Source organism: Mesoplodon densirostris, chromosome 2, assembly GCF_025265405.1.
Source record: "Mesoplodon densirostris isolate mMesDen1 chromosome 2, mMesDen1 primary haplotype, whole genome shotgun sequence".
In the NCBI taxonomy this organism is placed as follows: Eukaryota; Metazoa; Chordata; class Mammalia; order Artiodactyla; family Ziphiidae; genus Mesoplodon; species Mesoplodon densirostris.
In genome coordinates, this window is record NC_082662.1 from 118,925,257 (window position 1) to 118,986,555 (window position 61,299).

Sequence of the window (61,299 nt, forward strand, 5' to 3'; positions counted from 1 at the left end):
TGGAGACTCAGTAGTGAGTAAAGCATACACTTCAGGGCACTGGAGACTCAGTAGTGAGTAGAGCATACACTTCAGGGCACTGGGGACTCAGTAGTGAGTAAAGCATACACTTCAGGGCACTGGGGACTCAGTAGTGAGTAAAGCAATGTCCTTCCTTCACGGAGTTTATATTCTAGATAATATAAATAAGCAAGTAAGCACATGTCACATGTGGGTAAGTTCTATTAAGAAAGCTAAGGTGGAGAAAATGGCAAGAGAATGGTGTGTTGGGGAGAAGGGGTCTGTCTTAGATAAGAGGATCAGAGAGCACCTCCTCCTGATGAGGTGACATGTGAACAGAAGCCTAGTGCAGTGGAGTGAGCCATGCAGTGGCTGGGCAAAGAGCGTTCCAGAGAGCAGAGGATGCAAAGGCCCTGAGGGGGAGCATAGTTGGGGTTTATGAAGAGGAGATCAGAGACCAGGGCAACCGGGCCAAAACAAAGGGGGTGGGGAAGGAAAGGGGAGGACCATAGTGATGGTCTGGGGCCACAGCACTTGGGACCTTGTGATCTTCAGAACACCCCATCCCTGGGGTTAGGGAAGCCAGGAGCGACTCCTTCTGTTTGAGTGTCAGATTCCTCCCGTAATGACCTTGGCACCATTAACTCTAGTGGGCTCACGGTCAGACCAGAATCCACTCCAAATCTGTGTTTGCTTTTCCTTGTTTTCATTATATCTCCTTTGAGCAAAAGCCTTTGTACCTGTCCTGCGTAAATACAAGAGCTGCTCGAGCAAAGGGGTCATGTGCCAAGATGTCAGAGGGAATGGAGCGGAGAGGGTATTGCAAGAGAGAAGGGTTAGAGACACATTTTCTCACCAGTGGAGCTATGAGCACCCAATGCCTCATTTCTAAAAACAAAAAAAATATTGGGGAGAGTAAAGGAGGGTGGGGCAAGATAGGGGTAGGGGATTAAGAAGTACAAACTACAGTGCATAAAATAAATAAGCTATAAGGATATATTGTATGGCACAGGGAATTACAGCCATTATTTTAGAATAACTTTAAATGGAGTATAATCTATGAAATATTGAATTACTATTTTGTACACTTGAAACTAATATAACATTGTAAATCAACTATACTTCAATTTTAAAAACTGATAAATAAAAAAAGACTACTGCAAACATTAATGATATCTCTGGAAAATCTTCCTTCCATGTTTATCAAGAAGTAGCACCTATTCAGTTCATCAGCACTTGGTTACGTACTGGTCTTCGGAGGAAGCACCATCTCCTTCCAGATTTGACTCCATGGCTCCCTGCATCCGTTCTGCCTGCAGGTTGAAGGAGGGCCTCTAAAATATACAATATATCCCTAGATTCAGGAAAGTTTTAGTGGGCTGTGCACTGGTCAGCACGGGTCCCATCGGCCAGGAGGGGCAGGCTGATCACATGGGTAAAGAGTGGGGATAGGGGACTTCCCTGGTGGTCCAGTGGTTAAGATTTCGCCTTCCAGTGCAGGGGGTGTGGGTTCGATCCCTGGTCGGGGAGCTAAGATCCCACATGCCTCGTGGCAAAAAACCAAAACATAAAACAGAAGCAATATTGTAACAAATTCAATAAAGACTTTAAAAGTGGTCCACATCAAAAAAAAAAAAAAAAAAGAGTGGGGATACCCCCACTGCACGACTAGCCCAGGTCCAGTTCTGGGAGCCACACCTCCAGGGAGACACTGGAAAACTTAAGTGTCCAGAAAAGAATGACCAGATGGTGAAAAGTCTGGAAACCTCATCATATGAGAAATGATTAAAGAAACTGGGCATGTTTAGCTGGTAACAAAAAGCTCAGAAGGCCATTGGTCCTCCAATATTTGAAGGGCTCTCACGTAAGCCCTACCGTGTAAGTGAGGCCAATAGAACATGTCTCTGTGAGGCAAATACTGACTCACATGAATAATAGGATCTTCAAGCTGGAAGGAAACTCTGTGGTTACTCAGTTCAAGTTTTTCATTTCTCAGGTGGAAGACCAAGGCCCGAAGAGACTGTTACTCCCTAGAATCACATAACTAGTCAGTGGCAGTCAATCAGAATTAGCTTTAGGTTATCTAAATCAACCCAGCCCCTTACTCTGCCCTATACTCCCAGGGAAGAACTTAATAACAAAAGGAGAAATCCAAATATGAAGTGAGCTGTTCCAATGAATGTGCTTAGTCAGAAACCATCTCAGAGCAATACTATAGATCAGAGAATTTTCAGACTAGATGGGAAGTTGCATTAGATCAGGAATGACAAATATGTGGTACATATATCCAGACTTCCACCTTCCATGACCATGTCGAACGTGAAGAACTAATTATGACACAGTTTTCCCGCTGAGTTCACAACACTCAAGTAATTCTGACCAATTAATTGAAGCGGGAAGCCAAGATGCTATTCCTGCCTAGAAAATCCATAGGATCCTTCCAATGTTAAGAATGGATTATAAATTAAAGAATGAATGACTAAACAGTGGAACAAAATTGGCCAGTGAAAGGATTCCATTAGGATGTCAGAAACAAGCCATGTTTCCTATAAGAAGACTTTCTCTAGCTTGCTTGCTTCTGCCATTTTACTCATTATGTGCTCAGGGAATGTATCAGAACTGAAAAAAAGGAGAGATGGATTGAAAGTGGTAATGCTATTATCAGGAAAGCATAAAAAAACAGGATATCAGCCAAATAAGTGAATATAATACATATAGCCATTTAAAAATCACATTCTTCAAAATATTTAAGAATGATGGGAAACTATTTTTGGATGCAAGCAACAGAAACCAACTCTGGTTCTAACTAAAGTGAGAGAAAGAATTTATTAGAAATTTGTGGGTAGCTCAGTGTCGTAGCTTAGCTGCTGTAAAAGAATGTGATATTCTAGGTGGCTTATAAACACCAGAAATTGATTTCTTATGTTTCTGGAGGCTGGGAAGTCCAAGATCAAGTCAACAGCAGATTCGGTGTCTGGTGAGAGCCAGACTTCCTGGTTCATAGACAGCTGTCTTGCTGTGTCCTCACATGGTGGAAGGGGCAAGGGAGCTCTCTGGGGTCTGTTTTTAGGGACACTAATTCTATTCCTGAGGACTCCATCCTCAGGACCTAATCACCTCCCAAAGATCTCACCTCCAAATACCATCACACTGGGAATTAGGTTTCAGCATATGAATTTTGGGGAACATAAATATTCAGTCTATAGTACTTAGAGAACCAAAGAAAACCCTGACCAACCAGGCCTTGGAAAGAAAAAAGCCCGGTGGCCTTGGGGAATGCAAGCCTCAGGCCCCTTCCTTAGGGGCCACTGTGGGATAAATCTGTTCTGTTTTCTGTTCCCATGTTACTCACTGAAGATTAAAACTCTCAACAAAAGATTGAGCTGGCCTTGGCTCTGGGGCAAAGGGCCAGTTCCTCCTATGCTACCAAGTTCTGGTATGAAACTCCAATAGTGGGCTTTCCTGGTGGCGCAGTGGTTAAGAATCTGCCTGCCAATGCAAGGGACACAGGTTCAAGCCCTGGCCTGGGATGATCCCACATGCCGTGGAGCAACTAAGCCCGTGCACCACAACTACTGAGCCTGAGCTCTAGAGCCTGCAAGCCACAACTACTGAGCCCACGTGCCACAACTACTGAAGCCTACACGCCTAGAGCCTGTGCTTCGCAGCAAGAGAAGCCACGACAATGAGAAGCCCGCGCACCGCAACAAAGGGTAGCCCCTGCTCACCCCAACTAGAGAAAGCCCGCACACAGCAACAAAGACCCAATGTAGCCAATAAATAAATAAATAAATAAATTTTATAGTAAAAAAAAAAGAAGAAACTCCAATAGTCCAAAATTTCTGAATCCAAATCTAGACTTCCAGGCCATTTTGAAGGTATATGTGTCAAAGTAGGAGGACAGGACATGTTTTATGTAACAGTTTATTAGCCTGAATTATCATTAAAAAAGTTAAGGGCAGGCCTGAATATGGGGACCCCTCTTCCTGGACTTTTTTCTGTCATGATTCCCATCCACCTCCTGAACATGAGACCCTCCCCCTGCCGCCCTATGATGAAGAGCAAGCCCCCAGCTCACACTGCAGCCCAGAATCAAACTGTTCTGGAATCAAACGGGGGACAACAGCCCCTGATTCCCTGCAGGACTGAGCCGTGCATCTCCAGCGTTCATCACTCAGCATGTCTCTTGCAGGCAGCTACCGTGGACGGAGACACAGGGAATACAGCTGTGAGTAGGGCAGATGGGGCTCTGCACCCAGGAAGCTTGCCATCTAGTTGGAGAGAGCAACATGAAACAAATACACACAACAATGTAATTAAAATTGTGCTAAGCTCTAGAGAGGAAAAGAATTGAAAATTGTGAGCAAGAATAATGAGGGAGCAGAATATAGCTGGTGCAGGGCAACCCCAATGGCACCTCTGAGGAGAGATGTTCCCGCTGAGACTAGCAGGGACAGTAGTTAGTAATGCAAAGTAGGGAGGCCTGCTACGCTGAGGATGAGTGTGCTGGGAAGCCCTTCTGGAAAGACCTTGGCATATACGAACGTCTGAAGGAAGGTCCCCATGGCCAGAGTTTAATGAGCAAGGGGGACCCTGGGAGGAGAAAACAGCAGAGGTCAGATCATGCAGGGTCTGGTAGGACATGGTAAGATTTAAATTTTAATTCTAAATGTAAACGGAGGTCACTGAAGAGTTTTAAGAAGGGAAATGACATGATCAGACTTGCGCTTTTGAAAGCTCACTCTGGGGGCTGTGTGGAGAATGGATTGATGCGGGAGAGTGTGAAAGCAGGAAGATGAAGTTAGTGCAGGGATCCTGGCAAGACACGATGATAGCTTTGAATTGAGGTGCGCGAGAGCGGGGGGGGGGGGGGGAGGGGGGCGGCGGTGAAGAAGTGGATGATTCAAGAAATGTCTAGGAGCTAGAATAGACAGGACTTTTAGTTATAGGAAGGGGGGTCTGGGCGGGGTTAGGAATGACACTGGGGTGTCTGACCTGAGTAACTAGGCAGATGGAGGTGCCACTTACCCAAACTGGAAATACAGAAAGAAGGGCAGGTTTTAAGAGGAAGTTAAAAGTTAATTGGCCCTTAATTATCAGGGAACAGGACTTTAAAAGGAACAAGACATTTGGAGGCTGAACAGTGTATTGGGTGGCATCATATGAAAATGGCCATTTTTATAGGTTAAAAAATGCTCAAATATAGGCGACTGCATACGACCCAAACTAACAATTTCAATGTAAATCGATTTAAGGAAGAGAAGCCATCGATCTGTCTGCCCCAGTCCACTCCCACCCAGGACAGCTGTTTCATGCCTGTAACCAGTTAAGTTTTTACATTCAGCTCCAGAATTACATTCTAGACCCCCCAGCATGAACCTGAGTTTGAAAGAGCTGCAAGACAGCTCGGGCAGAGGGGGCCTCCCACAGCACCCTCAGCGCCAACTGCCCCAGCACATCCTGTCCTGGTCAGTTTCTCAGCCACCTGGCCTGAATCCTGCCTACTCACCCCAGAGAGCCCCTAAACATTCAGGACCCGAGGTTAATAATGGTGGGGCACCCTGGAGCTGCCTGCCTGGCCATGAGGGGCCGTCCTTGACCCCAACACCCTCTGAATGCAACCCACTCCCTCAGCATTCAGAGTCCCACCTAGATTGTCCAGGTGGAGCCCCGATGCTGACTCAGGAGAGCCTTTCCAAGCAGAGGCAGTGTCATGGTCAGACAGAGAAGAACAGCACATCAGTCACTCCAAAGGAGTCATCGTCAGACACCATGATTGTCCCATAGAGATAGGTCTCACCAGCCAGGTCAGAGGCCCTGGGCCTCTCTCTGAGGCATCCTTTCGTGGGGGGACTTCAAGAGGAGCTGCCTCAGGGTCAGGCTGGCTGGGGAAAGGAGAGTCGTCGGCTGTGTCTTGTTGGACGGTAAGGAGTGTGCAGCTTCCTGGGATGGAAACCAGTGCCTGCCAGCAGGGGGTTCTCAGCCACAGAGCTGGAGTAGCACTAAAACAGAGACTATCTGGCTACTCAGTGCTCTGGACTGGGAATGTTCCTTATTCTTCCCAAGTGCCAGTGGGTACTTAGGGAAGGGGAGGGCAGTACTGAGAGTCAGAAACAGCATGAATCAGGGCCTTGGGGTGGCGGTGTTCTCAGGCCAGCAGAGAAGGGTACTAGTGGTCTGCTGTGTCCCATCCCTTGAAGCTGTGGTCATCTAGCCATCACTGACCGCAGTGAACATCCTCTCTGCTGACACACAGCCTCCTGTGAGACAGTCCAAGCACCCGGTTTGAGGGACACCCAGACATCCCATCACCAAGTTCCCTCTTTGCCTCAGGGACCAACATAGCTTAAATGCTGCCATCAGAGCACAGCCTCATTTCTGGAGGACTGAGTCATCTGAGTCCCTTACTCTAAAGAGAAGAGGAGGGTCAGGTAAGTCCAGGGAAGATGGAGAGGAAGTTGGAGTGCTTCAGGGTCACTTTCAGCGAAAGAAATAAGGGCCGTCAGACTGGAGCATGGAGAAGGACACACCTCCCTTCACGCTCACCCCTACCCCTTAGTGAGGAGCATACCAGCTGACACACACACCTCACCTCCCCTCTCCCCCAACCCCACCCTGGGAGGCCTTAAGATGGAGATGACTCAGCAATTAGCAGCCCCATCTCACACCCTGCGTTCCAGACAGGCCCAGATTTTGTCTGTCCCTGAACCTAACAAGCTCATGCGCTCTGCCCCTTTTTGCAGGCTCTTCCCCTACCTCTCAGCCTAAAATATACTCTTTATCTACTTTGTTCTCCAATCAAATTTTCAAAGCCCAGCCGTAGGCACTCCTCCTCCCAGAAGACTTCCCTCAAGGGATCTCATAGCATCACCTCTCCCAGCCTTGCATGAACCTGAATCAACAATCATGCGCAGCACAGGGAGATCAGCTCGGTTCTTTGTGACCGCCTGGAGGGGTGGGATAGGGAGGGTGGGAGGGAGACGCAAAAGGGAGGGGATATGGGAACATATGTATATGTATAACTGATTAAATTTGTAAAATAAAAATAAAAAAAAACAATCATGCGCATCGTTCTTTAATTTCTCCAAATGGATTAAGGGTCTCCCTAGGGAGGCTGGGAGCTCCTGGAAGGATCAGGTTTAATACTGGAGTCCTACCACAGACATGCAGTAAGTGCATCGCCAAACATACTTGTGAACTAAATGGTTGATGCAGAAGTTGGGGACATACAGGTGGAAGACAAGTGACCATGGTTCAGACATCCCCTCAGTGAGGAAGCCAAAAGTCTCCGGTTGGGAGATTCTATATCACCCCGGCTTCTCTGCTGAGACAAAGTGTAGGTGAACAAGGGAGGAAGCAGGGAGACCCGTTGAGACACTGCTGCTGTAACCCATGCAAGAGATGATGGTGGCTGGGAGCCGTTAGGTAACAGTGGCGGAGGAGAGGATGGTCAGATTCTGGATCTACGCAAGGTAAAGCCAACAGGACTTCCTGACAGATTGGATATTGTGGGGAGAGTGGTGAGAGAACGAAAGGTATTAAGGAAGGGCAGAGTGGCCATCAACTGCAGTGGGCAAGGCAGTGGGGGTAGTAGCTTTGGGGAAGACCAGGGGCAGGGTTTGGGGCATGCTGAGTTTGAAGTGTCTGTTACACATCGAAGCAGGTAAGGGAGTGTGCAATGTGGGAGAGAGGCCGGGCCTGGGTGCATAAATTCGGGTTTTGTAGGCATATCAATTTTATTTATTTATTTATTGAGGGGTATACTATTTTTTTTCTTTTTTTTCGGTACGCGGGCCTCTCACTGCCGTGGCCTCTCCCGTTGCGGAGCACAGGCTCCAGACGCACAGGCTCAGCGGCCATGGCTCACGGGCCCAGCTGCTCCGCGGCATGTGGGATCTTCCCAGACCAGGGCACGAACCCGCATCCCGTGCATCGGCAGGCGGACTCTCAACCACTGCACCACCAGGGAAGCCCAATTTTTTTAATTAACATTTACATTTCAAACAATGAGCTCAAGCATATACTGGCCCTACATTTAGATTTGATATAAAGATAAATGGACAGGCAGCTTTGAGGGTACAATGTATTCAACAGCTAGAGACAACCTAGGGTGTGGTATAACTATATAACTTTATATACTCAGGAGCACAAGTATAGGGACAAGCCATGTAATTGAAGGAAAAACCTCAGCCATTCAGGACTACACAGAGGTCCTTGGGCATATCGATTTTAGATGGATGGAGAGATAGAAAGGTGTGGGGCCAGGTAGGAGATGATTCCCATCCTCATTCCTCACTTTTTCCGACTGAGTGCTCCACTCCTGGAAAGGCTGATGGGTATTGAAAGGAAGGAATCCCGATTTCCCCACAGGAACAATGTTATCATAGCAGATTAGGCTCCTGCCCAAGAACCTGTTGCTCAGTTTTTTAATGGCAGTGATCAGAAGATGGTATTTCCACCAGTCCTTAATATACTGAATGGAAAGCCTTCATGCTGTACAAGAAAGAGCTTCCTAAGGAGCCTGTTAGTCAAAGGAACAGGGGCACATTGACCTGCTCAGTAGAGCCATGCCTGGAGTGTCCATTTGCCCCAGTCCAGGGAGGCCTGGAGCATCAGTGGGAGCTTTCCCAGGTCTTACATGACTCTGCTTATTGGCTGCAAGGCCCTTTCAGTGAGGGCAGTTTTCACATGTACATTGGCTATTGTCACCCTAAGTTAGGAGAGGAGTATTTAGTCCAATCTTTATCCATCACACTAAGTTTAGGGAAGGTCAGCTCATGAAGAGATTCTGAACTCTTGAAGGGAGTAGATGTTGAGAAAAGAGGTGACACAGACCTGCCCTCAGTGGAAGCCTAGTTTGACAGATATAAGAGGATGACAGAACATTCCCAGGACAGGGCAAAGATCGCCAAGTAAACACCACTTCCCTTTATCTGGGAGCAGGGTAGAGACTGCAATCGTAAAACAGGATATGGCCAGGCCACCTTTCTGAAGAACGGATGCTGGGTGAGAAAGAGGATGTGAGAGGAGGAGAGAGAGAGAGAGTTACAGGCAAGGAAAACAACCTTGACCAAGCGGCTGAGTCCTGCTCGGGGCTGGGTCTGGAGTCGGGGTTGGGAGCTGAATTGAATCCCAGCAACTGCGTAGCCAAGGAGATGAGCAAGCTCAGGCGAGTCAGGGCAGGAAGGGGAGGCGCCACAGGCTGCAGGTGGCAGCCAGGCAGAAGAAGGGAGGGTGCCCTGACCAGGGGTGTCTGTGGGGCCTGATAGGCAGCAAGTGGGGCCTGTCGTCACTGAAGGAGCTCAGTTCCAAGGTGGAAGTGATTCTCCCAAAAATGTTGAAGAAAATCTCTGTGTCCTCAGCTGGGAGGGTCTCTCCTCAGCTTTGGGAGAGCTGTGTGGAGACCCTGCTGGAGGGGCTGTCAGGTCAGTGCTCCATGGGGTGCTGCAGTGGGCACTGGGCCCAGTGGGCAGTGGATGTGGCCTGAGCCCCAGGAACTGCAAGCAGGCAGATAGATGGGAAAGGGCACAGAGGGCACACCCTGGTCCGAGGAGGGGCCTTGAGAATTCTCACGGCTCATCCTCAGGCCTGGCTCCGGACCCTGCTGTGCTTGTGTTTCAGGTGTTTCCTGTTTTTATTAGTGTCACTGTTACTAAGGAGGATTGTCATCAATATTAATACATGCACGTGGCTCCCAGGATTCAGAAGCAAGGCCTGGTTCTCCTACTTTTCTACTTGCTGCTTCCTGGGCTGCTTGACTCATCCCCTAGATGGTGAGCCATCTCCAGATTCAATCCCAAGGCTTCATTCTCCTCACTCGCTCCCTGCCTTGGAACTCCCACTGCCTCAGCCTCCACCCGCCACCCCTGTGTGGTTAGATCTCTGCCTCCAGGCCTGCCCTCCTCTGGGAGATGAAATTACGTTGAAGACTAGGGACTTGGGATCAACCATTTGCAGAGCCCCTACTATGTACCAGGCTCTGTAATAAGCACGTCACACAAAATAGCCCTATTACTATTCCATTTTAAAGATGAAGAAATTAAGGCTTTGGGAGCTTAATAATAACGAGGAATCTAGGTTTGTCTGAATCCAAAACTGAGGACTTTTCCTTTGCATATGTGGGCATGCCTAAATCACAAATATTTAGTACAAGTTTTCTTCCTCCCCCTTTTCCTTCTTTTATCCCCAAGACACCCAGCATGGGCCCACCATCACCTCAAACTCAGCCACTATAAAAATGAGTTCGAAAGCTTCACCCTATCCTCCTCTGCTCAATGTGCTACCTTTGTCAAGGGCTTCAGTCTCCTCCTTAACAGTGTCCCATCCTGCTGTCCTTCTAAAATATAACTGGAAAAAATAAATTAATAAAAATTTAAATTAAAAAAAATAAATAAAATAAAATACACCTGGGAAGGCTGCTGAGGGCAATGGCCACAGAAGGGTAGTAGAAGACTATCTTGTCCTCTCCTCACTGGCAGGCACAAAGACCATGACCATGCTTTTCCAGATTCTCCAAAGCAGCCTCCATCTCCCTGCCTGTACAGTTCCACATCTCTCAACATTCTTTCCCTTTGCCATGTTTTTCCTAATCTAACTGCAAGGAACTGAATGGAAACAATTTTGTTTCCATACACCAGAAATAAATGAAATGATTCCTCCACGTGGGCTGGATGGACAAAGAGCGTAAACTCCAGAGACTCACCTGAGGCTCCCTTGGAGCAGAGGCTACAGGGCTAAACCACCAGACAGGTTGCTGCCTAAGTTGTGACTGGGTAATGAATTCTCAAAACTCCTTTGTTTCCAGCGAAGCATGGAAAAAAAGAAAAAATTAATCCCTCCCCAGTGTCACACAATGTGACTGGGCCTAGAGTAACTGAAATGTAACAGGGCAGCAAGGATAGTTATTCTACTAGGAGCACAGAAGAAAAATCACTGGGATTCCATACAGTCATGCTCTTGAGAATTTCGGGTTTAAGAGAAGATGACTACAGAATTACTTCCTAAAACCTAAGCAAGAGGATTAGAGAAGGAACTGAGTCAGGAAGGACTCAGAATGTCCCTTGAGTAGATTTTCCAGGGTTGGATGCCCTGGGAGACCCATTCACGGAAATTCTATGGATGCCAAGTGAGGTTTCTGATGGTTACCAAGGACATATAAATTATCTGAATAAGTTTTCATCCACCAGAGGAACTAGAATTCAGTTTCCGCAAGGCTGGGACACAAAAAGGCAGAACTAGGAAGTGGGATGAAGACAACTGACTTGGTGCTGTCTGTGTCTCTCCGGAAAAATGAGAAAAATCAAGACTGAACTTAAGATTCCCTCTCTATTTATTTACTTACTTTTGGCTGTGTTGGGTCTTCGCTGCTGCGCGCAGGCTTTCTCTAGTTGCAGCGAGCGGGGGCTACTCTTCGTTGCAGTGTGCAGGCTTCTCATTGCAGTGCCTTCTCGCGTTGCAGAGCACGGGCTCTAGGCGTGCGGGCTTCAGTAGTTGTAGCATGTGGGCTCAGTAGTTGTGGCTCGTGGGCTCTAGAACGCAGGCTCAGTAATTGTGGTGCACGGACTTAGTTGCTCCGCGGCATGTGGGATCTTCCCTGACCAGGGCTCGAACCCACGTCCCCTGCATTGGTAGGTGGATTCTTAACCACCGCGCCACTAGGGAAGCCCCAAGAAGCAACATTTGTGTACACAGCCTTCTGCCTGCCTGGGGACGTGGTCTGCCTAAGTTTTGCAAGCCAATCATTTAATGCAGCCGTTATTAAAATTTAAACTATATCAATTTACAATTAAGTGAATTCTACTGAGACACAGGAGATAAGTACTCAAAATTCATCCCTTCCTAATTAGTTTCTATAGTTCATGATTGTCTCAGTTCTTGAGGTTATTTACTTCAGCAGGGATGCTGTGATACTGCACATTTCTCACAACTCCACGCCAGGACATCACGCTGGTAGCCTGAAAGCAGCCATGATAGGAGAATTTTCTTCAGGGAAATAGCACATGATACACATCAGGGCTTCCCAGCCCCCTATACCCTCAACCGCGCTCCCAAAGCCACTGGTAAACATTTACCACCAGAAGTGTTCTCCTCTAACACTGACAAGGTTTCACGCAGGAGAAATGAAAAAAGGTCAAGGTGTCCCTGAAGCAAAACCTTAGAAGCAGAAACTTCCCTCCCTCCTCACCCAGAGGTGATGAGTGCAGTGATAATTTATTTAGGGATTTGGGAACTCCCCTGGCTTCCCTGTTGAGTCACCCTGCCAAAAGTTGTTTGCAGAGTCTCTCTAAAATCTCTTACTGCTCTTTAATGAGCTTTTCTTGCCAGAGCCTCGCTGTTCTCACCTTTCAAAGGAAGGCTAAGTCTGAGCCCAGATCCCTGGTTGCTAGAATGGGGAAGATGATGTAATTCAACACAACCTGTACAGCTGACTGACTCTGTCCCTCAACTCCTTGCAGGAAGCTGAGCTGGAGGCTCCTCAGACTGGGAGAGCCTTCCCCAAGTCACCCTATTCAATCCCCTGCCTTAGGGCAAAAGTGTGCCAGGCCCAGCACCCTGCTTGAAGCTCTAACTATTTATGAACAAATCATCCTATAGGTGCTCATAAATGTTTCCAAATAAATGAGGGGATGGATAGTTCCTGCAGTTCTGTTCCCCTCACTGCTTAATCCCCTTGCCTGCTGTATCCCCATCCATCCTCAATAATCCCCACCTCCCCACCCTCACTCCAAGACATTTGTTCCTGGCTCCCTCTGTCCCACCATCATCTCTACTTTCTCTTCCCAAGCTCTATCAAGGCAGACCCAGAGATGCCATCACCCTTTTGCAAATACCCAAGCCAACCAGAAGGGCTTCCTAGTTATGTACAACCAAGCAGGGTTTCGGGGCTTCCTCTGTCAACAAACTCTGAGGTCCATCCATACCCCACACTTCACATGGCCACTGGGTAGAAGCAGAAAGAATTAGGAAGCCCAGCTTCTCCTCAAGAGAAGAAGAGGCAAAAAGAAAAGGCAGTGCCTGGGCTCTCAACAGGCAGGTGGCTGGGCAGAGGCAGGTAGAACAGAGTGACCTTCAAGTACTATGCTCTTCAGAAGACCCTCAACCCCTAGACTAGGCATCGGTCCATTTGTGTGCCTGTTGCAGTCATACTGTATGGAGTACAGCCACTTGGTCCACTAGAGGCAGCTGAATTGGAAATGTGATGCTTAGGACTCCCTAAGAGTAGAACTTGGACCAAGGGATAAAAACTATGTGGGGTCCAAAACTGGGTTGAATAGGAGAAATATGGATATATCTCTGACCGTCAGAGGCCAAATGGACTGCTTTGGGAGGTAGTGAGATGCCACTGCAGGTATTCAAGAAGAGGTCTTTTGTCAAGAAAATATCTTTTGTCAGGAATGCAGTAGAAGGAATTGAAATGTCAAAGAAAGAGCCTGATGTCCCAGAGTCAAACATGCCTGGATCAAAACCTGTTATTACATTTGTGGCCTTGGTTAAGATAACTAGATCCTCTGAGCCTCAGTTTCTTCACCTATATAATGGATACTGCACCTCATAGGATTAAAGTAAGGATTAAATTAGACAAAATATGGGAAAGCACCTGGCATTCAGAGGGTGCCCAATAAATGTCAATCCCCCTTCCATTAAAAGGGGGACTAGCTTAGATGAATTTGGTCTTTCTACCCCCAGAGTATGACTCTGAAACCCTTCCTGGTTTTTGAGAAGGATGGCATACATCTGGGAGAGATAAGGAAGTCAAGATTTGGTAGGTAAGGGGAGAAGGAAGGAGGATGCTGAGAATGGTCAGGGAATATTCAGAGAGGTCCTCCCTGCCAGTACCTTGTTTCCTTTCTTTTGATTTCTGGAATAAAAGAGAAAAGTGGGATTCTGGATTTAAAATCAAGCCTGAGGAGTCTCAGTTTCCCCATCTGCATAGGGAAGGGATCGGATTAGACAGCCCCTTCCAGCTCTAACTGTTCCCGATCTAAGGAGGGGGAGGAGGGAAATGGTGCAGAAATGATGCGGCACGAGAGAGGGAGGAACGCCCCACCCCACCCCATCCCTGAGCAGGGCCCACCACCCTGACCTCATGCCCAACCCTCCGTGGAACCACAGTCACCTCAGTCTCGAGTCTTACATTTTCTTTATTGTGCTAACACTGCCGCCTCGGAGCTCAGACCTCACACGCCCAATTCAGTCCAGACCCCCACCCACCCGGCCCCCGGGGCTCTCTGCCTTGGCTGGGGACACCTGGCCTCCGGCCTCCAGCGCTCTCGGACACTTCCTCCTCCCTCCCTCTGCCCGAGCCTCAGGGCCCCGGGGATGCGGAGAGGGTCGAGATGGCCTCTCTTCCCTTCCCCGCCCCCTCCCACTTTAGGGGAGGAGGCGCAGCCGCCCAACTCAGCTCCGGAGGGAAACTCTTCCAGGCCCCCTGCCGCCGGGCGGCCCGGGGCAGGCGAGGTCGGCGCCGGCCCGAGCGAGTCCCCAGCTGCCGGCAAGAGCCCGCACCCTCCTCCTGGCCGGGCAGGAGCCGGGAGCCGCGCGCCTCGCGCTCACACCAGGAGGCCGTCCTTGCGCGGCAGCGGCCCCTCGGCGGCGCAGTCGGCTGGCTCTCCACTCTTGACCTTGACGTAGACCCGAGACTGGTCCGCTTTGCAGTCTAGAGCGGCGGCGGCGGCGCTGGAAGACATGGCCGAGTCCTCGGGGCCTTCGCAGTGAGGAGGCGCGTGCTTGAGGCTCAGGGAGCGCCTGATCTTCTGCATCGGGAACCCCAGGAAGTGGGTAACGCTGCTGCCGTGCCCTTTGGCCTTGCACCCGGGAGCCACGTCGTCCTCTCTGTGGAAAACAGCACAGCAGGCGCGCGGGTGAGCGGGCTCCTCCGCCGCGCGGCGTGGGCACTGCCTGGGCAGAGCCGGGGGCTCTTGGCAACCTCTCCTCTCCCGCGCCTCCCTCCGCCTCCCCTCGCCTCTCAACCTCAGCCTCGACCTACTCTTTTCTCTGCCTCTTCCTGGGCCAACGACCCCACAGCACTCCCGGGGGCACCATCCCCACCCTCCAGACAGGGCTTGTCCACACGTGTCCGGACAGCCCACGGTAGGCAGGCAGCCCCATCTAGGCGCCCTCCGCTCCCCTTCTGATCTTTTCGCAGGCCACCGGCTCGGATAGAGAGGGCACCTTGGAGATCCAGAAGGAGCTGCTTTCCCTGTCCTTTCCTTAACTAACCTTGACCTTGCCCTCTGTCTCTCTCTCTGTCTCTCTCTCTCTCTGTGTCTCTCTCTCTCTCTCTCTCTCTTCTCACCTGCCTCTTAATCTTCCCCCTCTTTTCCTCCATACCCAGGGCATTGCAATCATTAGCACTGCTAGTCTTGTTCTATTTTTATTTCTAGTTTGTTTCTAATATAAGTTACTAGCGCTATTATTTATATTAATTAACTCTTCTTAAGTAAGCATGTCCAAGAGTTCTCACCGGTGCAGTACAGGGGAAAAGTGAGAAAATAAATACAGGCCCTACCCTGCAGGAGCTTACAGTCTAGACAAGACAGACAGACAGGTGCAAAGACGGGAGGGAGATGGAGGGCAGGGAAGCAGAAGTGAAGACTGGACATGGGAAGGGGGAGAGAGAAAAGCCATACAACGAGTGGCCGGTCAACATGCTGAGGTCCCAGCACTCCATGGCGATGGCAGGCAGGGTTGGGGTGGGGGTCCCAGCCAGCCGGTGGCAGGCAGGGGTGAGAAGGGGCAGGGCGCCAGCCCCCGGCAGCACAGCAGCATGCATCAGATTTTACCTGATATCATTAGGCAAGTCGCAGCAGGCCTCTCTGCGGGCCTTGCCACAGTGGCAGAAGGCACCGCGGGGCCCCCTGCAGCAGCAGCGGAGGAGCCACCAGATGCCCAATATCAGGCAGCCCAGCAAGAGTAAAGAGCCCAGCACTACGCCAATGATCATTCCTATGGTCCAGCCTCCTGGGGAGAGAAATAAAGATCAGTCAGGCTTTCTGCAGCCTGGCAGATGCCTGGCTAACCAGGAGTTGCAGGGCCAGGGTGTCTGTGGGAAAGAGGATGGGGGACCCAGGGGATCTCAGGGCCCCTGGACACACAGGGAGGAATATATGGGGAGATGCAAGTTAACCCCTTATGTTTGCATGTTTCTCCCAGGGCTTCCCAGCTGCCCCTGGCAGAGCTATGCACTGATGGCAGTGGGAAGGCAGAGCCAGCTGAGGCTCCAGTATACAGCACAAGTTCCTCCAGTCCAACCCTCCCAGCCACGGGGCCTCCAGGGCCACTGCCCCTGTACCCACCTGAGACCTTCATTATCACCATACATACGGCGTAGCCTACATGGTTGGCCACTGTGCACTGATACAGCCCATTATCCTTTGGGGAGATGTTCTTCAACACCAGCTCATGATTGTGCATGCCTGAAACTGAAAGAGCATCAGAGGGCTATGGTGAGGCCGAGGGGCCTGGTCTCTGAGAGCTTCACCCCAGCCTAGACCACTGCAGGGTGGGGCATGGAAGGAGGGAAGGGTGTATGCACACACACAGGTCCACCCCACTCTCCAGGTGAGTCACCTTCTCCCTGCTGAAACAGAGAGGCAAGGAAGGGGCCCTTTCCCAGCAACAGGAGAGAAACCATGAATTCACTCTGTGACCTTAGGGGAATATGTCCCCTCCCTGAGCCTTGGTCTCCTCATTTGTACAGCGAGGACAGGGTTACACCAGAGGAAGTCTAAGGTCTCTTCCAGCTCTGATAATCTTTGACTGTGAGTACTAGGCAGCTTCTGCCTGTGCCAGCCAGAAGCTTTATACACCTCATCCATTTAATCCGTACACGCCCCTGGAAGATAGACATTATCATTCCCTTTTCATATACTGTAGAATGAAACTAAGGCACAGAGAGGTGAAGCCACTTGCCCGAATCTTGTAGCCAGTCATGGTCCAGCCAGGATTCAAGCCCAGCTCTATCTCAGACCATGCTCTTTCCAAATTAACCATACTGCTTTCAACTGGCTCTCCCCTTTTGCCTCCTCTTCCCTCAATAGCAGCTTCTGGAACAGGCTCAGAGGAGGGGTCTCCCACAGGGGTTTTATGTTTGACTTGGTGCCACTGATGAACCAGGGAAGCCCCAGCGGGACCCAGCGTCCCAATCTTCCCCTCTCCCCGGGTCCCCTCACCTTCAGTTACGATGCTGTAGGACATGTTGGAGGTGACCATAGAGTTTACGCCGTTCTGGGACTGGTAGGAACCAGCACTGTAGGCGTTGGTGAGCGTGCTGATCTTGTCCCACTGGTAGGTGAGAGGCAGGCTGCCCCCACTGACAAAGCACTTCAGCACCACATTTCTGCCAGGTACCATGTCGCCCTCAAACCAGCACGTGGGCACCAGAGGCCGTGCTGCAGAGAAGGGGGCAGTTGTGAGCCAGGGTCCAACCAAGAGGCAGAGCCAGGCTCAGGGTGGCCAAGCTGCCCTTGGCTCTGAAGTCTGGGGAAGAGGAGCTCAGAGGAGTCTGGTCATACTTAGGACAGTGATGATGACCGTCCGGGTGGCAACGGTGGTCTTCTTCACCCGGCACTCATAGGTAGCTGTGTCGGATATCTGCAGGTTCGCGAGGTTGATGGAGGCATCGTACTGGCTGGGATCTGGGGCTGCAAAGTGGGCCCTCTTCTGCAGATCGGGGAGTTCGCCATGGTTGACCCTCTTGTCCTGGTAACTAAGGAACTGTGAAGAGAAGAAAACAGAGATGGTGAGACAGGGAGAGCCAAGGAAGGCCTTGTGGTTTGGCTGTCTTGGGCAACGCACTGAACTTTTCTGAGACTCAGCTTTCTCAGCTGAAAAATGGGAACGATGATGCCTGATCCACTGACTTTTACCAGAATGTGTGAGATCAGATAAGATCAAGCACTATCTGCCTGACATCTACCTTCCAGGGGCATTTGAGGATTAAATGGGATGAGGTGTATAAAGCTGCTGGCACACAGAGCAGCTGGCTGGTACTCAAAATCAAAGACTATCATCAGATCTGGAAGTATATTGTCTGGGCCAGGACAGTGCCTCATCTTCCCTTTGGAGTGCGGTAGGAGGAAGCTGACTGACTGGCTGACTTGATTGGTGATTACAAAGCTCCTTCCTGTTCCCTCATTCTCTGAGAAGTCTTGGGGGAAGTTCAAGGCCTTGGTTTTCTTATCTGACCTGCTTTTCCCCTCAGGGTGCTGGCTGCCCAACAGGTAGATACCATGAAGTGTAGAGTAAGGGGAATCCTGTGCCCAGTACCTACCACTTTCTTCTGATGTGAGGGATCTGGGTTGACCTGCTTCCACTCGATGCCCAGCGCATTAGGACCATCGTCCTCAGGGTCCAGGATGTAGGGGCAGCCCAGTCTCACGCTGTCACCTTCCGCCACTTGCAGGACTTCCTGTTCATCCCCACTGATCCGCACAGCGGGCACCAGTGCTAGGACACAGGCAGGGCAGATAGGGTAAGGGGAGCAGGACCAGGGCTTGGGTGTTCAGCTTCAGCCCCCCTCCCTCCACCATTCCTGCCAGTGGCAACCCAGGGCTCAGTGCGGGTTCCACGAGGAGGAGGGGCTGCTCTGAGCGTGTGCATAGGTGTGTGCGTGAATTGATAGATGCATGTCTATGCAGACTTGTGTAAGAATGTCTGTATTCTATGATTGTGTAGGGTTGCATCTATACAGTTTGTATATATATATATAGCTGTTAAGAATGCTTGTATGGCAGACTTCGCTGGTGGTCCAGTGGTTAAGACTTCGCCTTTCAATGCATTGGGTTCGGGTTTGATCCCTGGTCGGGGAGCTGAGATCCCACATGCCTCGTGGCCAAGGAACCAAAACATAAAACAGAGTGATATTGTAGCAAATTCAATAAAGACTTTAAAAACTGTCCACATCAAAAAAATCTTTTAAAAAAAAGTATGCTTGTATGTTTGCATGATTGTGTATCCATGTATGGGTGTATACACATATGTCCATTGTATGTTTACGAGTGTTTGTGGCTGCTTATGTGTACTGTAGGGAGAGTCATGCACATGACCAGGTAGAGTGTCTGCTTATATATTTACATGACAGCGCATGTGTGTGTGTGTGTGTGTGTGTGTACAGGCACATGGAGCACATAGAGTTGTTAAATGCTCTGATGGAAGAGGCTCGTTGGTTAAAAGCCACCTCTGTCTGGGCCAAGTGAGGTGGTCGTGTCTAGAGGGAGGAGGATGGACACCGTGGCCCCTGGAGCACCTTTCCAGACCAAGGAGCAGAAGAATGCGTATGTCTCCGTATGTCTGTGGCTGTATGCCCGTGTGACAGTGAGTGCCTGGCTGTGTACGTGCTCTGAGTGATAGTGCGTGCCTCTGCGTGACTGTGACCGGGAGCCTAGCTGGGTCTGTGTGTGATAGTGAACGATGGTGCTGGGACCATGGCCACATGCATCTGTAGGACTGGTGAGCCTCACGTGGAGGCGTGTGGCATTGTGCGCTTTGCGTCCTTCCCCTTGCGTGATCGTGTGGCCACCCCCACGTGCTCGCTCCAGTTGGGGCCCCTCCCGCTACTGCCAGACTCAGCCGCACTGAGTCAGCCTGGGATGAAGAGCCAGGATCTGGAAGCTCAGGACTGATCTCTCCCTCCCTAACCTGAATCCCCAGGCAAGTGCTAGCCCCAACCGGTTGGACCTAAAGAGGAATATGAAGGTGGAAGTGTGCCCAGGGCCCCAACCCTGGCTGGGCTGGCAGCATGCCACCTCCCAGCCTCCTGCAATCCTCCCTGTGCCGACCCCTCACCCAGCCTGGCTCACCCTCCTCCTGTGAGAGTCAGCCAGTCCTTTGGAGCCCCAGCCCTTGGTCTCAGCAACTCATCCTGCTCTGCCCTTCTCTGGCTCTCTCCTGGGACCGCCTTCACACTTAGAGAGCATCTCACACACACAGTTGGACACTGTCACATCCAAAGAGATCAACCCATAGACACACTCTCATAAGCCTTCAACATGCAGATACCTACCTATGCAGTCCCACCTGCTCACACACACACACTGTCGGATCCATACAGACACACATCTACACACAAACACAAGTGCGTATAAATCCAGAAGACACAGCCGCTGTGCACACTTAGAGCCCCACATGTGTATTCATGCAAGACCAAACATACCTGCAGAAGCTTAGTCCGGTTCTAGAGAGCCAGCAGGAACACTTTCAACACCCTTAACAACTCAGGCATCACTGAACCTGCCCCTCGGAATCCTGGCTGGGCTGTCAGCCATGTCCTAACCCCCCTAGGCTCCAGGGTAACCCAGAGCAGGCAGGTTAGCTGCTGGGGCTCTAACGGGACCTGGTGATGCCTCCTCCAGCGCCAGGCCAAGCTAACACCAGCCCACTCCTGAGATAAGGATCCTGATGCCATCTGCCAGGTCCTGGGCTGTCACAAGGCAAACCAGGAATGAGCCAGAACTCAGCAGAGAGCAGAGGCCCCACCCTGGGGAAGGACTGTGGAAAGCAACCCACAACAAGAGAATGATCTCCATGCCCTGGGAGCCAGCCAGACAGGAAGGTAAGTATTCCGGGAAGGGGGCTTGAGAAGGAAGGACAGGCTGGAAGAGAGTGCCTCCACCCTGCACTAGGCAGAGTGTCTGCCCTTGTCCCAGGCCAGGGAGCCTCACCCTAGCCTTTCCATCTCCCTAAAAGCTTTCTCAACCTCCTGCCAAGGGTTCCAGCCTTTCTGCACCCCTCGCTCTCCTGGGGAAGTCGTCCCTGGTGTCTCACCTTCATTCCTCTTGCTGTGGCACTGAGGAAGTACCTCCAGGGAATGTGAGAGAAGAGAGAGGCTGGAGGGAGGGAAGAAGACCAGAGTGGGAGAGAGAGATGGGCGCAGAGACTTGGAGGGAAGGAAATCACAACAGGCTCGCCAGGGAAGAGGGCAGACACCTCAATAGTCGTGTCTACTATAAGCTTGTAAGTCCTTTGTGAATTTTTCATCTTCCTCCAGAGCTCCTAACCCTCCCTCTGCAGATGAGGGAGGGGAAGAAAAGGGAGGAGAGAAAAGGTGGCTCCCACAGAGGGTATTGGTGCATTATGACATTAAGACACACTATACACAGAGATGTCCCAGGTCCCCACAGCACAGTTCCTGAGTGAGCTCTGCCCGGCCAGCTCTTGCCAGACAGAGAGGGTGTTGCAGGCATCCTGCTAGAAATGCAGTCATTCACACATACTCACACTCTCACACCAAGGCTGAAAATGCTCCCCCCTTCCTGAGCTCCTCCCCCAGACCACTTTAGCCTGAACCCAGACCCCCAGGAGGGTCTCAGAGCCATTTCCAGCAATGCCCACACAGATGGGCCCTTGCTGGGACTTGCCCCATCCGAGGCAGGCAGCCATGATGTCCAATCCTGAGCCCTGCCCTCCAGACGTGCCCCAGGGAGGGGGCTCTGGGAGCTACCCTCCCCACCCTCCCAGGCGTATCGTAGAGGGGGTGGGTGCTACCCTGGAACTCTCACAGCACAGGGGCCCTGAGCAAAAGTCTCAGGCCCCGGCTCTCCCTGGCCCACTCACACTCCACCAGCCTGAGGCTCTGCCCTCTCAAGGCAAGTAGAGTTGGGGGAGAGGCCCTCCTGCTGGAAGCACAGAGACCAATGGAAAGGGAATCTTTCCCAGGCTCTTCCTCAGCCCCCAACCAGCTTTGCTGCTCACCTGCCCTTCCTACCCCACCCCCAGATCCCCCAGTAACTCAGGGCGAGCCCTATGCTCCCATTCACAACATGTGCATACATGTATGAACCCCACACGTTCACAGACACAATGAAGAACGATCCAAGAACACATGCCCCAAACCTTCAGGTGCAGGGCTTTCCTGGGGAGAGGCCCCCTTGGCAACATCCAAACCCCGGTAGCAGCAGGGCGAAGGTGAGAAGGCATCTCAGTCCACCTTCCAGGTTCCTCTGTGAGCCCTTCGCTGCCCTTTTCCTGCCCATCCAGCATCATGCAGGCCCCCCTGCCCCTCCCCAGCCCCATACCTGGGCTCAGGCACACAAGCAGAAGGTGGAATGCTCCGCGGACTCTCATGTCTCTAGGTTCAGCGTTTCCTCCGCCTGGGCTGGGATCACTGGGGCCGGTGACTATGGGGCCGGCGGTGTTGTAGGGACCAGTAGACGGAGGGGTAACTGAGGGCCCAAATGCTTCCCGGAGTGGCAGGAAGGTGCAGTGAGGGCCCGGCTGGGGAGCACCAGTGTTATTACTATGAGAGGGAGGGGCCTGGTCCCCGCCTTGGGGAGGAGTCCCAGGAGCCCTAATTAGCAGGGTGACAGAGTGGTTCATCCAGGAATGACCCAGCCCTTCCCCAAGCTCTTCCCTATGCTGACAGTGGTGCAGGATGGCCAACGGGACATGTAATTAGGCACCTGTTAAACTTCCACTTCCTCCTGGCCCCAGCCTCGGGGTGACGACAGTTGCCCAATTTTACAGTGTCCACGGAGCTCCCCTCACCACACATTTACTGCCTCCTTCCCCAGGGGAAATGGAGAAGAGGAAGGAGAAGCCAGGCTGGGGATGGAAGGGTGGTCAGGCCTTGAAGGGCTCACACTGACCCCAGGACACTGATGTCTGACACGCCCACCCAGCACAGGCTCTAGCATTCCAAACTGCAGTCCCCTCCTCCTATCCCTGACCCTCCAGACCCCCTCCCACCCAGGTCAAAGTCTGTGGGAAAGGGCACCAGGGAAGGGGTCACTGGGGCTGGAGGGGAGGTCCCGGCAGATGAAAGGGCCCCAAGACTTCAAAGGGAGTCAGGCCTCCTGAGCTGAAAGAAGGAGGGAAGGGGTGTGTAAGGGAACAGGGTCTTCCCCTGGCTTCCCCCTCTGGAGCTGTACCTGATGTGAGGTCACCCCCAGGTTCAGGGGATCCCTGGGAGCTGTGGGTGTTACAGGGGATCCAGACCCCCATCTCCCACACAGATCTAAAACCAGTTCAGTGAGGCCTGAGAGGAGAGGGACCAGGGTGTGTGGAGTGAGTGAGGTGAGTGGACAGGTGGGTGAGGGGCTGCTAGGGAAAATAGTGCCAGGAGGGCCAGGAAAGGGGTGTGCCTGAGTGCCTGTATACCCCCTCACCAGGATGTGTCCTTGCATCTTTGTTGAGGAGCTCCAAGCCCCTCTACGTGCCCCTCTTTTAGGGATCGCTTGGTGCCCTGGCTTCTATGCACAGGAAGGGAAATCAAGGACCTCATAACCTGGACTGGCATCAGGTAACTAAACATCACAGTTCTGGGCAGGTTGGAGCTGGGGTGGGGAGGTCTTGCTGGGTAGAGGGAGAAGATGGAGGGCTAGCCCTTGCTCATTGGTCCAGGGGGTCCCAGAACAGGCCTTGGACCTCCCCTTGATTCCAGGACTGCCCCATAAACAGTGGTAGGGGTCTGGTCATGAGTTGCTTTGTTCAACAGCTCAGCCCTCTCAAAGGAATCAAGGGCCTGCCCCAGTCGCTGACAGATGCACAAGAAGAGTGGGGGGAAAGAGTTTTGGAGAGAGTTATGGGGCTCAGGATGCTGCCAGGGCCCACCCCCTGGGAAAAAATAAGACAGAACAATAAAGAGGCACAAGGACTCCATGCATCTCTGCATTCCAGCCCCCCAGCTGCACTCCCAACAATAACAGGGTGCTCTGGGACCCACAAAATGTACACAGTGAATATCCTTATTTCCTTACTTATTTTGAGGATTATGGGGTTGTCCTGTGCACTCTGGAGAGAAGGGATCATTATCCCCACTTCACAGATAGGGAAACAGAAGCCTGGAGATACACGAGGATTCAGCACAGGTGATGCTGCTGGGACTAAGTGGGGGGTATGAAGGCGTCCTGACTCTCAATCCAGAGTGGACCAAGAAAAGGGCATGGTGACCCTATGTGTTACCAGACCCACCCATGGGGAAAGTCAGTGATGGATGGAGGGGTGAACACGTGGGACCAGGAAGAGGGAGTCTGAAAAGAGAGCAGTAAGTTCATGGTTCCATTAGTCTGAAGTATAAGGCTGGAGTTTAACTGGGTTCTGGATTTTAGCTGATGTTAGAGTTGGAGTGAAGGCTGGAGCTGGGATTAAGGTTGGGGTTAGTTAGGTGGAATGATGAATGAGGTTGAGGTCAGATTTGAGTTTGGGATGAGAGTTAACACTGAGATTAAACCTAGAACAACAGCTATAACTGAGGCTAGGGTTTATGGCTGGGATTCATGTTACGATAAGGAACAAGTGTTTTAGCTTCATTTAGAGCTTTTCCTGGGAATACAGTTAGAGCTAAATTAAAGGCTGGGGAGATTGATTTAGGATTGGATTTATAACTGTGTTAGACTTTAGTTTGGGATTGAGTTAGAATAGGCTGTGGTTAGGGTTAGAACCTGGGTGAAAGTTATATGGACAGAGGATTCATGGGGATCAAAAATTAGGTTTTATTTATGATATAGAAAGACCTTAGCCTCCATTCACTAAATCTAAGTTTGGTTAGAATTTTCATCCCTTTGCTCTCGGAGAATACCAATGGCACATGTTGATCGGGGTCCCAAGATTTTGGCAAGAGTTCCAGATACACATAAGCCCATCTCATGGGGTATGAAGCAACTGAATCCCACAACAAATGTAACCTCTGAAATTCTGTTCCACGACCTAAGCTCACCACCTGGTCAAGTTCCCAGAAGGGCATTTGGGGAGGGGTTGCAGGAACGTACAGCAATGAGTGGAGCTCTGACACCAAATTGAACTGGAAGATGGGGTCCATCAGAGGCAGTTTTACTAGGGAGGAGGGGAGTCCTGGTTTGGGAGTCTAGGAGACGGGAGTTGGGAAAGACTGAGGGCCTAGATGCTCTCGGAAGAACAGCCACTTTTTTTTTTTTTTTTTTTTTTTTTTTTTTTTTTTTTTTTTTGCGGTACGCGGGCCTCTCACTGTTGTGGCCTCTCCCGTTGCGGAGCACAGGCTCCGGATGCGCAGGCTCAGCAGCCATGGCTCACGGGCCCAACCGCTCTGCGGCACGTGGGATCTTCCCGGACTGGGGCACGAACCCGCGTCACCTGCATCGGCAGGCGGACTCTCAACCACTGCGCCACCAGGGAAGCCCAGAACAGCCACTTTTGAGGGCTCCATACAGGGGCCCCTCAAAGCCTCAAAAGGCAGGGCACATTGTTGCTCTCCTTTGACCCACCTAGGTCTAATTGCCACCTCCTTGCAACCTGGGGCCCATTAAAGAAATTGTCAGCATTCCTGCCCTGTGCCCTGAGCCCTGCAAGGGTTTTGAGGGGGCAGTGTTGGAGTGAGGGCACTGGGGCATCAGCTCAGTTTTCATAGCATAAGTCCAGCCCACGGCCCCTCCCCTGGGACCAGCCCACAGCTCACATTACTCTGTGGGCTTCATCCTCAGTGGATGAAGAGGGCCCATTCCTGGGAGGCCACCGCCCCCAACTCCTCCCTCTCTTCTTCCCCACCAGTCTCAGCCCCAAACATCCCATTGTCCCATCCACTTCCTTTTCAGGTCCCGTAAAGGTCTGGACAGATCTCGGAGACTATTGGGATTCCCTCTGTGCCCCCAGGAAGAAAGAGATTGGGAGAGGCAGTGGTTAGAAAAGGAGCAGAGAAACACATGTGCCATCCAAATGGCCCAACCAGAGGCTGAGAGAGAGACAGGAGGCAGAGGGCCCAGGCTACAATCAGGGTCCCAGCACACCAATTTCCAAAAGGGCACCTTGCTTTTTCCTGAGTAATCCATAGCTCCCCAGGGGCAGAATGGCCCTTCTCTTCTGCATACCCCCCCCAAGATTGGGCTGTATTAGCTTCTGTTCTAAGGCAGAAGCAGAAACACAAAGACAGAAGCTTGGAAAGGAGTGGGAAGAGGTGAGACAAGGACCCAGAGAAGCCCAGAGATTGCTTCTGAGAGGAGGTACAGCCCAACCCCAGAACATCGCGGAGAGGGACAGGCCAAGGATGTGGCCCATCTACTCTTCCTCCAAAGTGCCCTTCACAGCAACTCTGCACAACGCCTGTAGGCTCTCCCCTCACCTGCCTGGACCTACCCCCAACCCCTCTCCCCAGGCCTCCCAGGCTCAGGTTCAAGCTCCCCATTTCCCCTCCAGGGCCCCGGGTCTGCAGCTTGACCCTTTCTAAGCCCTCACACACAGAATCAGCAGGCTCCTGAGCCCCTCTCCCAAGTCCCCCTGTAGACCCAGGCTCACCCCTGCAACATCCATGGAGTGAGAAGCAGCCCTTGGAGTGGCCATGTAGAGAAAACCTCAGAGGAAATGGTCTGGGAGCAGGAAGGCCATGGGATAAAAAACGCCATGCTTAGAGAGGATGGACAGAGGCACAGGGCACACACAGTCACAGAGAAGTCAGGGAGCCCCAGCAGCTGCTGCCCTTCCACCAGCTCTCAGTGAAGGTTTGGGGTTGGAGGGCCCGCAGGTGAGGCCCTGGCTTGGACGACAAGAGTGGTGGAGCTTAGAGGTGGTACAGGTGGTGTGATGGGAGAAATTACGTTGAGACAACGAAGGGTTACAGTTAGTTTTAGAGAGAAAGATAAGATCCATGTGTGGGGTTCAGTTTCAGGAACGGGATTGGGGTTTAAGGACTGAGCTCCAGATCAAGGCTAGTGGACAAGAGCTTCTGACACGTGAGACCCAGAGATTCCCTGGGTCTTGGCTCAGGCTTCCCAAGCCACAGTGATTCCTGCTGGTCCACTTCAGAAGAAGGAGGACCCTAGGAGGGAGCCTGGATATGCCCAGCTCTCTCCCAGCGGGTGATGATATCCTGGAGCTGACCCAGACTCATAGGATCAAACAGCCCTGAAATGGTCCCCATCCCTAAAAGGAGTGGCCTAACCTACTTTATCAGCAAAGCGTCTTAGCAAAGGGAGGCTGATTAAATGTCATAAACTGAACTGTTATCAAGGGAACAGTGGAAGAAAGAAGAATTTGCTTGTAAAGAGTATGTGAATTCCTGATGACAAACCTGAAGAAGAATTAAGATACCCTGAAGATAAAAGATATTGCACCTGGCTGAGATCAACCATATCCTTCATTCATTCAACAAACCAGCGGGGCCTTGTGCTAGGCCCTGGGGAAGCAGCGGTTAACAAAACTCTATCTTCTAGAGTGCCCAGTCTGGAGGGGGAGACAGACGAGGGAAGGGGCACCAACCCCTCGTCACAGGCTGCTGAGCTATGGTGATATTTGGCAAGACCCCCTGGCCTGGTGGAAATGACCTTTAAATGGCTATCTGAAGGATAACTAAGGATGTGTCGGGCAGGACTGAGAGTGGAGAGAGGTGGCCCGAAGAGTATCTCAGTCCTTGAAAAATAAACCAGGGCCCTGCCAGACACGGCAGAGAAGAGAGTGAAGTCAGGATAGACAGCTGATGGGTATTTTTGGACTGAGGAGGGAAGATCCTTGAGAACTGAACCTCTGGGACCTCCTGAGTGCTCACTGGGGTCAGAGCCAGACCCTCAGGATAAACTAGGCAGCTAAGATTGATCATCCCGAACCGTGTATGTTTGGATGTGGAGAGAAGGACCTTGTGATGGATTAATCCACGTGTCCAATGGGACTTTGACCTTTGAATTTATAGAAATAAAATTTGCCTTGGGGCTTCGCTGGTGGCGCGGTGGTTGAGAGTCCGCCTGCCGATGCAGGGGACACAGGTTCGTGCCCCGGTCCGGGAGGATCCCTCATGCCGCGGAGCGGCTGGGCCCGTGAGCCATGGCCGCTGAGCCTGCGTGTCCGGAGCCTGTGCTCCTCAACGTGAGAGGCCACAACAGTGAGAGGCCCGCATACCGCAAAAAAAAAAAAAAAAAATTTGCCTTGCATTCTGCCATCTGGATCCCCCAACGCATATCCACAGAAGGGAGCTGTGGTCCCCCTTGGCCCCTGGGGCAGCCCCAGGCCTGCCTGGCCTTCTTGGACGTTTCCAGGGAAGGTGTGTGGAGCTGGCAGGTAGCAGAGCAAAGCTGAGTGTGTGTCTGCTTCAACGCCTTCCCCACTAAGTCCTTCCAGCCAGGCCTCACTCTGCTCTTCCTGTTTGTTTCTTGTTTCCTGGACACTGGTCAGAGGGGAAGGTGGTACCAGAGGGGGTGGGGCTCAGAGGCAACACAGCTTAGCCAAGGCTGCCTGAGACAGTGGGAGTGTTGTGTCAGGAGAGCAACATGCCCAGCCCAGGGGACAAAGTGGAATGTTCCTCAATTTCCCCCACTTCCTCCCTCCAACTCACCCTTCTCTCCCCCCACCAAATGCTCAGAACAGCATCATGTTCCAGAACTTCGGACACTTCCCCACATGGAGTCGGGCCACACAGCAGCTTGGGTAGGAGATCCCTGAACAAGTGTCAGGAAGAAAACTTATGTGATCCCAAAGAGCAGAACTAGGGCCCCACAAAGGATGCTCAGGAAGACACGTATTGACTCAACATTAAGAACTTTCTGAGCATCAGGGCTGATCTGAGACAATTTGCGTTTGGCCTTATGAGGTAATGAGCACCCCATCACTTAGGGTGTGCAAACTCAGACTGTCCAGCCATTGGATTCGTTTACAAAGGAGATTCAAGGACCAGAGAGTCTTGGAGGTCCTTTCCAGCCTTGACATTCTAAAATTTGGTGCTCACCCCCACTAGCCTGGGGACAAACAGTCTTTCCCCAGGAGCCATGCAAAAATGCACATGAGCTCTGGGCAGTTTCTCTGACTCTCCACTCCCACCCACTCCCTTGACTCCTCTTTCCAGGAGTCTCCTGAGAAAGTCACCCAAAATCTCAACCCTATTCCTGTCCCAGCCTCAAAGTCATCAAAGGGCAGGGAGGTGATGACTACCTCGCTCCCAAGAGGACATGGAAAATGCAGGAAGAACGCAGAGCTGGGAGGCTGGGAGCTTTGGGAGCTAAGGCAGAGGGAAAGTCTAAGCTATTTAAAGCCAGTCAAATCAAGAATAACTTAGCCCTTTCTGGGACTCTAGATTTCTGTGATGTTGGACATGAGCTTCTTCCAGGTAACCTTGGTGTGATTTGCCAGGATATCTCTCAGAGTGTGGGAGGGGGAGGGAAAGGGGGGCAGGTCACCTTGGCAGCAGCCTAGAATTGGAGAGAGACCTCTGGTCTGGAGTGACCCATCCCCTCCCCAGCAGTCCTCTCCGAGGCCCCAAGCTCCCCAGAAGCATCAGTGGGGTTGGATGAATGAGAAAACAGAGTGAGGCGCTCCATGGCCTCAACACCCAGACTTCTTGTCTGAGACTAAAGCGTCTCCCCTCCACTGTCACCTCAACAGCTGCCACTCTTCCTCACCCCAAAAGCCCTGATTGGCTTTGAAATCTCCTGAGCCCCTTTCGTTCGAGCTTAATAAGAGTGATTTTACTGAAACCAGTTAATGCCCAGTGGGGGGCCAGAGTCATTGACAAGGGATGCTGAGGCTTTCAGGGGTATTGGAGGACATCCCAGGACCCCACTGAGTCAGGGACAGCCTGGCTGGGCCACCAGTGTGGGCTGCTGAGTCACGCCCAACTGGTGCTGCTTCTGCAACAGGTGCAAAGGTTCTGAGACCGCCTCCAAGCCCCAGTGCAGCGTGACAGGCAACAGGCACACATGGGCAGGGAGAGCATGAAGCCCAGCCAGAAGCTGGGGCATACGTTCCCAGGAGGCTGCTGCCTGCAGACCTGACTCAGTGCTCCAAGGTGGCACCCAGCCACTGGATAGTCCAGGCTGCACCAGCCCAGTTTGACACTGAAAGGACCAAAAGACCCAAGGAACTGGGAAGGGAGCTGGGAAGTCAATCAGGTACACATACGACAAAGTTAGTAGCTTGGGCACTTTTTATTTTTTTATTTTTTGAAAGCTTCTAATATCCTTACATCAACAAAGACAATGTACCAAACAGCACTTCTTACTTATCTCCAGATTTCCCCAACACTGCTCTACAGCTTGGAATCTCGCAGCTTCCTAGATACCCCGAAGATGATTCAGCAGCTTGGAGGGGTGCACAGAGTTTATTTCTACCCTTGAGCCCTAAGAGGGAAAGTTGAATCCATCCCTAGGAGAAAACACTGCCCACCCAAAAGTCCAACCTCTAGCAACAAGTCTGAGGCTGGTTGTTCCTGAGCAGGGCAGGTGGGGGCAGCTGGGGGGAGGTCCACGTCTTGGCCTGTACTCCAAGGGAGCTTGTTCTTCTCAGCCCTGAGATGGATGACATCAGTAGGAAGCTGGGCAAACTCCAGGCACCTGAGGTCCTTTCTGGCTTTCCTGGGAAGAGGGCCCCCTGAAACAAGTAAAGTCTCACTCCTTGGTCCCTGCAGGTATTCTTAATCGTGCAATAGGAATGCTTAGAGAGAACCTAAGCAAGTATGCCAGCTGCCTCAGTGGCATTGCCATGTCTTCTCTCCCATCCCAGGCTGGGTACCACATCTTCCCAAGATCCCTAGGGAGGAAGGGGTTAACTTCTTTAGGTACGAGGTATGCACTTAGGGGTATGGAGCAGGGAAAGTGAGAAAGTCTCTTCCCCTAGCAGCTGGTGGGGCTGCCCACCTGGTTTGGGGGAAAAGGGGGCCACAGACTTCTGTGGTGGGGAAGGTGAGGAAGGTGCCTGGGGAAGCTGCAGTTGTCCTGAGGCAGAGGAAGCACAGGAAGCAGCTTGCCCACTCTCCCTGGGCCCTGTGAAAAGAGGACTCTTGCCGGAGGTCCTTGTAACCTGGCATTGTAAACACTGGGGACGCGCCCAGCAGCTATCCTCTGCCTTCTCTTAGTGCAGAACCCACCGAAGGAGACAAGACTCGGCTCTGGATTTGAGAAATGAAACCGAGGGGGAAGGAGGCTGCCATAGTGATGGGAGCCGGATGGAGGTCCTTTCCCCTCAAAGGTATACAAAAATGGGGGAAATGGCTCCATCCTGGAAAGTTAGCACACAGCCCAAAATGGGAGCCTGATCATCCAGGTCCTTCCAAATAGGGTGAGACTCTTCTAAAGCTACAAGAAATTTTGTGGCAAGCAGCACGGGGGCAGTGGGAAGCAAGAGCAGACTGACTGACACTGATGAGAAGCTTCTGTGGAGATGGAAACAGGTCTTCTGATTCACTGAGAACTGACTTCACTAGAATGTACCTAGCACATGGTAGGCACTCAGAGGTACTTGGATGAGTAAATGAATGAATGAAGAATATTTGGAGGGAAAGCGAGGCAAGCTAACACAGATTTTATCTTTGGGGATAAAGCTTTGGAGAGCCTCACTTGTTGGAGAAAGGTGGACTAAGGGGAGCCGGCCACTTGAGTGGGGTGGGGGGCTGTGTTTGGGTGAGGGTGCCAGCCTGGCAGGTTGAGACGTTGGGCCCTGGTCATGCCCCGATGGAGGATGGAGTGGGTGCCTATGTCGTGACACTGCCTGGCATTGAAAGGGCTCTGGCATGACAGGGTTGAGACAGGAGTGTGAGCCACAGGTTCAAACATCACCCTCTCCACATTCATTATCTGAGTCACAGGCACACAACTGGTAAGAGCTCTGACACCTCCTTCCCCAGCACCGCCCAACCCAGCCCTTGCTCCAGCCCCACCCTGAGAGAGCATCTCTAGCTCCTTGACCTAAAGTGCCTCTGAGCTTGGCGTGGAACGAGGACAGAGATAAGACTGAGCTGAAAGTGGACATGATGACAGCATCCCAGAGAGTCACAGAAAAGCCAAGAGACACCAGGATAAAGGGACCATCTGGCTTAGGAGGGCTGACCATGAGAGAGCATCCTTCCATTCTCTGCCTCTGAGCATCATACCACCCACAACCTGGGGCTCCCATAACCTATTTTGCTCCTCGTTAAGTGCCCGTGGCAGGCACATCCCCACAGCAAGAAAGCTGGACTGTTCCTTACAGAAGTAGAATAGATTTAATCTGTAACTCAGAAGTGTCTAGATTAGCTGCAGTTATGGACACCGAGAGCCTGGGAGGAAGCTGCCCTCTGAAGGCATCCCGAGGGGCAGAGAGGCACCCTCAGTACACAGAGGTGACGGGTGGGTTGTTAGCTTTGCGCTCAGCTTCAGTGCAGTACTTCTCAGGAAGGCCGGTGGCTCTGAAGGAGAAACACAGGTGTAAGGGGTGTAAGGGGTGTAATGGGTAGGGATAGAGAAGGAGACCAAAGAGGAGGCAGCGGAATTCTGTTTACAGAATCTAGGGACCTGTACTCCAATCCTGGTCCCCCAATCCATCCCCCAAACACATCCCTGTCAAGGCTCCAGCATCCTGCCAAGGAGTTCCCAGAGAGCCAGGAAGACCCCATCCCAGAACTTTCTCCAGGAGCCCCCTTCAGAGGGCCACAGCCCATGTGGGCCTGGAGTCAGGAGGAAGGCCCTCCCTGCATCCCTGTCACCATCCCTTCATTCCCCTAATCCCACACTTCCCAGCCCACCTCCCTGGGGAAGAGGAGAGGAGCTGGGCAGGAAGGGATTCCAGCACACCTCAGCTCCTCTATCTTTTTCTTCTTGATGTCTTCAATGTGCTCACGCCACTTCTGGGCCTCCTCTTTGAGGCGCCGGCCCTCCTCGAAGGTGGCGATCCGGTCCTGCACCTGCTTCTGCTGGTTCTCCCGCACCTGGCGCCGGAGCTCACTGGCATACTGTAAGCGTCCCATGGCCTTTTTCTTCTCCTCCAGCTGCTGCTTTTCAATCTGCTCTCTCTGAGCCCTAGAGGAGGGACACGTTCGAATGGGCTAAGCTGAGCTGTCCCAGCCCAGGGAAGTCTCTGGGGCAGCTGCTGGGTAGGCTCCTCCAGGGGACACGCTGCAGAGACTAAGGCCCTCCACACTCAGGCCCTCCTTTTCTGTGGCCAGAGATCAGCCCCAAAGGCTGATCCCAGCCAGGCCCGGGTTCATGGCATGTGACTCTATGCCATGGGCATGTTAAAAGGGCCCAACACTTGGGCCCAGAGCTAAGGCTCTGCTGTCACTGTTTTGAAATTCTTAATTGTTGAACAAAGGGCTCCACATTCTCGTTTTTCACTGAGCCCTGAAAATTTTGTAGCTGGCCCTACACCCAGGATGTCACCCACTGGAAGCTATTGTTCCTACTCTTCTCTCCTATAAGGATGCCTAACTCCTCTCCAGCTTGTTCTGAGATAGCTTTCTTTCTCTCTCTCTTCCTTCCTTTCCACTAACAATAATAATGATATTAACAAAACCAACAAAGAGGATGTTTAGGAAGTTCAAAGAAGTTGTAAACTCTGCAATGCTGGCTCTTCTTAGTTGCTGGAAGAAGAAGGAACTTAGCCTGTTATCTCTGATTTTTCTTACTACTCTCAGGAGCCTCTTCCGCAAGAAAACTTCATGAACCCTGACATCAGAAGGAAAACGGCTAATGTAGACGAGATGTCCCCAGAAAAAAAACTCAAATGAAATGTATTCACATCTCAGAGGAAATGCAGTCATAGGCCATCCTGAGCTAACTCCTTCTTTCTTCCTCAATGTAATCAAAAATAAAAACTAAATGTAAAATCACCTTAGGCCAGGACCTCTCAGCTGAGGTCACTCATACCCCAACCAAAAGCACCACTTCACAGACTCATTTCCCTCTAGCTATCTTCCAAGCTCCACCATGCATGGCATGTCCTCTCAGTGCTCAGCAACTCTTTTACACCATGTAGACACCTCCTAAAATTCTATACCTTTCAGGTTTATCAGAAGAAAACTGCTGACTTCCTTGCCCCTCTGTACTTATACACCAAATCCCCACTGCTCGGACACATCTATGAAAGCAGAAAGATTATCCTCCTTGCCTTGCCATTATTTTCCTATATAGAGAGCAGTTTTCTATTGCTTCACATTATGTGAAACAGGGTGGAAATGGGGAAACTGTATGTGTCATTAGAGAGCCCCTGGGGTGGCAGGCAATTGGAAATCTAAACGGGGAAGGGCCTGGTCATTTCACAGGGCTGGGGCAGGGATCCTGGAGGCTGGCTGCATTACAATCATCTTGGGACTCTCAAAACTCCTGATGCTTGGGCCTCACCCCAGACCAGTTAAATAAGAATCTCTGGAGTTGGCTCCTGGGCACCAGTACTCTTTGAAAGCTGCCAGGCATTTCTAAGAACCATTGGGTAGGGAAGGTCAGCTATTTCTGCTTAGTCAACAGGCTGACAGTTAAAGGCATCACTCTGTCCAGAAGCAGGAAGTCCATATACAGGCCATAGAGGAGGCCATGCTCTTGAAGTAGGAAAAGTTGGAATGCTGGCCATGCAAGAGACACTCCTAGCACTTGGAGATGCCCATCGTGGTGGTCACATGGCCCTGGAGACCCTAGGTCCAGATGCTAACCTAGAAAAAGATGAAATTGAACTTAAAGCTAGGGCTGGCAACATCGTTCTCAATGGTGAAAAACTGAAACCATTTCCACTAAGATCAGGAACAAGACAAGGATGTCCACTCTCGCCACTATTATTCAACATAGTTTTGGAAGTCCTAGCCATGGCAATCAGAGAAGAAGAAATAAAAGGAATTCAAATTGGAAAAGAAGAAGTAAAACTGTCACTGTTTGCAGATGACATGATACTATACATAGAGAATCCTAAAGATGCCACTAGAAAACTTCTAGAGCTAATGAATGAATTTGGTGAAGTTGCAAGATACAAAATTAATGCACAGAAATCTCTTGCATTCCTATACACTAATGATGAAAAATCTGAAAGAGAAATTAAGGAAACATTCCCATTTACCACTGCAACAAAAAGAATAAAATATCTAGGAATAAACCTACCTAAGGAGACAAAAGACCTGTATGCAGAAAATTATAAGACACTGATGAAAGAAATTAAAGATGTTACAGACAGATGGAGAGATATACCATGTTCTTGTATTGGAAGAATCAATATTGTGAAAATGACTATACTACCCAAAGCAATCTACAGTTCCAATGCAATCCCTATCAAATTACCAATGGCATTTTTTTACAGAACTAGAATAAAAAATCTTAAAATGTATACAGAGACACAAAAGACCCCGAATAGCCAAAGTGGTCTTGAGGGAAAAAAACACAGTTGGAGGAATCAGACTCCCTGACTTCAGATTATACTACAAAGCTACAGTAATCAAGACAATATGGTACTGGCACAAAAACAGAAATATAGATCAATGGAACAGGATAGAAAGCCCAGAGATAAACCTGTGCACCTATGGTCAACTAATCTATGACAAAGGAGGCAAGGATATACAATGGAGAAAAGACAGTCTCTTCAATAATTGGTGCTGGGAAAACTGGACAGCTACATGGAAAAGAATGAAATTAGAACACTCCTTAACACTATACACAAAAATAAACTCAAAATGGATTAGAGACCTAAATGTAAGACTGGACACTATAAAACTCTTAGAGGAAAACATAGGAAGAACCCTCTTTGACATAAATCACAGCAAGATCTTTTTTGATCCACCTCCTAGAGCAATGGAAATAAATAAATAAATAAACAAATGGGACCTAATGAAACTTAAAAGTTTTTGCACAGCAAAGGAAACTACAAACAAGGTGAAAAGACAGCCCTCAGAATGGGAGAAAATATTTGCAAACAAATCAACGGACAAAGGATTAGTCTCCAAAATATATAAACAGCTCATGCAGCTCAATATTAAAAAAAAAAAAACCCAATCCAAAACTGGGCAGAAGACGTAAACAGACATTTCTCTAAAGAAGACATACAGATGGCCAAGAGGCACATGAAAAGCTGCTCAACATCACTAATTATTAGAGAAATGCAAATCAAAACTACAATGAGGTATCACCTCACACCAGCTAGAATGGGCATCATCAGAAAATCTACAAACAACAAATGCTGGAGAGGGTGTGGAGAAAAGTGAACCCTCTTGCACTGTTGGTGGGAATGTAAATTGATACAGCCACTATGGAGAACAGTATGGAGGTTCCTTAAAGAACTAAAAATAGAATTACCATATGACCTAGCAATCCCACTACTGGGCATATACCCAGAGGAAACCATAATTCAGAAAGACACAGGCACCCCAATGTTCATTGCAGCACTATTTCCAATAGCCAGGTCATGGAAGCAACCTAAATGTCCATCGACAGATGAATGGATACTGAAAACGTGGTACATATATACAATGGATATTACTCAACCATAAAAAGGAACGAACTTGGGTCATTTGTAGAGACGTGGATAGATCTAGAGACTGTCATACAGAGTGAAGTAAGTCCGAAAGAGAAAAACAAGTATTGTATATTAATGCATATATGTGGAACCTAGAAAAATGGTACAGATGAACTAATTTGCAGGGCAGAAATTGAGACACAGATGTAGAGAACAAACGTATGGACACCAAGGGGGGAAAGTGGCAGAGGGGTGGGGTGGTGGGGTGATGAATAGGGAGATTGGGATTGACATATATACACTAATATGCTTAAAATGGATAACTAATAAGAACTTGCTGTATAAAAAAATAACTTAAATAAAATTCAAAAAAAAAAAGAAAGATAGGCTGCATCACTCAATCTCTACTTATCTGAGCATAACTTCTGTAATTTTTGTAGCCCTCCACCCTAATTAAAATTTTGTTTGGTTTATTTCCTAGTTTATTTTATTTTATTTTATTTTTATTATTTTTTAATGGCTGCACTGCACAGCATGCAGGATCTTATTTCCCCAACCAGGGATCAAAAATGGGCCTGGCAGTGAAAGTGCCGAGTCCTAACCACTGGACAGCCTGGGAATTCCCTTGTTTGTTTCCTTTAAAATTTTTTTTGATGTTATAGAGTCTGGATCAGAGCAAGAAGAGAGTCTTTCCCAGTTAGGCCAGAACACTTAGAGCCAGTAGAACATCCCAGGGGCCAGGTCAGGTGGTGGCAGATCTAACTGGTAGAAAGTAGAACTACTGAGACTGCTCACTGCTTTGGTGTAGGAGAAGGGAGACAGACAGTGAGAGATGGGAACACTTGACTTCCACTTATGTGTTGGAATTATAACTAAGCCAACTTAGAGAACAAAAATAAAAGGACAAAGAGCTGACAAGGCCAGAAAGATGGAGAAATACAGGTGAAGTCCATCCAAATATGAGTCTCTAACATCCTTCTTAGATGAATGGGCAAGAATGGTGTTTTATTCATCTCTTATATCTCCCATAGCATCCAACACAGAGCCTTGACTTTACGTGCTTAGTACATATTTGTCAAAAGACCTCCTTCAAAGCCCTGCTCTGATGACTCGCAACCCTGAGTGTGTGAGTTCTTCTCTCCCTCTCTCTTCAACCTCCCCTGCTGAAGTTTCAGCCCAAACTTGTCGAGGGACATGGAGGTGGGGAGGGCAGAAGGGATCAGATTTATACCTTTACTTACACTTTTAATGCTCCCGGGGAAATAATCCCTATAATCCCCAATTCCTTAATCACTTCCAGGTGCTATTTTCCAATTCTTTAATAAAATTCTTGGCTCAAGTGTCTTTGAAATATTTCAATTATCCATCTAGTTAGAATGACCCCACCAACCTAGTCAAGGTGGATGCACATCTGTCCATGGACATGCCAGAAACTGCCTTTCCACCCAGTACGGACCATCCCTGCCACAGTACCAGGAAGGGAAGCTGAGGTTTCCAGCTCCTCCTACCGAAGAATTCTCTCGAACTCATCCCGGTCCCGTTGCACCTGAACGGCCAGAGCGTGCTCCTTGAAAGCCACCTGTTCTAGCTGACTTTTCCGCAGTTTGGCTTCAGTTTCCATCTTCTTCTGTGCGTTTTCCTTTTCCTTTCTGCGCCACTCTCTGTCGGCAACCTCCTGGTTGCGTTTGGCCCGCAAGGCATCCTGGGAAAGGAGAGGGTGGGGAGACAAGTGAGGATGCGAAATACCCTCAGGTCCCTTTAGGAAGATACCTACTTCGGACTCTGCCCCAGCTTACTTTGAGAAGCCCCCCGAATTTCTCTAGCAGCAGGGTTATGCTAGGAAAGAATAAAGGGAATCCTGTCATAGAACTTTCAGGTCAGAAGATACCCTGAGGGGTCATCTTGTCCTTCCCCCACCCCCAGCTCATCCCAGTGCTTTCCCTATACCTGAAACACCTCCCAGCTGTCCTGCGATTGCTTCTAATTTTAATAATTGCTACTGATGGAGATGGCACAGTTTCCTCTGGTGACACATTTCAATGGTTAGTTAAGGTTGAAAGTTCTTTATGTGGCAGCCAAAATCTTTCTCTTGTACCTTAAGCACGTAATACACTTCTCGATCCTTGCCGCCATAGGCTTGGAAGCAGGCCCATCCCTCCGCCCTCCAGCTACTGAAGATAACTTGCATCCTCTCTTCTATACCCTCAGCCTTGAGACCATTCTACAGGCTGTCAAAGGAATAGTTAAGGGGATGGGAGAGGCCGAGAGAAGCTGAGACTGAATAGGTACCTGCTCTGCCTGGTAATCCTGGGCCTTCTCCTGCATTGCCCTCAGGCGGGCGATCTCCTTCTCTTTCTCCCTCCGGATTCTCTCCTGCTCAGCCTCAAATTCTGCTTCTCGAGCCTGCCAGGAAGAAAAGGCCTCACAGCATGGCTCCCATTGCCCCAGGCTTGCAGAGAGAAACTGAGCCCCTTGTCTATTCAATATTCCCCCTACCCCTTCCTGACTCCTTTTAAGGTAGGGCAAAATGACTAGCAATGCATTGACATGAAACTAATCGGCATTTGTAAGATGCTTCGTTGCTTACAAAATGCCTTCTCCTGAGCCTCCCTGGTGGCGCAGTGGCTGAGAGTCTGCCTGCCGATGCAGGGGACACGGGTTCATGCCCCGGTCAGGGAGGATCCCACATGCCGCGGAGCGGCTGGGCCCGTGAGCCATGGCTGCTGAGCCTGTGCATCCGGAGCCTGTGCTCCGCAACGGGAGAGGCCACAACAGTGAGAGGCCCGCGTACCGCAAAAAAAAAAAAAAAAAAAAAAAAAGCCTTCTCCTGTAATATCCCAGATGGTCCTCACAACATCTCATTAGATTGATATTATAAAGAAACTGATGTTCATAGAATTCAAGGGTCCTGTCCAAGATGGCACAGCTAGTAAACTACCAAACGGATTCAAATGCAGGTGAGCCCAGCCTTCATGCTCTGTCTGCTACTTCACAATTTCCAAGTTGAGGCTGCTGGGCCAAGTTTCTAGAGGTAACAACTGTGGCTTCCTGCCTGTCATGTAAAGTACAGGAGGTGGAAGTTATCTCATTAGTCCTTTTGGGCAAATGGCCAACCGTGCGATGTGCGGCCTCCCAGTTGTTAGAAGATATCTAAGGAATGAACTACCAAAATTAGCTCCCTTTGCCACTTCTCTGAACGAGCAGACATATCCCTAAAAGCTTTCCATACACAGCTTCCCAACTACAATTCTTGGGTAGTCATAAGACTAATAATGGCTTAGGTTGGGTGGAAATGTGGTCATCCCTCAAAGAATGTTCCTTAACCTCATTCCACCTTTCCAGACTTCTGTGCACCCGATGAGTTGTCAGCTTGTGAGCTGTGCACAGCTGGCTGTGTGTCAAGCTGGTTTCTCTGCTCCACATTGCCCTAGATGGCAGGGCAGGGAACTCTGGAGGCTTCCACCACCAATCTCTGCCTTTAGCTCTAAAGCGGCAGCCCCGGCTGTAAGAGCAGAGACCACTGTGAGGTCAGGGAAGGGCTTGTGATATACTTGGATACTTCTGGTGGGCTGTGGGCATGCCCAAGTGCCCGATCCCTTTGCCAGTTTCCTGCCTTTCCCAGCTCCTCCTGCCAATGACATTTTCATGTATGAAGACAAGACATATTCCTCTCCTGCTCAGAAATCAATGGCAATTCCTCATCATTCCACACTTCCAGCTCTGCTCAAGGTCCAAGGCATTCCCAACAACTGCTCTCAGCTCTCCATCATCTCACTACCTCATTTCCCATCACAATCACCAGAGACTCTCTGCTGCAGCCAGTGAAACTGTTCACCAATTCCAACACGTGAGTGGCTTATTATCACCACCTTTGCCCATTCAGGGAAACAGTTGCTGAGTTCCATATGTTGTACATAACATTACTCTAGGTACGTTCAGCCTGTCTGATAGTGGACACACACTGAAGCTTTCAGGATCTTTTCAATCAGTCAATGACTAGGTTCACAAGGTTGTTGTAATGACTAGATAAGACCACACACAAAGCCCTTAGCACAGAGCCTGTGTACAGACTAAGTGCTTGATTAATGGTAGTTGTGTGATCATTAGTATGCTGGAACCCCCATGTCCCCAGTCTCGCGTTCTCACTCTGTTGCCTGCATATCTCTGGCATCCAGTAAGGAAGCCAAAGCCAATAAATGAGCTTTGCTGAGCTTCATTTTCTATCGTTTGCATTTGGAGTATAGAGGTATATCAAATATGCCTTTTCCAATTGCACCCACACCCTCCCCCTACCCATAATTAAGAAACCCTACCATAGAGAAGTATGGAATTGTCATGGAACCTCAAAGCTAGCAGGGAAGGCAGGACTCACGCATGAGGAGTTGAATAACTTTCCTGCCACCTCAAGTCTTTCCTTCTCTTCTTATAGAAATCCATGTTCACTCCATCCAAACCATGTCTAAAAGCTTCCTTTTGTCCTCCATTCCTCACAGACCCCAATCATGCCATTACTCATTCTTGTCCCAGAATGAGTCCACACATTCATGAGCTGCATCTCCCTATAACTGTTCGAGGGTATTGCTCCCTGTTTCATGGTGCATTTGTTCTTACAAGTACTACAGGGGGTGGTGGTTGAAGGCTCTATTTTCTGAGCCTAGCCTCCAGTATAGGATGGATACCCAATATAGGAATTTTCACGAGAAATTTATGGGGCAGCTGACTCATGATTGATTACTGAAGATATAATTATCCAGGTCATGAGGAATCCACGAAAACTTTACTTTCACCAATAGTTTTAATTTTCTTCCCCGCCTGCACCTGACCCTCACCCCAACTTCTAATCAAAGGTGTTAACAAGGACAATAACACCCTAATTGGGGTGTCCTTTCCAGGCTACTCTCTGGTAATGAACAAGGGGACTGGCCAAGTTGAAGAGAAAAAGAAGCCAGGCCCTTGAACTAAGGACATGAATTTTAGGATGATGACATAACTATCTTCTGTTGAGTTAGCTTAGTTCTCATGCCTGCATCTCCCTGAGACAGACACTCCATTCCTGCTCAGAAGTCCCAGGCATCAGTAAGCAGATCCCTACCATCTTCTTCTTGGTAAATTCCATCACCATCTGGTCTGCCAGCTTCTCCTGAGCAAGCAGCTCTGCTTTCTGCCTCTGGTTTTCGTCATTGATGCGTTTGATCTCAGCCTGCATCTTCAGCTTTTGCTGGTGTCTTCGTTCCAAGTCCTGCCACCGAAGGGAGAGAGCCTCAGAGTAGAAGGGGAAAGATCAAAAGATACTGGCCTATTAGGACAGAGAGACACAGATGGAGGCAGGGAGAGAGATGCACACTCTGAAGTCTAGCTCCAGTTACTGCCCTTGATTAAAGCTGTTTTTTCAAGGGTCATCAATGACCTCTTCTAGCCAAATGGCCCTTTGCAGTCTTCATCCACCTTGACTTTGCGGCAGCCCCTGACACTGTTGACCTCTCTGAACTCTCAGGAAGTGGAGGCTCCTAAAATTCTACTCAGTGTCTCCCCCATGTCAGGCAAAATCCTATCCTTTGTTCATTATGCTTTCCTCCTGCCTTCAATTTCCTTCCCCTATTCAAACCCAAACCTTTGGTCTCTGTTCAATAGTGATGATGAAAATAGATAAAATAGGGTATTGCACTAATTGAGTACTTTTTATTCATAAGACACTTTATATAACCTACCTCTAGCACCTAAATATACCCCCAAAAACCCTGAAAGGTAGTCCTTGTTATCTTTCTTGTACAGGTGGAAAAACTGAGGCTCAGAGTTTAAGCGACTTGCCCAGGGCCATACAGCTAATGAAATCCAGAGCCAGAATTTTGGAACCTGGTCTGTCTAAACTAAAGTTCCAATCTTCTCTGGAGCTCTTACTTGATTGCCCCAAGTTTTCATTCTCTCTGCATTTCTGAATTTCCTTTGAGACTTAACATGGTGCCACACCTCCTCGGACTTGATCATATGCTGCCGTGAGGATCCCATTCGCTTCCTGTGTGTTCATTCTGTCCCAGCCAGAGGACAGGGACCATGTGTAACACTTATTCTCTTTCCCAATACTGAGAGGGAAACAGCAAATACTCACTAATGAGGCAGGGAAGAGGGGGCCGAGGTGAGTGGCAAGTGAGAAAGAGAAAAAAACCTCAGAGAGAAAAACAATGAGTGATGGACATCAGAATCCCAACCACCCTGAGTGACAAGATCCCCTCTAAGGAATGAGCCTGAGCCTTTGAAAGCTCCCAGTGATCAGACCACTTCTGAGCACATCCTCAGGTCCCAATGTGGAGGGGCACTGGGACCTTGGGCAGTGGCCTCCCTATCGTCTCAAACTTGGACTCCTTGCTTCAAACTCCCCTACCCATCAACTCACCCCACCTCCCACACTGCTCCCAGCTCCTTTCATTTCTTCAAAGACTAACCCCTACCTGGCCTCCCAGCTCCTCCTCAGCCCAGCTTCTGCCCTAACGCATCCCAGGCAACACTGCTGACCCTCCCCCAGCTTGGCTCACTGCCCAGTGCAGGGCTCTTTCCTCCAGGAAGCCTCCTGAACCAGACCAGCACAGTGCTGTGTGCCTCCCCCCAGGTCCACATGGTGCCTGAGTCAGGGCCGCCAGCATCCTCTCACTCTCCGGGCACCTGCCTCCTTGCTCACGCCACAGTTCCCCTCTTCACACTCCAACTCCCACACTCTTCTTTCCCCTTTTCCCTTTCTTCCTTTCCTTCCTACCTTCTTTCCATCAGTTTTGCGCATGCCATTGGTACCCCAGGCAGTATTTAATCCCACTGACCCTCAAAGCTAGAAAAGCTGCTGACTTCTGATCTATGACATACATATAATCATACATTTACTTACTTCTTTGCCTATTTATTTACTTTTTGGTTTGTTGTTTTTGTGGGGTCATTTCATTTCCAAGAAACCAGGACTTCCCCTGTTTCTCATCTTTGAAGCCATCATAAAGCAACCCCAGATAAACTCCCTTCATTCTCTCCATCTTGCTAGCAAGGTGGGGAAAGCTGCCCTTGCATCACCGTGAGATGACCCAGTTCTAGGCTGGGGAGGCAGAGGTTTCTATCTTTGCCCAATGATACTGCCTGGAGACTTAGGGAGTGCCTAGGAGGACAGGAAGAGGACAATGATGTAACACTGGAGTAATTGCGTTGACTCAGTGACACCTGGAACTTTCTCAATGAACCCACCAATGTCCATTCCCCACAATCAAGGTGGATTTTCCAGTCTCCTGCATATCTACCCCAGAACTGTCCTTCCTGTCCCTTTCCCTCTCTCTCCTGAGCCAGGAGCTTGGCCAGGTCTTGTCTGTCTTCATAGCCCTGTTGCTCCCCTTCTCAAGCAGTTCACAAGGCTGCCTGCCCCTCATCTTCCCTGACCATCTGGTGATCAGCCTCCCACCCCTCACACAGATCCTCATACTGCAAGTGCTCAAGAAGCCCTCATAATTATAAGGCCCCCCATGAGATCCTTCAGGGCCCCCTGTCACTCCTCACCATCAGATTCACTGGGAGATGACAACTCAGTCACCCATAAACATGGGGAAGGAGGAGAACAATAAAAGAATATGTGTTCCACAAGTTAAATGGCACCATGAGGAAATAATCAGGCAAATTAGAATGTGGGACATTCTTCAAGTCAAATGTCCTGGATGCTTCAAAATATCAGTGCTATAAAAATGAATGAATGAATGAATGAATGAGTGAGGGAACTCTTCTAGATCAAAATAGACTAAAAAGACTTAGTGAATGCAATGTGTGAACCTTGACTGAATCCTGGTTTGAATGAAAGAAAATAACTGAAAATATATTTTTGTAACAACTGAGAAAATTTGAGTGTAGAGTAAATATTAAACGATATTATAGAATCATTGGATTCTAATTTTGTTGATAATGGTGTTGTTGACTTGTAAGCAAATGTCCTTCTTCAGAGACACAGGCTGAAGCAGTCAGCAGCAAATTGTCAAGATGTTGGCAACTTACTTTCAAATAGTTTAACAATATCAAAATATGTATATACATCTAAAAGAGACAAGCAACTCAGGCAGATTAACAACCACTGAATCTAGGTGAAGCATTGATGGGTGTGATACAGTTCTTTCAACTTGTCTGTGTGTATAAAATTTTTTAAAAGTGAAAAATTGAGGGGAAAAAAGAATAAATGCCCCAAATGCATGCCATGTACCTCACAGTGCCAGGGACGTTTGTATATTGCAGCAGATCAGATAAGGTCAATAGAAGAAGATTTGTTCAAGTCTACCTGGTCTGAACAGGTGTGTCATCATTTCTTTTGCAATGGATATGCTTACTAATTATATTTACGCTAACAGGAAAAAAGGGTGTGACTCCTCAACACAATTAATGACGCTGGGATGCAATGTACTTTGGATGAGGCAACAGCAGGGAGTCTAGACCTAAGACACTGCTACTGCTCACCTACAAAGTCTATGATACCCCTAGATAATTGAGGGAAGACAATAAAACATCCCTATGTTTATTTGTGCAAAGCATGTAGCCATATCTTTCCTTCATGTGTGCATTCACACAGATATGCCAGTTCTGGACCCCAAGTCCCAGTAAGGCAGGGACGGTATCCAAATCACTGCTCCTCCCCCAGCATGACTCCACAGCCAAACAAGTTTCATATGGCAATAAAAAGTTGATGGTGACAATGATGTGAAATGAGCATGTGCCTGACGGAACATCAGCCCACACGCTCAAACCCCACAGTGTTGGAGGGCTTTTTTGCTGTTGCCGGTGGAAGTTGGCATTATCTGGGCAGCCCTGTTACCCTTAGATCCTCCTCTTGGAGCTGCTCCATATATGCGTGCATCTGCTCCTTATCCTGTTCCTGCTGCTCGGCAAGCAGCGATCGCTCCTCCTGCTTCTTTTCCATCTGTTCCACAATGTGCCTTCTTCCTCTGGGAAGAAACAGTGCCACGGTGTCTTAGAAACCAAGGGTCTGTGTCTCTCTGTTCTCACCTCCACCCAAATAACCCCCAAGACGGGAGGCATCATAGGAACAATGTGACAAGTGCCCCCTAAACATGGCTATGCTTCATGAACCCAGACCAAAGTCCTTCCCCAGAGGGTCCTGGCAGGTTGGTCCTCTCCCTTCTGAACTCCTGGTTCTGGAGCTCACCCTTCTTTTTCTTTTTTTTTTTTTTTTTTTAATTTCATGCAGTCCACTTTATTGATTTTTTTTCTTTCATAGATTGTACTTTTCTCTTGTTGCAGAGCACGGGCTCTAGGCACGCGGGCTTCAGTAGTTGTGGCTCACGGGCTCAGTAGTTGTGGCTCGTGGGCTTAGTTGCTCCACGGCATGTGGGATCTTCCCGGACCAGGGCTCAAACCCGTGTCCCCTGCATTGTCAGGAGGATTCTTAACCATTGCACCACCAGGGAAGCCCCTCACCCTTCTTGATATTCCCTCACTTCATTTGTTTGCCCAAGAGGCATCCACATTGTAATACGCCTTCTCCCTTTCAGTGTGTAAGAGCTTCTGAAATCCTACCACCTCCCAAGCCTTCCCAGAGTAATCAGAGGGAGTGACCTTCTCAAGCTGGATTCACAGAGCTTCCCAGAGTTAAAAAGCCCATGACTGGGCTTCCCTGGTGGCGCAGTGGTTGAGAGTCCGCCTGCCGATGCAGGGGACACGGGTACGTGCCCCAGTCCAGGAGGATCCCACATGCCGTGGAGTGGCTGGGCCCATGAGCCATGGCAGCTGAGCCTGTGCTCTGCAACGGGAGAGGCCACAACAGTGAGAGGCCCGCGTACCGCAAAAAAAAAAAAAGCCCATGACTTCTCCTGTCTCTGGTGCATCTGCTATCACCCAGTGTATCTCGTCTTCCCACTCCATCTCCCATGCCTAGTTTGCTAAGTGTCCTTCTTATACCCAATCGTATATTTTAAGACCGTCAGCTGCGGGTGGACAGGGCTGAGTCTGAGGAAGTCTCTCCACTCAGCAGTGCCCTGGCTCAACAATGGAAAGCAGAGAAACCAGATTCTACAATCAGTGTTGCCAGGGACTCCCTATGTGTTATTGGGATGTCAATAAGTTTGGAAGCATCCAGGCCCCATGCTATATGACTAAAGGCTGGGAGAGTGGGAGAAGACACAGATTAGGATAAGAATCTCCAGGAAGGAGTATGAGATTGACATTCAGATAGAGATCTTGAATGGCTTCATGACTCTAGATGAAATACACTAGAGCAATGAGTAAAAGAGTTACATGGAAGCAGGTTTAGACTCAATATAAGGACCAGGTCAAATCATTAGAGCTGCTGATAAGGCAGGGATTTTCCTTTCATTGCAACTGTTTATGCAAACAATGAAGAGCCACTCGGCCATGAAATAAACTTTTATTGGGAGCCTGCTATAGTGAACCAGGTACCTACTAGAAGTACAAAGATGAATGGTACATGAGAACAGAATACAGATGGGGAGAAAGAACTGCTACTCAGTGTGGTGCAATGACTATTTTTTTTACAAGGACTATTTATAGAGGTAATTCTTGAATTATATGGTTGGCGTTCTAAATCCAGGATACTATGATTCTATAGTTTACCAGCGTTGGGACTTGTCCTTTCCTGCAAAATGAAGGGGACTGAATTTACTCATTCTAACATGTATTAAGCACCTACTACAGTCCAAGCACTCTGGTAGGCCCAGAAGCTACAGAAATGAATAAGACAGGGACCCTGCCCTCAGTGAGCAAATAGCCTGGTGAGGGTCAGGGAGCCACAGTGCAAGGAGGGGTGTGCCAGAGTATAAACAGGGTGTGGCGGGACCCAGAGAAGGGGGCCCTAAAGCCTGCCAGGTGAAGTGAGGGAGGTTTCTCAGAGGAGGAGACAGCAAAGTTACATACTAAAGGAAGAGAGCAAGTTTTTCGGGGGGCAAGGAAAGAGAAGGGTATTCAAAAGAGAGGGAACAACAAAAGTCATGAGCTTTTGTCAAGACCTGGCATGTTGGGGGAAATGAAGGAAAGCCTCATAGAATGGATGGCAGGAAATGGTGCAAAATGAGGCTGAATTGGGGCCAGATTATGAAGCACCTGTTGTGATCTTGGAAATAAGCTTTAAGAAGTTCTGTGGTTCTCTGAATCACTCCATAAAGGTTTTGAGATAATAACAGAGGAGGATAATGACGATTTCTCGCGTCTTCCCCCTTTGCAAGGCTATATGGACCTAAAGACACATGGAAATGACTTAGAGAGGGAGGTGCCAAAGCCATCTCTTTACCGGATTCTCTCTTCCCGCCTCCTTCTGTGCAGCTCCTCCTGCCTCTGAATGGATTTCTGCCGCTCCACCTCCATCATCTGATCCAACCGCTTCTCCTCTGCATCCAGTTCTTTTTGGATCAGCTGCTTCTCCAGAATTTGGGCATCCCGGATGGCATGGCACTTAGCATTGAGGATGATCTGGGGAGTGGAAATAAAGTTGTGGTACTAGGCCTGGGAGTAAGGATGTGGGGGGGGGATTGCATCACAGGGATGTGGAAGTTGGAGCGGGGAGAAATGGGAGCAGAATCCTATTGAGTGTGCACACAAGCCCAGAAAAGCAATAGCGTTGGGGCTTCCCTGGTGGCGCAGTGGTTGAGAGTGGTCTGCCTGCCGATGCAGGGGACACGGGTTCGTGCCCCGGTCCGGGAAGATCCCACATGCCGCAAAGTGGCTGGGCCCGTGAGCCATGGCCGCTGAGCCTGCGTGTCCAGAGCCTGTGCTCTGCAACGGGAGAGGCCACGACAGTGAGAGGCCCGCGTATCACAAAAAAAAAAAAAAAGCAATAGCGTCTTTCAGGGTATTGGATCTTAGTGTTTGAGGGGTCATGGATCACGCTTTGGGAATATGATGAAAGCCATGGGCTTTCTCCTCCATAAAATTCATTTGCATCTGTACACACAAAATTTCCATAAAACTTCAGAAGTTCATGGTCCCCCTTAGAGACCCATGAACCCCAAGTGAAGACCCGCTGTTCTACACTTCGGGGAAACAAACATTCTTGCAGAGGCCAAGCCACTAGATTTTTAAACTAGAAGAGCCCAACATGACACATAAGGGAATGAAAAACCGTGAGCCATCAATAAGAACTATGGAGTAAAAGCTTTGGAAAATAAAAGGAAGTAGAGAAGATTTACCTGAGAGACAGAAAGAAACTGTAGATGAAGGGGTTGGGGAGTCAGCATTTTTCATTTGGCCAGGAAGTGAACCACATGCAAATGAGTTACACAATAGAATTCCAAATGAGCCTCTAGTCTTCTTTATGCTCTCAGCTAAGGCAAGTGCTTTGAAAATGACAAAAAGAACCCAATTGCCTGGGACCACCATATGTGGCCAGAACTGAACTAGCAGGATAAGATACAAGTAACATCCTCACATGCATTTATCAACCCACAGTTCGCAAAGCCTCTCCCATATATTAGCATATTTAATCCTGCCGATAATTCTGCTAAGTAGTTTTACCACCCTCATTTTACAAATGAAGAAAGTGAGGCTCAGGGAGGGAAAGTGACTTGCCAAAGGTCACACAGCAGGCACATGGCAAGTGCAGCTCTCCGCCCCGTTCCCCTGCCAAGGCCAGAGCCTGACCTTTCACCCCTGCACCCTGTCTCCAGCTGGAGCCCATGCTGTCAGGTGTGTGAATAAGAGATAAGAGAAGGGAGGACTTCCCTGGCAGTCCAGTGGTTAAGACTCTGTGCTTGCACTGTAGGGGGCATGGATTTGATCCCTGGTCAGGGAAATAAGATCTCGCAAGCTGTGTGGCACGGCCAAAGGAAAAAAAAAAAAAGAGAGAGAGAGAGAGAGGGGCTTCCCTGGTGGTGCAGTGGTTAAGAATCTGCCTGCCAATGCAGGGGACACAGGTTCGAGCCCTGGTCCGGGAAGATCCCACATACCGCGGAGCAACTAAGCCCGTGCACCACAGCTACTGAGCCTGCACTCCAGAGCCCGTGAGCCACAACTGCTGAAGCCTGGGCGCCTAGAGCCCATGCTCTGCAACAAGAGGAGACACCGCAATGAGAAGCCCGCGCACCACAACTAGAGAAAAGCCCGCACACAGCAACAAAGACCCAACGCAGCCAAAAATAAATAAATAAAATTAAATTTAAAAAAACAAAAAAAGAGAGAGAAAGAGAGATAAGAGGCGGTAGGGAGAATGGAGAGCTCACCTTGCTCATGTCCTTCAGCTCCTCCACCTGCTCCATCTGCAGCTGCCTGGCTCTCTGAAGGAGGTTCTGGGCCCTGTCCTTGTCTACCTCCTCCAGATTGTTGAGCTTCTTGCTGTTCCTCCTAACCATTTCCTTCTGTTTCATGATCGTCTTGCGTGTGGTCACTGCGTCCTGTGGGAGCCACGTCGGGATTAGTGGGGGGTTGCTGCTTGTGCTCTGTGCCCTGGGCACTAGCCTGGCTGCCACGGTTGACCCCAGATGAGTTTCGCCTCACCCCACGGCACTGTCAGAGCCCAGGGGTTTCTCAGCCTGGCTTCCTCGCCCTTCCCGCTGCCCTGCGGTTCCTCCCACGCCCACTCTTAATTCTACAACATGTCCTCTTCAGCACGTTCACGTCCCATTTCATGGTCCCCTAACTAGAGCTCCCAGTCTCGTGGGAAGCCAGCCTCTCCCCAGCCCTTCTCTTCAACCCCCCTCTGCATAGATGGGGGACGGGGGTAGCTACCACAATGGCTTCCTTCTCCTTCTTGAAGGCCTGCTCCCTGGCCTTGAGTTCTTCTCTAGTCAGGACGTGGGATGCCCATTTGATCCGCTCAAACTCCTCAGGGCTCATGATAAGGGACTCCCCGAAGGGGTCCTTGGTGGGGATGCTGACACAAGGATTGAACAAAATTAGGGAGGGGAGGGGAGGGCAAGCTCTCAGCACCACACTGCAGGCTGCTCTGCTCTCTTCCCCACCCCTCATCACTGCCCACCCGCCTGCAGGGACTCGGGCAAGGGTAGGAGAGACAGCCAACTGTGCAACGGGTCCACTGGGGAAAAGTGGTCCCAGGCAAGGGTGGAGTAGCGTCACGGGCTAAAGAAGGGACAGTTTAAGGACTTTTTCTAAAAGGTCCAGTTCATATGCTACCTTCTCTGCGCCGCCGTGTATGACCCTCCCCCATGTATACATGCATACACCACCTCCTTCCCTCTGCTCTACCTGCCAGTGTTGTGGCAACTTCTGTTTCCCTTGCTGGATCACAGGCTCCTCCAGGATACGGACTCTGTCTTAACCCCACAGGTAGCCCAGTGTCTGGCACAGTGCTGGGCACAGAGTGAGGACTCATAATAAAGTTGTTGAATTGAACTTTTAAAATAGATGATTCCTCAAGGATGACATGAAAAGAGCAAGGGGATGCCAGACAAGGATGAAGTGGATGCCAGTGAGAAACAAAAACATCCCTGTGCATCCAGCCCAGAGAGGAGCTTTGAACCCTAAATATTAATTAAACTCTCTGATCAACAATAGTCAGAGACATGTCTATAGACCTTTCTAGCCGCCCAACACATTCAACAACCCAATAGATAATTGTAATGATTACAAACAAATGACACACGTTAAAGATGGAGCAGGGGGGGGGGGTGATAAAGGTGTTTCTGGGTGAGGCGATTTAACAGGTACATGGTTAGGAGGCAGGAAGTTAAGCTTCCTCCAATAAAACTGGTGCAGGGGAGGTGTCCAGGATGTGGACGAATGAGCGAGTGGACCTGAGGCTTAGCCAAGATCTTGTGGTTCACTGGGTGGCGTGGCCCCAAACATCTGGGATCTGGAATAACAAAAAATAATCTAAATCTGAGACAGCATCTCATGCTGCTCTCAGCAGCCCTGACAAGTCACCAGCAACTTCACCTCCAACTTGTTTTTTAGGACTGGACCAGTCCAAGAAGGAGACATTTCTTGGGCCCCAGGAGTATCTGCAGGGCTGCTACCACATCTGGCCATTTGATGCCAGAGCTGACCAGACAGTACTCCTGGAGCTGTGTCCCAGTCATGCCTCCCCAGCTTGTGACACAGGCTACGTTTTCTGGGACTTCAAGTTTTTAGCGAGTGGAGCCGCATTAGGAAGAACGGTTTGGAGAATGAAGCACTGGCACAAGAGTTAAACCACTGAGTGATGGTGTTGGCTCAGTTCAGATGGCTGAGCTGGGCCTAAACCCCACAGGAGGGGCCCAAGCAAGGGAGCTGCTCCAGTCAGGAAGCCATGCTGAGCTAATCCCAAAGGAACCCAAGAGCCCTTGGGAATTTCCTCTTCTGGCCTCAGAGCCTGGGAAGAAGCCAAGGGGCTAATTAGGCATCTGGTCAGTTTCCCTTTGCTTCCTATTCTTGATGCAGCCGAAAGGAAGTGACTCATCTGGACATTTCCCTTTACCAATGGGAAAGTGCACTAATGGGGGCTCAGAGAGGACCCCTAAGCACCTCCCCTCTACCAGCCCCATAGGACCCACAGCAGCCAGAAGAAAGGGAAGAGAAAGAAGCTGGGAATTAAGGGCAATGGCAGTAATAGATTCAAGGTGGGGAGAAACAAAAGAAACCAAAATGGAGAAAAAAGGAGAACAAAGAAACAAAAGGGGGGAAATGAATAGGAAAGAGGTGGGGTCTGCAATCACAGAATGAGACAAGGTGGGTTTCCCCATCTCTACACAGAGGTCCTCAGCGGAAAGGCTCTGTGTGCTAGGTACTCACTTGAGCTCCCGGACCATGTCCCGGGTGATGAGCTGGACGGTCTCTGGCTTGTGGTCCAAGCCCAGGGCAGTGAGAGTTTTCCGAATGACATGCTTATCTCGGAGCAGCACAATGGGGCTGTCGCTCTGGGTCAGAGGCTGTGATGTCAGGAAGGACAGCTTAAAAGCTGGTCACCACACTTCCTGCTGGTCAGCCCTAACTTCAAGTGCAGCCTTCCCCTCTCCTGGGGTTTCTACCCCATCCAGTGGCAGGGGAGGCTGGCTGGGGCCCAGACTGCAGGACCACCAAGAGTAGCCAGGGCACTGAGAGAGCAGCAGGGTACTCTGCCCTTGAACATGGCCAGATGTGCTCTGTACCGACCAACTCTTCTGAGAGCAAGGCTTCTTATACCTTGTACAGATACTCCCAGAGGGATGGGGGCGCGGGGGGAGGGTTGCTAGCGAACGTCCATTCCTAACCTAAAACCATCAGGAACGAAAATCTGGGTTCTCTAGGTTCTCCTCCCTCCGTGGTTTACGAAAGAAAAAAGAATTAGCTCTCCTGACCACACCGTGGGTTTGAAGCATACAATTTGTTACAGACTCATCCAATCTATGATATTTGTTATTTTTAATCCTTTCTAATGATTCATTTACTTTCATCCCCCAAAAAAGCCATATGGAGGAAATTAGACATAGCTAAATGGCCCCGGTGGAGACCTGCCCTTAAATCTAATGGGGTGAGGAAGTCAGTGAGTTAGAATTCAGCAAGGAGAATACAAATTAGATATATGAGGTTTTTAAAAAATGCTCTGACCATGAAGGAGTTACATAATAAGAAAATGAAATCACTTTTCAGGAAATTTTGAACACAGGAGAGACTTTCATTTGTCAGGAACGCAGTATCTGTGGTCCCGAGTAGAGGCAGGGGCATGGCTTCGGTGGAGGTCCTTCCTGTCTGGAGAATCCCGCTTTGCACACCCGTCCCTGGAGTGCTGTTGCCACCTGGTGCCCATCTCTGCTTCCAAGTGGCACAACGCAGTCAGGCCACAGGCCACTTCTGCCCCCTACTGCTGGCTGGGAGACTTCCGGGACTCTCACCCAGCAAAACGGCCAAAGGACAGGCCAGGAATAGGCATTACTTTGCCTGCACACTCTTGCAAGTCAGCAGGACTAAGTTTGGAGAACTCGGCCATTTCCAAATCTATCTTCACTTTAACTAGAAGACTCCCCATGGACTCAAAACAAATAAACGACACGTCTGTAAGTGAAATTGCATTGCTTTGATTCTTTCCCTTGTCAATAGGAAACTGCTGCAGAGTGGGCATCTTCTAAATGGATAAAGATGCCCATCTGGAACACTCTGGAAAGTCCTTTTTTGTTCACAGTGAGGATAGTGAGGGGCAGGGGTAAACGTCAACTCTCGTCTCCCCAGCCTGCCTGCAGCCAGAGCTATTCACACTAGTATTCACACCACCACTGGTATCTTTTGTCTTTTTTGCTTTTCTCTGCTTCTTTTTTCTTTTCTTCCAGTTTTCTTGAGACATAGTTGACATACAGCACTGTATAAGTGTAGAGCATATTGATTTGATTTACATCCATCATAAAGTGAAAATCACAATAAGTTTAGGGAACACCCATCATCTCATATAGATGCAAAATTAAAGAAATAGAGAAAAACATTTTCCTTGTGTTCATAACTCTTAGGATTTACTCTAATAACTTTCATAGATAACATACAGGCAGTGTCCCTCTCCTCTCTCAATCTCTCACCACCCTTCTCTCCATATCTCATCCTCTTTCTCTCCTTGCCTCTCTTCCTTCTTACCGTCTGAACATCACGTGTACCAAGGTTATTCCAAGCTACACTCTGGCTCTCCTTCTCTAGTCATCAGCCTCTTAGGTGGGATGACATTTGCAAACAAACACCTGCCTGTTTCCCAAGCAAAGTAACTGTATTTTTTTTTTTTTTTTTTTTTTTTTTTGCGGTACGCGGGCCTCTCACTGTTGCGGCCTCTCCCGTTGCGGAGCACAGGCTCCAGACGCACAGGCTCAGCGGCCATGGCTCACAGGCCCAGCTGCTCCGCAGCATGTGGGATCTTCCCGGACCGGGGCACGAAACTGCGTCCCCTGCATCGGCAGGTGGACTCATAACCACTGTGCCACCAGGGAAGCCCAAAGTAACTGTTTTAGCTGAGCAACTGGGAAAGAAGGCTGATTTTGTGTTTTTTCACTCTGATGCTATTCTCCTATGGAGGGGAAATTATGTTGGTCTGTATCTGCAAGCTTGGGCCAGTGGCCCTCAAGCATTTCCATCACGGGGCGCTCACTGAGCAAACAGTGAATATTGAGCGCTCTGCAGCTGAGACTCCCTTCAAAGTTATAACAGATTTTTAAATGCTGTGAAGACCTAAGGATTTCATGGTGGAGGAAGCCAGGTGCCCTGTTTGCTTGGGCTCCACTAGGCGTCCGAGCTCATGCACTCGAGCCTCAGAACCCCTCCCTGTCTTCAGTGTGAGAATTACCTGGGAGGGGGTGGCCTGCCCAGAGCTAGCTTTGTCCTGAGCAACGCTAGTTTGGGTCACTGCCTCCAAGTGGCAGCTCCCTGGAGGGGCTGGGTGAGGGTTACCTTGATAGCTCCGAAGAGGCTCTCATCTACCTCGGAGTTCAGGGCTTTGGTCCGATAGCAAGGCCTATTCCTTGACCTGTTGTAAGTGGTAGAGGAGGAGCTCAGGACGCCGGCTGTGCTTAACGGCTGCAGGGAGAGGCAGAGAGTTGGGGTCATCAGTACTGAGTGCCATCTGGACCCCGGGCAAGGTAGACACTTCGCCAGCCCGTGCTGGGGGGACGTTGGATGGGCATGTGGGAAAGCCCCTGGGTAAGCCCTGAAATGTAGGGGACACCCTACAGGAGCAGAGGCTGGCACACCAGCTCAGTGAGGAGGAGGACTCCTGAGGCTCCTCAGCTAACGGAGGCCAAGACACCGTGCAGCAGGGAAGGAAGGAGAAAGGACACAGGATGGCAGGAGGGTGGCCTCACTGTCAGCTCGGTTCTAGTTTCCCACAAGCACAGTCTTGTGAGACCACGTGGGCTTTCCTGCCCAGATTTGTACAGTGTCCTCTTCACCTCCAAAATCCTCAGCCCAAGCGCCAAACCCCCTTCACAACGGACACTACTATTTGCCCTCCTTCATGTCCCCACCATCTCACAAGGTTGTGGTGGGGACCTGAGGGCACTCAGGATGGAAGAGCACTTCGCCCACTGCTGGCAGGTGGTTGGTGCCTGATAAACTTCAGTGTATTAACAGCTGCCAGCTACAGTTAGGCAGGCCGGTTCAGAGCATCCACCATGATGCTCTTTCGCTCCCAGCACCCCTTTCATGTTCATTAGTCAGTTTTTAACCAACCAGTACTTTCTAGATTGGGGGAGTTCCCCATCTAATGAGGTGAGAGAGACAAGGATCATCACTGAATGTAGAAGCTGAAAACACCAGATGTTTGCCGTCCAAGCCTGGGCAAAGGACCCCTAGACTGAGCCATCAGATGCCCCAAGCCTGACAATAAATAGGGAACTAGTGATGCAAGAAGGAGAACATGGAAACCCCTTCTGACAAAGGCAGCCACACCCCGTTTCTGGGGCAATGCTGATAAGGGTACCAGCGGCAACTGCCCACAATAAAGCTGCCAGTGCTGGAGGTGCAACAGTGCATCGAGGGTCTTTGCCAGACCATTTCTGGATTGTGATTTAGGCCTAGGTTCTGGCTGCAGTGCCTCCTTTGTTCTCATTTTCCAAGCCTACTCGCCCAGCGTTGGTGCGAAGTCTGTGCGTGCTCCAAAATCCTCTCCATACATTCCCTTCTCCTTAAATTCCAGTTCTGGCTCTGTTGCTTATAACCAAGGACCCTGACTGATACAACCTCCTTTCCCCAAGGTCAGTCCAGCTTCAGCTCACATCCAAGAGGAGAAGTCTGTCTCCAGGAGGCAGTTTCTGTGAGGACTGCAGGACAACTCCAGGCTTAATCTAAAGCTGATTCAAATCTCACTCTGGAGGAGCCCACGTCTCCCGCAGTTCTCTGATCTGGGACACCTAGGGGGAATGGGCTGGACACTTTGGGTCTACCAAGCCTGGGAATGAGCAGCTTTCGAGAGGACAGGGTGGACAGGGAGATGCATTCCATGTCACTAAACACTGGACAGTGTGTTTTGAAAGTTCTCTCTGATCTGCCATGACCACTCAGACACCCTCCCACCCCAGCAGCACCTGTTCCACCTGTATCAGGTTTTCACACTAAATCGGGCAATTATTCTCCAGCTGGCTCTGTTCCATACAACGAGCACTGCTGTTTGCACCCTTTCCCTCCCAGCCTGGCACAGCCAGCAAAAGGCTTACAGAGGGCGCCTCCCTTTACAGCCTCAGTCAGCCCCCATATAGTAGAGCAGAGAAGCTCGGCTTTATTAAAAGGTAAATACAGCAGCCCCAAGGATGCCTAATAACAGACTCTGAATGGTTATCATATGGTAACTGGGGAGCAACAGCTCCCCTTTCCACCAAAGATAGAATAAGAGGAAATGAATAGAAACCACCATAGGTGGGACTGAGGCAAAACATTGGGAATAACCAGAAAAGATGGAGGGCAATGGAACATGAGAGATGGTGTGAATTCTGTAGACAACTAAGGGGAAAGGTGCCTGGCACGTAGTAGGAGCTCGATATGTATTTGAGGAAGAATGAATGAATGAAGCCAAACAAGACGTCCTCTTGGGGGCTGCAGACCAGATTGAGACGGAAGCCTTTCCCGAGTATGCCACCACTCCACATTTTCCATATCACGGATGTGCTTTTCACTGTGGAAAATAATGTATAAGAAAGGGCTTCGGAGCACAGATGGAAAGCATTATTGTCGTTTTGCATTTGTTTTCCTGTTTCTTTCCAAGGGCTCCTACAAGCTTTTCCCTTGGCCTTGGGTGTCCACCAGACTGTAGGTTCCTCCAGGGCTGGGACTGCATCGCTTCTCTCCTATGCTCTTGATACCCAGGTCAAAAGGAAGTCACACAAGAGATACTCGACTGCCTGAGCTTCGAAGTCAGAACATAGGAAGGAAAACAGATGATGACCACAGAAAAGCGGCCACTGGGCAGAGCAGAAGGAAGCCCTGAGCTCTGGGGTTGGGTGGCTGAAAAACCTTATTGGGGAAATGCTGACTTTGAAGCCACAAGCCTTACACCAGGGTTAGAATAACCAGTTTTGCCAAAAGCAACAAGAAGGATTAGGGAGGTCACTGTGTAAAAGTACTAGAAAAAAATGAGGAACCAAGCAGAAATCGAAAGTTAGAACCCTCTGGGCTACAGGCAATAGCCAAGAGGTTCTTTCAGGAGGTGAAGGGCTGGTTTTATTTCTTGCATGACCAAATAAATATCCCCAAGAAGCTGAGCCAGACCTAGAGAGAAGCCGGCTAGTCTTCCCTGGGGGAAGGCAGCTCTTTTTTTTTTTTTTTTTTGGCTGCACTGGGTCTTCACTGCTGCACGCGGGCTTTCTCTAGTTGTGGCGAGCAGGGGCTACACTTCCTTGCGGTGCGCGGGCTTCTCATTGCAGTGGCTTCTCTTGCTGCGGAGCACAGGCTCTAGGCATGCAGGCTTCAGTAGTTGTGGCACATGGGCTCAGTAGTTGTGGCTTGTGGGCTCTAGAGCACAGGCTCAGTAGTTGCGGTGCACGGACTTAGTTGCTCCGTGGCATGTGGGATCTTCCCAGACCAGGGCTCAAACCCGTGTCCCCTGCATTGGCAGACGGATTCTCAACCACTGCGCCACCAAGGAATTCCCAAGGCAGCTCTTGAAAGTAAGGAAAGACCGCTGAGGAGACAAGGATGATTGGCAAAGACGAGGACTGGGACAGAAAAAGATGCCAGCTCTGCCTTGATATTTTCCTTTTGGTGACCTAGCTGACTCCCTGTCTCTTCAAATACCATTCCATCCCAGGTTTATAAGAATTCAGCCATTGCTGGGAGCTCTGGGAGAGACTGATGCAGAAAGATTAGCTGGTTATTCAGAAGATGAGTTTCACTCTGTTATAGATACAGGATGATCTCCCTAACATATTAAGTTTATATATATATATATATATATATATATATATATATATATGTTCTAGTCCCTGCTTTCCATTCTTTTTTTGTTTAATATTTATTTATTGGTCGCGTCGGGTCTTAGTTGCCGCATGTGGGATCTTTCCTTGTGGCACACGGGCTCACTAATTGTGGCACACGTGCTTAGTTGCCCCGCGGCATGTGGGATCATAGTTCCCCAACCAGGGATTGAACCCCTGCATTGCAAGACCGATTCTTAACCACTGGACCACCAGGGAAGTCCCCATATTAAGTGTTAAAGAAAGCAGATTATAAGAAACATGCAAGTACAGAAGTAAAAAGGAAGGGTATGCACCCAGAATGTGTTACTAAAAGAAAGTTCACAAGAATGTTTAACAGTAATTTCAGGTGAGTATTAACATCTTAAGGTGTTTCTTGTATTGAATAATGTTCTGCACTGAGTAGGTAACTCTCTTTATGACTGGGGCAGGGGGAGGGGGGAACTATTTTTATTTGACTACAAAACAAAGCAGTGGACCTGGTGCCCTGACTCTGAACACAGAGAGTGCAGCCCTTAAAAAGCTGCAGTGCCAGATGTCCCGAGATCCGAGATGTTCAGCTCAAATCCAACAAGACAGATCTCGAACAGGGCTGGAACAGGGCAGTGTGGAGTTTCCATGACGTAACTGTAACACCTGTCAACTGAACAAAGACAAAGGCTTGTCCTTTCCTGGATGTCCTCTCCACCCTGGGATCTAGTGTCTCTTTTACATCTAGGTTCACCACAGGCTGGCAAATTCAGGCTTTGAGCTCTTAGCCTGATTCTTCCTGCTTTCTGTAGACTTTGGTTACTAAGGTGGGGATGCCCATGAACCAGGTACCTTACCTTCCACTGAGTGATACATTCAGGTCACCTCTTTCCTCAAATAAGACTAGGTTGGCCATCTGTGGAGTACCATTTGAAGATGACATCCTACTCAGGACTGAGGCCCTGTCCCTCCTTCTGGGGGATGTTATTCATTGTTTTTGTAAGAATCCTGGAGGTCTGCCTAATTGTGACCCTCCCCCCAACTATCACCTCTCCCCACTCCTCCAAACACTCTCAAAAGCTAGTAAGTAGCACCATACACACACACACACACACACACACACACACACACACACACACTTGGTCTCACAGAAGGGCAGAGATCATTAACTTGACCCATTGCTTCTCAAAGGTGCCCATATGCCCAGTCCTGTCCAAGGGACTTCAGAAGGGCTCAATCAACAGACCAAAACCCCTCCTTGAGTGACCCTTGGGTGGGGAGTCCCTGATTTGCATGAGCCACAGCCCACAAGTCTAGCCCAGGTGCAACTCACTGATTCATTTGGACTTGGAAATATGACATTTTTGAAACAGGAGAAAAAGAGAACTAACATTTACTGTGTGCCCTTAGATGCCAAGTGTGATGCTAGGCCCTCAGAGACAGACACACAGTACTGGGCCTGTAAATCACCCAGGAAAGCTGGAGATAAATATGCACCATCGTAAAATGCATAACTGCTCTTTGTGGGAGATTTGTTTCTTTTATAATTAACAAGGCTCTTCTTGAAATCCTGACTTGGGGACCCTGAATTTGAACCACTGAGTCCCAGAAAAGCAGTGTGACCTTTGAGCATAAAGTGTGTCCACAGGGACATCAGAGACTCCTTTGCCACCAGGTGTGCACCCAGAAATTCTAAGGTTATTTCCAGTAACCCAAGGCTCCAACACCTATCCTCTGCCCCTCTCACTTATTCCTCAGGGACCACACCGTCCTCATGGGATCCCAGACATCACCTTCATACCTCCTCCCAGGCCCGCTGCCCTTTCAACCCTCATGACTCTTGTCCTCTCCATCCTGGGGAACCCCAGGCCTGCTAGACAGTCCCAATCCCTCTCCAGGGATTTTCAAATCTGGTACCCTCTGCATTCATTCATTCATTCATTCATTTGCAAATGTTTGTTGAGTACCTAAGAGTGACCCAGAGCCCCAGTAACAGAAGACAAAACTTAGGCTCAGGACATTAGGTGACTTACACATTGTCACCCTGCTGGTCAGAGGCAGAACGCGTACCATAACCTGTTATCTGGCCTCCTTACCAATGGTTTTCCCACATCACATCCCACAATCCCCAGCCCATGGAGGCCCCAGACCGATGGGAGGGGGAAGAAGGTTGGGACAGCCCTTCTCCCCACCGCCTCTGCTCAGAACCAGATCACATTTCCAATCACTATCGACCCCACCCCTAATTTCTCTTTTGGACCCCCCTCAGGACTTCCCTTGCCTCTTCCAGGGGTGTCATCCCCGCTCCTGGGCCTTCCTGACCCCAGACCCAACTTCTGTCCGTCTCCCAGATGCCCACTTTCCCAGATTAGAACCCCAACCCAATTGAGGACACATGAGGCCCCCATCCGAGGTTCTCCTCCACACCCGGGACCTCACCATCTCAGCCGCACTCTCTAACTCCGCGCCTCCACCGACTCGGCCACCCACGGCACCACCGACTCTAGGTGTTGACGCGTTACCATAGTAACCAAGAGCCCGCGTTCTCCGGCCAGGGCCCCGCCCCCGCCCGGCCCCGGCCCCGCCCCTCTTCTCTGGCTGGTAGACGCGGCGTGCTGTGGCTTTAGGAACACGAACCCCACCCTCTGACCGTTCCCGCCGGCGCTTGAGCGGGAACTTTGGCTCTGAAAGATTGACCCGCCCTGGCGTGCCCCGCTCTTCACTTAGCTTTGGCTGAACTCTTGGGTCAGGACCCAAACCGTCAAGGTCCTAGCATGGGCCCAGGGGGTCTGACTTGCTGGCAGCCACTCCAGGAGCCAGGCCCAGGGTCACGGTTTTCCCCTACACCCCATCTAGGTTACCATGGTAACCGTTGCCCCAGTGCCTGTGAGGGGCCAAGCCAAACGCTGATGAGAATTTAGTCTGCAGAGAAGCAAGCAGGATCAGACGAAACAAATTTCACAGCATCAGAGAGTCTGGTTAGACCAAAGAAAGAACTTCCAGCCGTGAGGATATGTATGTAGTTTCAGGAGCAGTTCCTTAAAATGTGGGCCTCAGACCTCCAGCTCCGAATCGCCTGGGAGAGTTTATTAAAAATGAAATGTAGACCCTACTAGAGTAGCTGAATCGAAATCTATGGACCTCGCTTTAGGGAACCTGCCTTTTAATGCTTCCCAGTTTGTATGTACTGTTCTGGAAAGCTTTTTAGGAGTTTTATGATTTTCCCAATTTGGTTTGGCACCTATACCTCCCAACCTGCAGGGACACAATTGGACTTATCCCACAGCTGTGCCTGCTCCAAGCCTCACAAAGCCTTCCCACAAGACCAAGTCCTTTTGTTTTTTTCTCCAGTGCTGATAAACTGAACTCTTAGACCAAAAAGAAGTGGTGACTTCGGTTCTGAGCTACTTTCCCACGCCCAAACCTCTCTCCACAGCCCACTTTTCTGGGG

The 61,299-nt window shown here is 49.8% G+C and overlaps 2 protein-coding genes across 4 annotated transcripts; both read right to left on the bottom strand.

Annotated features, from left to right (window-relative positions):
* Positions 1–14,549: 14,549 nt before the first annotated feature.
* On the bottom strand, positions 14,550–22,062 carry VSIG8 (V-set and immunoglobulin domain containing 8). The gene is made up of 7 exons (XM_060088316.1): positions 22,014–22,062; positions 18,272–18,447; positions 17,514–17,715; positions 17,172–17,390; positions 16,296–16,415; positions 15,783–15,960; positions 14,550–14,832 (listed from the first exon to the last, which is right to left on the bottom strand). The coding sequence occupies exons 1-7, from the start codon at positions 22,060–22,062 to the stop codon at positions 14,550–14,552; spliced, it is 1,227 nt and encodes a 408-aa protein (XP_059944299.1).
* Positions 22,063–29,837: 7,775 nt separating this feature from the next.
* CFAP45 (cilia and flagella associated protein 45) lies at positions 29,838–60,364 on the bottom strand. Of its 3 annotated transcripts, XM_060088319.1 has the most exons (12): positions 60,288–60,364; positions 54,337–54,492; positions 51,760–51,884; positions 49,759–49,903; positions 49,254–49,424; positions 47,330–47,508; positions 44,882–45,011; positions 41,156–41,302; positions 38,353–38,466; positions 37,572–37,765; positions 32,430–32,654; positions 29,838–32,044 (listed from the first exon to the last, which is right to left on the bottom strand). In XM_060088319.1, exons 1-12 carry the CDS (start codon positions 60,288–60,290, stop codon positions 31,966–31,968), a joined length of 1,668 nt encoding a protein of 555 aa, XP_059944302.1. In that variant the 5' UTR covers positions 60,291–60,364; the 3' UTR covers positions 29,838–31,965. The 3 variants fall into 3 exon arrangements, with proteins under 3 accessions (XP_059944302.1, XP_059944300.1, XP_059944301.1); XM_060088317.1 differs by lacking the exons at positions 54,337–54,492; positions 60,288–60,364 and adding an exon at positions 50,236–50,339 and having other exon boundaries at positions 51,760–51,791; XM_060088318.1 differs by lacking the exons at positions 54,337–54,492; positions 60,288–60,364 and having other exon boundaries at positions 51,760–51,914.
* Positions 60,365–61,299: the final 935 nt, after the last annotated feature.

Coding starts and splice junctions, on each gene's coding strand:
- VSIG8 (XM_060088316.1), bottom strand. CDS start 22,062: ATGAGAGTCCGCGGAGCATTCCACCTTCTGCTTGTGTGCCTGAGCCCA. Junction 16,416..17,171: donor CTACAGCATCGTAACTGAAG/GTGAGGGGACCC, acceptor TTTCAGTTTCAG/GCATGCACAATCATGAGCTG. Junction 14,833..15,782: donor GACTTGCCTAATGATATCAG/GTAAAATCTGAT, acceptor TGTTTTCCACAG/AGAGGACGACGTGGCTCCCG.
- CFAP45 (XM_060088319.1), bottom strand. Junction 49,904..51,759: donor GACATGGTCCGGGAGCTCAA/GTGAGTACCTAG, acceptor TCCTTGTGTCAG/CATCCCCACCAAGGACCCCT. Junction 37,766..38,352: donor AGGATTACCAGGCAGAGCAG/GTACCTATTCAG, acceptor CTCCTTTCCCAG/GATGCCTTGCGGGCCAAACG.